Source organism: Lissotriton helveticus, chromosome 12 (genome assembly GCF_964261635.1).
Source record: "Lissotriton helveticus chromosome 12, aLisHel1.1, whole genome shotgun sequence".
In the NCBI taxonomy this organism is placed as follows: domain Eukaryota; kingdom Metazoa; phylum Chordata; class Amphibia; order Caudata; family Salamandridae; genus Lissotriton; species Lissotriton helveticus.
In genome coordinates, this window is record NC_136073.1 from 670,236,267 (window position 1) to 670,308,355 (window position 72,089).

General features: G+C 48.3%; 1 protein-coding gene across 1 annotated transcript; it reads left to right on the forward strand.

Annotated features, from left to right (window-relative positions):
* Positions 1-23,939: 23,939 nt before the first annotated feature.
* Positions 23,940-51,991, forward strand: LOC144798442 (chymotrypsin-like protease CTRL-1). The gene is made up of 7 exons (XM_078669316.1): positions 23,940-24,026; positions 26,699-26,802; positions 29,959-30,038; positions 30,701-30,779; positions 46,177-46,357; positions 47,283-47,416; positions 51,625-51,991. The coding sequence occupies exons 1-7, from the start codon at positions 23,975-23,977 to the stop codon at positions 51,784-51,786; spliced, it is 792 nt and encodes a 263-aa protein (XP_078525442.1). The 5' UTR covers positions 23,940-23,974; the 3' UTR covers positions 51,787-51,991.
* The last annotated feature ends 20,098 nt before the right edge of the window (positions 51,992-72,089 follow it).

A 72,089-nucleotide genomic window follows, 5' to 3' on the forward strand; every position in this document is an offset into this window, starting at 1 on the left:
CCACAACGATAACAGGAAATATTTTTCCTATGGACAAATCTGTTGTCTGGATAATTTTTGACTTCACCCACTTTTTTCTCACTATCTTTTCTTAAAACATTCCTGGAAGAAAAATTCGAATTAGATTGGTTTTTAACTAAAGAAACTTCAGGTTCAGGAACTAAAGGTTTGATATTAGAACTTCTTATTTCAGATACAAATAACTCTGACTGTTCTATACCCTTGGCTATGTTGATAACGGCGTTGAGGGTGGTTTCTGTACCAAGCCAAAGTCTTTCCTGAATTTTCTTGCTTTTGGTTCGCATCATGATCTGATCTCTGAGAACCTGTTCGTAGGAAATTGTTTCAAATGAACAATAACAGGCTAAAGAGCGTAGAGCTGAGACATAATCCTCGATGGATTCGTCTTGTTTTTGAATGCGAGAGTAGAACTTGAACCTCTCCATGACAGTATTTATTTTCCTGCCAAAACGAATTTTCATTTGTCTAGTAGCTTTTTCGAAAACATCGATGTCTCCAGCATCTTCGATTGGAGGGAGATTGTCAAATTCTTTAATGCCTGCTCCTCCTAAACAGTGTCTTAATTGGGCTAATTTGCGTTTTGCAGAACATCCCTCTTTTTCAAGAACATCTACGTATGCTAAAAACATTGGGAACCATAAATCCCATTCAATATTTGGATCTCCGGCTGTTTGCAGGAAGTGAGGAGGAGCAGCTATGTTTGTCATTTTACTCAAACTTGTTTGTAAACAAGATGAAACTAAAATTCAGAGACTTGAAAAGTATCTCTAACAATTTGTAAGTGAATTGTTGACATACGAAGAAATTTTGGTTTTAAAAGTACCTTTATAAAGTTGTAGTATTACTGCTGACTTTGGAAGAAATAGTGGTTTTGAAGCTCCTTCAGACGGTGATTACGAATAATCCACGAAGGTATTCAAGATGGCGGCACGCACGTGACGTCAGAGCGTCACTGGGGTTGAAGGGTAATTCCCAGAGTGCTTTGCGGCTCGTAGTAGGAAACTAGTAAGACGCGAACGTCATGAAATGACGAACAGGGAGAAGCGTCTCGAGCTGCATTGGAATGCTCGAACGATTTGAATTATTCAACAGTCAAAGTTGGTAAGCGTAACAAGTTGTTAATTTCTGAATTAGTTTGGAATTTTTTTTTTCTTTTTTTTTTCGGCAGTACGTTACCCAAACTTCACGAAGCTAGAGTCAATTTCCGACTAACTTGAAAGGTTGGTAGTTGACCATGTGAACGCTGTTCTGTGGAATCTGAGGAATGTAGATTCTGTAAATTGTTGATCCCGGGCGTCGCCAGTAATTGTGTGGTAAATGAACACAATGTAGAAGATGGGTTCTTAGAAGTAGGTTTATTCTGGCACAGAACAGCTTAACATCCACAAAAGGAGACACAGTGGTAACCGTCTTCTTCAGACCTCAGCTCAGTCTCAATGCCAAGATTCTACAGATCCAAGCAATGACATCATAGGTTCTACAATATATTACATCATGGAATACCACAAAACGTTTCAAATTTAGTCAGCATCGTACAACTTCATCTGCGTGTACAGTTTGTTGGAAAAGAATTATAGGAGAATGTTCATGGGAATAGTTTTTTTTAGAAAATTCTTTTGCAAAAAGCAAGGTTGGCAAATGTTTTCTTCCTGCCAAAACTTACTTTTGCAGGATTTGTAACATGCTTTGTCAAGTAGGTGAAGTTTAAAAAAAAAATTGTGAAGTTCATCTTTGCTACTTTTATTCACCCATAGAACAATTTAGGTATAGTCACTGGGTGGATATGATTTCTGAGCAAGGCTCTTTGCTTATTGTACAGGGATCAGAGGCGAAAATATAAAAAGAGCACATAATGCAAGAAATGTAGAGCCATAACAAGAGTATACATTGAGGGCTGGGAGTTCACATACAAAGCACCTCTGATTCATTCCATGAGTTGCTTTATGCCTTTTTCTTTATGAACTTCCCTATGGATTGACCTCGCAAAGCAAACATTTAATTATTCTGCATATAATGTAATATTGATGGCTTACTTATTTTAAGCACTCCTCTTTTCACAACTAAACCATTCGAAGCACATACAAAAATACATTTGTCCAGAATCAGAAAGTTTAGTCCTGCGGGAGATATTTGATTAGAAATATCTCCTGGATCCAGCAATGTAACAATTCAACAATAATTCCAACCACAAACCTCGAGGACATAATACAGATAAGCTTAATTAATGAAAATACAGAATTATTAAGTAATCAAGTCACACCGGAACCAAAAAAAAAGGGGTTACTCCTAAAGTTGATTAGTGTGGCAGAAAAATGGGCTGGTTAGTGTCCTTAATGGCAGGCAGGAGCAGAAGATGTCACACCAACACACAAGGCCTAGACTGCTTTCCAAAGTTTTGGCCCCTCCCACACTGGGTTTAGGGGTGGCAGTAGTGGTCTGGGTCTGTTAAGTGCCATCTTAGCTTTAGAATCTTCTCTTATCCCACGCAGAAGCCCCAACGTCAACCTCGACCCACGCCTCAGATCAGCAGATTGAAAACTGCCTCTCAACTCCAAAGGCTGTGATCAATGTGCCCCGCAAGGCTCTATCCTTGCTCTGATCCTATTTCATATTTTCCTCGAGCCATCAGGATCCCTTTTAAAAGAGGTGGAGATCCTATATCACCTCTTTGCTGACAAAACCCAACTCTCAAGGTGTCCTCTGCACACAACATACCACTTCTCGTCGCCGCTCTCATCTCAATCCAAGAATGAATGCCGTCTCACCACCTAAAACTGAATCCACCTAAAACCGAATTCCTTCTTCGCTCTACCTTAAACTCCCCACCTCCTCTTCAATCGTGGGTGGATATTCTGAAAATTCTTAAATGTAAACCTACCATTGTTGAAGTCGCCAAATCCCTAGATGTCATCCAGGCCAAAAGGCTTAACTCCAATCCCAAATCAACACAATGGCCAAGAATGCATTCTACCAACGGCTCCTTCTACCAACGGCTCCTTCTCCGGGAGATCAGGCGTTACATTCCTGAGCAAGACCTGAAAACTCCTGCCCAATGTTTAGTACTCTCCAGCCTAGACTACTGTAATTCTCTCCTTGCAGGCCCCCCTAAGACACACCTATCTCCTTTAAAATCCATCCTCCACTCGGCTGCACGTTTTGTCTATGGGGCCCAAAAAAATTACCATACCTCCGCCATGCTGATAACTCTCTGCTGGCTTCCTATTGAAGCTAGAACCATGTACAAGACTACTTGCATCACCCATAAAGCTATCCATTCACACCTCCACACCTGGCTACCTAGCAAACAAACTCAAGATCTCTGTTGGTTCTCGACTGTCATGAAATGCTGAAAATCTGCTGCTGGAACCTCCAACCTTCAAAAGGGAAAGGCTTATGGTGCAATCTTTCTCAGATAATGCGACTAGAATCTGGATCTCGCTCCCTTCAAACCTCCGAAACCACCAACAATTCTAGATCTTCAAAACAGACCTTAAACCTCTTCTCTTTCATAGAAATTTTTCTCAATAATCACTCCACGCCAAGCTCCCCACCAGGCATATGTCCTCACATTTAATGGGGTGACCCTTACAGTTACATGACACTCTCGAGAGTTATAACAACCTTATCAGTTTAACTCTGTCAATATGTATTTATGTAACCTTAATCACTTTAACTTTTCTAAATATGTAATCTGTAATGAATATGTTATTTGTAAATACATAACTCTCACCATGAGTAACTTCAGTAGCAATAAGCATTGTCACCTACTACCCTGTTACTCAGAATTTCTCGAAACGTTCTTCACTGTATTGTAAAGCGCTTTGACACCTCTGGGTGATGTCTGCGCAATATAAAGCGGCATATATAAATAAATACACTACATGGAGGCTAAAGGTAAGGAGCGGGTAGGAAACAGGAAAAGAGGCTGTGGAGCTTCTGTAGTACCTGGCCCTGCCTTATCAACATAACCTTCTGATCTGTCATAACTTCATTTAGCCTTCGTGCGGCGCTGCACAGCGCTGGCAGACAAGGGAAGGGCATTTCCAAGGTCCCAGCAGTCTTTATTCTATGCCTAGTTTTACTGCTAGCATCACAACAATATTTAAGCTCATGATTTTTCAAAATGTTCAGCAACTGCCTTTTCTTCCTCAAACCATCTCGCTTGGAAAGTTCGATCACAAGCTTGTGGGTACTTTCCCACCACAAATGCTGACATCCTCCGAACTTCACTTAGGGTGCAATAACGGATAAACCATTTAGATTTTCTCTTCCTCGTCCCCCTCCTATTTGAGGTTCTCTGTTACAGCTCTAAAAAAGCTCGAAGACTCAAAAACGCTCCACGACTCGCGCAGGAGCCGAATATGATTCGCACTCACTTTTGGTTCATTAGTAGAAAATACATCTTTGATTTGGCCCCCTATAAGCAGGGTTCGGAGGCTTCCATTGTGAATAACCTGTGGGAAGCAGGGCTCACAGTACTACCACCGTGGTAGGAAGGCTCACAGTTCTGCTGCTGTGGGAGGCCGGGCTCACAGTACTACCACCGTGGTAGGAGGGCTCACAGTACTGCCGCCGTGGGAGGCAGGGATCACAGTACTGCCGCCGTGGGAGGCCGGGCTCACAGTACTGCCCCCGAGGCAGGCAGGGCTCACAGTACTGCTGCCGTGGGAGGCCGTACTGCTGCCGTGGGAGGCCGGGCTCACAGTACTGCTGTCGTGGGAAGAGGGCTCACAGTACTGCCACCGTGGTAGGAAGGCTCACAGTACTGCTGCTGTGGGAGGCCGGGCTCACAGTACTGCCACCGTGGTAGGAAGGCTCACAGTACAGCCACCGTGGGAGGAGGGCCCGCAGTACTGCCACGGTGGGAGGAGGGCTCACAGTACTGCCGCCGTGGCAGGAGGGCTCACAGTACTGCTGCTGTGGGAGGCCGGGATCACATTACTGCTGTCGTGGGAAGAGGGCTCACAGTACTGCCACCGTGGTAGGAAGGCTCACAGTACAGCTGCTGTGGGAGGCCGGGCTCACAGTACTGCCACCGTGGTAGGAGGGCTCACAGTACTTCCGCCGTGGGAGGCAGGGCTCACAGTACTACCGCCTTGGGAGGAAGGCTCACAGTACTTCCGCCGTGGGAGGCAGGGCTCACACTACTGCTGCTGTGGTAGGAGGGCTCACAGTACTGCCGCCGTGGGAGGCCGGACTCACAGTACTGCCCCCGAGGCAGGCAGGGCTCACAGTACTGCTGCCGTGGGAGGCCGGGCTCACAGTACTGTCGCCGTGGGAGACAGTTCTCTCAGTACTGTAGCCGTGGGAAGCAGGGCTCACATTACTGCTGCCGTGGGAGGCCAGGCTCACAGTACTGCCGCCGTGGGAGGCATGGCTCACAGTACTGACGCTATGGAAGGAGGGCTCACAGTACTGCCGCCGTGGAAGGCCGGACTCACAGTATACTGCCGCCGTGGGAGCCCGGGCTCACAGTACTGCTGCAGTGGGAGGAGGGCTCACAGTACTGTCGCCGTGGGAGGAGGGCTCACAGTACTGCCTCTGTGGGAGGAGGGCTCACAGTACTGCCTCTGTGGGAGGATGGCTCACAGTACTGCCACCGAGGGAGGCAGGGCTCACAGTACTGCCTCTGTGAGAGGAGGGCTCACAGTACTGCCACAGTGGGAGAAGGGCTCACTGTACTGCCACCGTGGGAGGAGGGCTCACAGTACTTCCGCCGTGGGAGGCAGGGCTCACACTACTGCTGCTGTGGGAGGCCGGGCTCACAGTACTGACGCCGTGGGAGGCAGGGCTCACACTACTGTTGCCGTGGGAGGCAGTTCTCTCAGTACTGCTGCTGTGGGATTAGGGCTCACAGTACTGCCGCCGTGGGAGGCCGGGCTAACAGTACTGCTGCCGTGGGAGCCAGGGCTCTCAGTACTGCTACAGTGGGAGGAGGGCTCACACTACTGCCGCCGTGGTATGAGGGCTCACAGTACTGCTGCTGTGGGAGGCCAGGCTCACAGTACTGCCGCCGCGGGAGGAGGGCTCACAGTACTGCTGCCATGGGAGGCAGGGCTCACAGTACTGCAGCCGTGGGAGGAGGGCTCACAGTACTGCCGCCGTGGGAGGCAGGGCACACAGTACTGCCGCCATGGGAGGAGGGCTCACAGTACTGCCGCTGTGGGAGGCCAGGCTCACAGTACTGCCGCCGTGGTAGGTGGGTTCACAGTACTACCGCCGAGGGAGCCAGGGCTCACGGTACTGCTACAGTGGGAGGAGGGCTCACACTACTGCCGCCGTGGTATGAGGGCTCACAGTACTGCTGCTGTGGGAGGCCAGGCTCACAGTACTGCCGCCGTGGGAGGAGGGCTCACAGTACTGCCGCCGTGGGAGGAGGTCTCACAGTACTGCCGTCGTGGGAGGCCGGGCTCACAGTACTGCTGCGTGGGGGGAGGGCTCACAGTACTACCGCCGAGGGAGCCAGGGCTCACGGTACTGCTGCCGCGGGAGGAGGGCTCACAGTACTGCCTCTGTGGGAGGAGGGCTCACAGTACTGCCACCGTGGGAGGAGGGCTCACAGTACTGCCGCCGTGGGAGGAGGGCTCACAGTACTGCCGCCGTGGGAGGAGGTCTCACAGTACTGCCGTCGTGGGAGGCCGGGCTCACAGTACTGCTGCGTGGGAGGAGGGCTGACAGCACTGCTGCCATGGGAGGCAGGGCTCACAGTACTGCAGCCGTGGGAGGAGGGCTCACAGTACTGCCGCCGTGGGAAGCCGTGCTAACAGTACTGCTGCTGTGGGAGGAGTATAAGAACAACAATGTCCCGACTGGTATTAGTTAAAGACAATTAGTAAAGATATGTAAATACATTATCTGAAAGGAAACAAGGAGACTCTATATAATTCTGACATGTTCTAAAAGCATCATTTTATGTATAAAAGATTTTTGAGAAAAGGAACAGAAATATAGTTAACAGTTATAGCAGCACTGCAGTATATAAATCACAACAACTGAAAAAACAACCCAAATTGTACGTGGTGCTCTAGGTGTGACAGTGAAAACCAATATAGCGACGCAGGTGACAATGTGAAACAGCGTGAGTGGCGCAAGGTGACTGGTGAGTAAATATACAGTGTATTCCTTAATATACGGCGGTTCAAGATGGATTAGAAGTTCATTTAAAAAAATATTCAAATGTTCAACCGCTTCGTATTTCGCGCCAATAATTGCGCTGAAGGGTCGACGGCGTTTCGATCCAGGTTACTACAGGATCTTCATCAGGACTGGGTTGTGGGCAGTGCTGGGGGCCGATTTATTGGCAATCAATCGCCGAAGGTCCACGGCTGCCGGGTTGTGTGTTGAGCTTCTGATTATGTGGATGGCAAGCGCTAAGTTCGGAGCTGTGTTTGGCTTACTTCGCCCGGGTATGAATAGTTGGGTCCCGTGGCAATCCTGGGTGAGGAAGTGGCTGCAGTGTGACCAACCACATGCGATCTCAATTGGTTGTGAAGACTGGGGTCAAAAATGTCAGAGTCACTCCCAATCGTGGAACAAGTCACTTTCCAGGTCGCCGATCTCTAACGTGGTAGGATGCCTCTGTGGGAGGAGGGCTCAAAGTACTGCCTCTGTGGGAGGAGGGCTCACAGTACTGCCACCGTGGTAGGAGGGCTCACAGTACTGCTGCTGTGGGAGGCCGGGCTCACAGTACTGCCTCTGTGGGAGGAGGGCTAACAGTACTGCCGCCGTGGGAGGAGGGCTCACAGTACTGCCGCCGTGGGAGGCAGGGCTAAAACTACTGCTGCCGTGGTAGAAGGGCTCACAGAACTGCTGCCGTGGGAGGCCGGGCTCACAGTACTGGCACCGTGGGAGCCAGGGCTCACAGTACTGCTGCAGTGGGAGGAGGGCTCATAGTACTGTCACCGTGGGAGGAGGGCCCACAGTACTGCTGCTGTGGGAGGAGGGCTCACAGTACTGCCACCGTGGGAGGTAAGGCTCATACTACTGCCGCCGTGGTAGGAGGGCTCACAGTACTGCAGCCATGGTAGGCCGGGCTCACAGTACCGCCGCTGTGGGAGGAGGGCTCACAGTACTGCAGCCGTGGGAAGCAGGGCTCACAGTACTGCCGCAGTGGGAGGCCGGATCACAGTACTGCTGCTGTGGGAGGCTGGGATCACAGTACTGCTGTCGTGGGAGGAGGGCTCACAGTACTGCTGCCGTGGGAGGCCGGGCTCACAGTACTGGCGCCGTGGGAGCCAGGGCTCACAGTACTGCTGCAGTGGGAGGAGGGCTCACAGTACTGTCACCGTGGGAGGAGGGCTCACAGTACTGCTGCTGTGGGAGGCCGGGCTCACAGTACTGACGTGGGAGGCAGGGCTCACACTACTGTCGCCGTGGGAGGCAGTTCTCTCAGTACTGCTGCCGTGGGAGGAGGGCTCACAGTACTGCAGCAGTGGGAGGCAGTGCTAACAGTACTGCTGCTGTGGGAGCCAGGGCTCACAGTACTGCTGCAGTGGGAGGAGGGCTCACAGTACTGCCACCGTGGGAGGAAGGGCTCACAGTACCGCCGCTGTGGGAGGAGGGCTCACAGTACTGCTGCCATGGGAGGCAGGGCTCACAGTACTGCAGCTGTGGGAGGAGGGCTCACAGTACTGCTGCCGTGGGAGGCAGGGCTCACAGTACTGCTGCCATGGTAGAAGGGCTCACAGTACTACCGCCGTGGGAGGCCGGGCTCACAGTACTGCTGCCAAGGGAGGCAGGGCACACAGTACTGCCGCCGTGGGAGGAGGGCTCACAGTACTGCCATGGTGGGAGGTAGGGCTCACACTACTGCTGCTGTGGGAGGCCGGGCTCACAGTACTGTCGCCCTGGGAGGCAGGGCTCACACTACTGTCGCCGTGGGAGGCAGTTCTCTCAGTACTGCTGCCGTGGGAGGAGGGCTCACAGTACTGCAGCAGTGGGAGGCCGTGCTAACAGTACTGCTGCTGTGGGAGCCAGAGCTCACAGTACTGCTGCATTGGGAGGAGGGCTCACAGTACTGCCACCGTGGGAGGTAGGGCTCATACTACTGCCGCCGTGGTAGGAGGGCTCACAGTACTGCCGCCGTGGGAGGCCGGGCTCACAGTACCGCTGCTGTGGGAGGAGGGCTCACAGTACTGCTGCCATGGGAGGCAGGGATCACAGTACTGCAGCTGTGGGAGGAGGGCTCACAGTACTGCTGCCGGGGGAGGCAGGGCTCACAGTACTGCTGCCATGGTAGAAGGGCTCACAGTACTACCGCCGTGGGAGGCCGGGCTCACAGTACTGCCGCCAAGGGAGGCAGGGCACACAGTACTGCCGCCGTGGGAGGAGGGCTCACAGTACTGCCGCGGTGGGAGGTAGGGCTCACACTACTTCTGCCGTGGGAGGCCGGGCTCACAGTACTGCCGCCGTGGGATGCGGGCTGACAGTACTGACGCTATGGGAGGAGGGCTCACAGTACTGCTGCCGTGGGAGGCCGGGCTCACAGTACTGGCACCGTGGGAGCCAGGGCTCACAGTACTGCTGCAGTGGGAGGAGGGCTCATAGTACTGTCACCGTGGGAGGAGGGCCCACAGTACTGCTGCTGTGGTAGGCCGGGCTCACAGTACTGACGCCGTGGGAGGCAGGGCTCACACTACTGTCGCCGTGGGAGGCAGTTCTCTCAGTACTGCTGCCGTGGGAGGAGGGCTCTCAGTACTGCAGCCGTGGGAGGCCGTGCTAACAGTACTGCTGCTGTGGGAGCCAGGGCTCACAGTACTGCTGCAGTGGGAGGAGGGCTCACAGTACTGCCACCGTGGGAGGTAGGGCTCATACTGCTGCCGCCGTGGTAGGAGGGCTCACAGTACTGCAGCCGTGGTAGGCCGGGCTCACAGTACCGCCGCTGTGGGAGGAGGGCTCACAGTACTGCAGCCGTGGGAGGAGGGCTCACAGTACTGCCGCCGTGGGAGGAGGGCTCACAGTACTGCCGCCGTGGGAGGAGGTCTCACAGTACTGCCGTCGTGGGAGGCCGGGCTCACAGTACTGCTGCGTGGGAGGAGGGCTCACAGCACTGCTGCCATGGGAGGCAGGGCTCACAGTACTGCAGCCGTGGGAGGAGGGCTCACAGTACTGCCGCCGTGGGAAGCCGTGCTAACAGTACTGCTGCTGTGGGAGGAGTATAAGAACAACAATGTCCCAACTGGTATTAGTTAAAGACAATTAGTAAAGATATGTAAATACATTATCTGAAAGGAAACAAGGAGACTCTATATAATACTGACATGTTCTAAAAGCATCATTTTATGTATAAAAGATTTTTGAGAAAAGGAACAGAAATATAGTTAACAGTTATAGCAGCACTGCAGTATATAAATCACAACAACTGAAAAAACAACCCAAATTGTACGTGGTGCTCTAGGTGTGACAGTGAAAACCAATATAGCGACGCAGGTGACAATGTGAAACAGCGTGAGTGGCGCAAGGTGACTGGTGAGTAAATATACAGTGTATTCCTTAATATACGGCGGTTCAAGATGGATTAGAAGTTCATTTAAAAAACATATTCAAATGTTCAACCGCTTCGTATTTCGCGCCAATAATTGCGCTGAAGGGTCGACGGCGTTTCGATCCAGGTTACTACAGGATCTTCATCAGGACTGGGTTGTGGGCAGTGCTGGGGGCCGATTTATTGGCAATCAATCGCCGAAGGTCCACGGCTGCCGGGTTGTGTGTTGAGCTTCTGATTATGTGGATGGCAAGCGCTAAGTTCGGAGCTGTGTTTGGCTTACTTCGCCCGGGTATGAATAGTTGGGTCCCGTGGCAATCCCGGGTGCGGAAGTGGCTGCAGTGTGACCAACCACATGCGATCTCAATTGGTTGTGAAGACTGGGGTCAAAAATGTCGGAGTCACTCCCGATCGCGGAACAAGTCACTTTCCAGGTCGCCGATCTCTAACGTGGTCGGATGCCTCTGTGGGAGGAGGGCTCAAAGTACTAGGTAGGGCTCATACTACGGCTCATACTACTGCCGCCGTGGTAGGAGGGCTCACAGTACTGCCGCCGTGGGAGGCCGGGCTCACAGTACCGCTGCTGTGGGAGGAGGGCTCACAGTACTGCTGCCATGGGAGGCAGGGATCACAGTACTGCAGCTGTGGGAGGAGGGCTCACAGTACTGCTGCCGTGGGAGGCAGGGCTCACAGTACTGCTGCCATGGTAGAAGGGCTCACAGTACTACCGCCGTGTGAGGCCGGGCTCACAGTACTGCCGCCAAGGGAGGCAGGGCACACAGTACTGCCGCCGTGGGAGGAGGGCTCACAGTACTGCCGCGGTGGGAGGTAGGGCTCACACTACTGCTGCTGTGGGAGGCCGGGCTCACAGTACTGTCGCCCTGGGAGGCAGTTCTCTCAGTACTGCAGCCGTGGGAAGCAGGGCTCACACTACTTCTGCCGTGGGAGGCCGGGCTCACAGTACTGCCGCCGTGGGAAGCGGGCTGACAGTACTGACGCTATGGGAGGAGGGCTCACAGTACTGCTGCCGTGGGAGGCCGGGCTCACAGTACTGGCACCGTGGGAGCCAGGGCTCACAGTACTGCTGCAGTGGGAGGAGGGCTCATAGTACTGTCACCGTGGGAGGAGGGCCCACAGTACTGCTGCTGTGGGAGGCCGGGCTCACAGTACTGACGCCGTGGGAGGCAGGGCTCACACTACTGTCGCCGTGGGAGGCAGTTCTCTCAGTACTGCTGCCGTGGGAGGAGGGCTCTCAGTACTGCAGCCGTGGGAGGCCGTGCTAACAGTACTGCTGCTGTGGGAGCCAGGGCTCACAGTACTGCTGCAGTGGGAGGAGGGCTCACAGTACTGCCACCGTGGGAGGTAGGGCTCATACTGCTGCCGCTGTGGTAGGAGGGCTCACAGTACTGCAGCCGTGGTAGGCCGGGCTCACAGTACCGCCGCTGTGGGAGGAGGGCTCACAGTACTGCAGCCGTGGGAGGAGGGCTCACAGTACTGCCGCCGTGGGAGGAGGGCTCACAGTACTGCCGCCGTGGGAGGAGGTCTCACAGTACTGCCGTCGTGGGAGGCCGGGCTCACAGTACTGCTGCGTGGGAGGAGGGCTCACAGCACTGCTGCCATGGGAGGCAGGGCTCACAGTACTGCAGCCGTGGGAGGAGGGCTCACAGTACTGCCGCCGTGGGAAGCCGTGCTAACAGTACTGCTGCTGTGGGAGGAGTATAAGAACAACAATGTCCCAACTGGTATTAGTTAAAGACAATTAGTAAAGATATGTAAATACATTATCTGAAAGGAAACAAGGAGACTCTATATAATACTGACATGTTCTAAAAGCATCATTTTATCTATAAAAGATTTTTGAGAAAAGGAACAGAAATATAGTTAACAGTTATAGCAGCACTGCAGTATATAAATCACAACAACTGAAAAAACAACCCAAATTGTACGTGGTGCTCTAGGTGTGACAGTGAAAACCAATATAGCGACGCAGGTGACAATGTGAAACAGCGTGAGTGGCGCAAGGTGACTGGTGAGTAAATATACAGTGTATTCCTTAATATACGGCGGTTCAAGATGGATTAGAAGTTCATTTAAAAAACATATTCAAATGTTCAACCGCTTCGTATTTCGCGCCAATAATTGCGCTGAAGGGTCGACGGCGTTTCGATCCAGGTTACTACAGGATCTTCATCAGGACTGGGTTGTGGGCAGTGCTGGGGGCCGATTTATTGGCAATCAATCGCCGAAGGTCCACGGCTGCCGGGTTGTGTGTTGAGCTTCTGATTATGTGGATGGCAAGCGCTAAGTTCGGAGCTGTGTTTGGCTTACTTCGCCCGGGTATGAATAGTTGGGTCCCGTGGCAATCCCGGGTGCGGAAGTGGCTGCAGTGTGACCAACCACATGCGATCTCAATTGGTTGTGAAGACTGGGGTCAAAAATGTCGGAGTCACTCCCGATCGCGGAACAAGTCACTTTCCAGGTCGCCGATCTCTAACGTGGTCGGATGCCTCAGTGGGAGGAGGGCTCAAAGTACTGCCTCTGTGGGAGGAGGGCTCACAGTACTGCCACCGTGGGAGGAGGGCTCACAGTACTGCCGCTGTGGGAGGCCGGGCTCACAGTACTGCCTCTGTGGGAGGAGGGCTAACAGTACTGCCGCCGTGGGAGGAGGGCTCACAGTACTGCCGCCGTGGGAGGCAGGGCTAAAACTACTGCTGCCGTGGTAGAAGGGCTCACAGTACTGCCGCCGTGGGAGGCCGGGCTCACAGTACTGCCGCCAAGGGAGGCAGGGCTCACAGTACTGCCGCCGTGGGAGGAGGGCTCACAGTACTGTCGCCCTGGGAGGCAGTTCTCTCAGTACTGCAGCCGTGGGAAGCAGGGCTCACACTACTTCTGCCGTGGGAGGCGGGGCTCACAGTACTGACGCTATGGGATGAGGGTTCACAGTACTGCTGCCATGGGAGGCCGGGCTCACAGTACTGGCGCCGTGAGAGCCAGGGCTCACAGTACTGCTGCAGTGGGAGGAGGGCTCACAGTACTGTCACCGTGGGAGGAGGGCTCACAGTACTGCTGCTGTGGGAGGCCGGGCTAACAGTAGTGACGCCGTGGGAGGCAGGGCTCACACTACTGTCGCCGTGGGAGGCAGTTCTCTCAGTTCTGCTGCCGTGGGAGGAGGGCTCACAGTACTGCAGCAGTGGGAGGCCGTGCTAACAGTACTGCTGCTGTGGGAGCCAGGGCTCACAGTACTGCTGCAGTGGGAGGAAGGCTCACAGTACTGCCACCGTGGGAGGTAGGGCTCATACTACTGCCGCCGTGGTAGGAGGGCTCACAGTACTGCCGCCGTGGGAGGCCGGGCTCACATTACCGCCGCTGTGGGAGGAGGGCTCACAGTACTGCTGCCATGGGAGGCAGGGCTCACAGTACTGCAGCCGTGGGAGGAGGGCTCACAGTACTGCTGCCGTGGGAGGCAGGGCTCACAGTACTGCTGCCATGGTAGAAGGGCTCACAGTACTGCCGCCGTGGGAGGCCGGGCTCACAGTACTGCCGCCAAGGGAGGCAGGGCTCACAGTACTGCCGCGGTGGGAGGAGGGCTCACAGTACTGCCGCGGTGGGAGGTAGGGCTCACATTACTGCTGCTGTGGGAGGCCGGGCTCACAGTACTGTCGCCCTGGGAGGCAGTTCTCTCAGTACTGCAGCCGTGGGAAGCAGGGCTCACACTACTTCTGCTGTGGGAGGCCGGGCTCACAGTACTGCCGCCGTGGGAAGCGGATATTTACAACAAGGGGTGGTGATGGACAGAGTCTCTGAATTAAGCAGAATACTCTCACCCAGTCAAGAGATCAGGGCTAAATCCAACACCGTTTTTTAGCTCATTGCACCATCCCAGTTTCAGAACCTGGCTGTATGCAAATTAGTCTGTCCCTGGCCCAGTGCATCATGGGAACAGGGCAGACCAGACTACAAAAGCCAATTCTTAAACTGGGAAGGAAACAAGCTTCCGGGGACCGGTTTCTGGCATTACAGCCGTCTTCGGCCCGGCTTGCTTGAATCCTGATGGTGCAATGAGCAAGGGACTCACATCTGAGTATACCCTTCCACGCTTAGGGTGGACAAAAATATTTACAACAAGGGGTGGTGATGGACAGAGTCTCTGAATTAAGCAGAATACTCTCACCCAGTCAAGAGATCAGGGCTAAATCCAACACCGTTTTTTAGCTCATTGCACCATCCCAGTTTCAGAACCTGGCTGTATGCAAATTAGTCTGTCCCTGGCCCAGTGCATCATGTGAACAGGGCAGACCAGACTACAAAAGCCAATTCTTACACTGGGAAGGAAACAAGCTTCCGGGGACCGGTTTCTGGCATTACAGCCGTCTTCGGCCCGGCTTGCTTGAATCCTGATGGTGCAATGAGCAAGGGACTCACATCTGAGTATACCCTTCCACGCTTAGGGTGGACAAAAATATTTACAACAAGGGGTGGTGATGGACAGAGTCTCTGAATTAAGCAGAATACTCTCACCCAGTCAAGAGATCAGGGCTAAATCCAACACCGTTTTTTAGCTCATTGCACCATCCCAGTTTCAGAACCTGGCTGTATGCAAATTAGTCTGTCCCTGGCCCAGTGCATCATGGGAAGAGGGCAGACCAGACTACAAAAGCCAATTCTTACACTGGGAAGGAAACAAGCTTCCGGGGACCGGTTTCTGGGTTACAGCCGTCTTCGGCCCGGCTTGCTTGAATCCTGATGGTGCAATGAGCAAGGGACTCACATCTGAGTATACCCTTCCACGCTTAGGGTGGACAAAAATATTTACAACAAGGGGTGGTGATGGACAGAGTCTCTGAATTAAGCAGAATACTCTCACCCAGTCAAGAGATCAGGGCTAAATCCAACACCGTTTTTTAGCTCATTGCACCATCCCAGTTTCAGAACCTGGCTGTATGCAAATTAGTCTGTCCCTGGCCCAGTGCATCATGGGAACAGGGCAGACCAGACTACAAAAGCCAATTCTTACACTGGGAAGGAAACAAGCTTCCGAGGACCGGTTTCTGGCATTACAGCCGTCTTCGGCCCGGCTTGCTTGAATCCTGATGGTGCAATGAGCAAGGGACTCACATCTGAGTATACCCTTCCACGCTTAGGGTGGACAAAAATATTTACAACAAGGGGTGGTGATGGACAGAGTCTCTGAATTAAGCAGAATACTCTCACCCAGTCAAGAGATCAGGGCTAAATCCAACACCGTTTTTTAGCTCATTGCACCATCCCAGTTTCAGAACCTGGCTGTATGCAAATTAGTCTGTCCCTGGCCCAGTGCATCATGGGAACAGGGCAGACCAGACTACAAAAGCCAATTCTTACACTGGGAAGGAAACAAGCTTCCGGGTACCGGTTTCTGGCATTACAGCCGTCTTCGGCCCGACTTGCTTGAATCCTGATGGTGCAATGAGCAAGGGACTCACATCTGAGTATACCCTTCCACGCTTAGGGTGGACAAAAATATTTACAACAAGGGGTGGTGATGGACAGAGTCTCTGAATTAAGCAGAATACTCTCACCCAGTCAAGAGATCAGGGCTAAATCCAACACTGTTTTTTAGCTCATTGCACCATCCCAGTTTCAGAACCTGGCTGTATGCAAATTAGTCTGTCCCTGGCCCAGTGCGTGGGAAGCGGGGCTCACAGTACTAACGCTATGGGAGGAGGGCTCACAGAACTGCTGCCGTGGGAGGCCGGGCTCACAGTACTGGCACCGTGGGAGCCAGGGCTCACAGTACTGCTGCAGTGGGAGGAGGGCTCATAGTACTGTCACCGTGGGAGGAGGGCCCACAGTACTGCTGCTGTGGGAGGAGGGCTCACAGTACTGCCACCGTGGGAGGTAGGGCTCATACTACTGCCGCCGTGGTAGGAGGGCTCACAGTACTGCAGCCGTGGTAGGCCGGGCTCACAGTACCGCCGTTGTGGGAGGAGGGCTCACAGTACTGCAGCCGTGGGAGTAGGGCTCACAGTACTGCCGCAGTGGGAGGCCGGATCACAGTACTGCTGCTGTGGGAGGCTGGGATCACAGTACTGCTGTCGTGGGAGGAGGGCTCACAGTACTGCTGCCGTGGGGGGCCTGGCTCACAGTACTGGCGCCGTGGGAGCCAGTGCTCACAGTACTGCTGCAGTGGGAGGAGGGCTCACAGTACTGTCACCGTGGGAGGAGGGCTCACAGTACTGCTGCTGTGGGAGGCCGGGCTCACAGTACTGACGCCGTGGGAGGCAGGGCTCACACTACTGTCGCCGTGGGAGGCAGTTCTCTCAGTACTGCTGCCGTGGGAGGAGGGCTCACAGTACTGCAGCAGTGGGAGGCCGTGCTAACAGTACTGCTGCTGTGGGAGCCAGGGCTCACAGTACTGCTGCAGTGGGAGGAGGGCTCACAGTACTGCCACCGTGGGAGGTAGGGCTCATACTACTGCCGCCGTGGTAGGAGGGCTCACAGTACTGCCGCCGTGGGAGGCCGGGCTCACAGTACCGCCGCTGTGGGAGGAGGGCTCACAGTACTGCTGCCATGGGAGGCAGGGCTCACAGTACTGCAGCTGTGGGAGGAGGGCTCACAGTACTGCTGCCGTGGGAGGCAGGGCTCACAGTACTGCTGCCATGGTAGAAGGGCTCACAGTACTACCGCCGTGGGAGGCCGGGCTCACAGTACTGCCGCCAAGGGAGGCAGGGCACACAGTACTGCCGCCGTGGGAGGAGGGCTCACGGTACTGCTGTGGTGGGAGGTAGGGCTCACACTACTGCTGCTGTGGGAGGCCGGGCTTACAGTACTGTCGCCCTGGGAGGCAGGGCTCACACTACTGTCGCCGTGGGAGGCAGTTCTCTCAGTACTGCTGCCGTGGGGGGAGGGCTCACAGTACTGCAGCAGTGGGAGGCCGTGCTAACAGTACTGCTGCTGTGGGAGCCAGGGCTCACAGTACTGCTGCAGTGGGAGGAGGGCTCACAGTACTGCCACCGTGGGAGGTAGGGCTCATACTACTGCCGCCGTGGTAGGAGGGCTCACAGTACTGCCGCCGTGGGAGGTCGGGCTCACAGTACCGCTGCTGTGGGAGGAGGGCTCACAGTACTGCTGCCATGGGAGGCAGGGCTCACAGTACTGCAGCTGTGGGAGGAGGGCTCACAGTACTGCTGCCGTGGGAGGCAGGGCTCACAGTACTGCTGCCATGGTAGAAGGGCTCACAGTACTACCGCCGTGGGAGGCCGGGCTCACAGTACTGCCGCCAAGGGAGGCAGGGCACACAGTACTGCCGCCGTGGGAGGAGGGCTCACAGTACTGTCGCCCTGGGAGGCAGTTCTCTCAGTACTGCAGCCGTGGGAAGCAGGGCTCACACTACTTCTGCCGTGGGAGGCCGGGCTCACAGTACTGCCGCCGTGGGAAGCGGGGCTGATAGTACTGACGCTATGGGAGGAGGGCTCATAGTACTGCTGCCGTGGGAGGCCGGGCTCACAGTACTGGCACCATTGGAGCCAGGGCTCACAGTACTGCTGCAGTGGGAGGAGGGCTCATAGTACTGTCACCGTGGGAGGAGGGCCGACAGTACTGCTGCTGTGGGAGGCCGGGCTCACAGTACTGACGCCGTGGGAGGCAGGACTCACACTACCGTCGCCGTGGGAGGCAGTTCTCTCAGTACTGCTGCCGTGGGAGGAGGGCTCTCAGTACTGCAGCCGTGGGAGGCCGTGCTAACAGTACTGCTGCTGTGGGAGCCAGGGCTCACAGTACTGCTGCAGTGGGAGGAGGGCTCACAGTACTGCCACAGTGGGAGGTAGGGCTCATACTACTGCTGCCGTGGTAGGAGGGCTCACAGTACTGCAGCCGTGGTAGGCCGGGCTCACAGTACCGCCGCTGTGGGAGGAGGGCTCACAGTACTGCAGCTGTGGGAGGAGGGCTCACAGTACTGCCGTAGTGGGAGGCCGGATCACAGTACTGCTGCTGTGGGAGGCTTGGATCACAGTACTGCTGTCGTGGGAGGAGGGCTCACAGTACTGCCGCCGTGGGAGGCCAGGCTCACAGTACTGCCGCCGTGGGAGGCCTGGCTCACAGTACTGCCGCTGTGGGAGGAGGGCTCACAGTACTGCCGCCGTGGGAGGCAGGGCTCACAGTACTGCCACAGTGGTAGGCAGGGCTCACAGTACTGCCGCCGTGGGAGGCCTGGCTCACAGTACTGCCGCTGTGGGAGGAGGGCTCACAGTACTGCCGCCGTGGGAGGCAGGGCTCACAGTACTGGCACCGTGGGAGCCAGGGCTCACAGTACTGCTGCAGTGGGAGGAGGGCTCATAGTACTGTCACCGTGGGAGGAGGGCAGACAGTACTGCTGCTGTGGGAGGCCGGGCTCACAGTACTGACGCCGTGGGAGGCAGGACTCACACTACCGTCGCCGTGGGAGGCAGTTCTCTCAGTACTGCTGCCGTGGGAGGAGGGCTCTCAGTACTGCAGCCGTGGGAGGCCGTGCTAACAGTACTGCTGCTGTGGGAGCCAGGGCTCACAGTACTGCTGCAGTGGGAGGAGGGCTCACAGTACTGCCACCGTGGGAGGTAGGGCTCATACTACTGCCGCCGTGGTAGGAGGGCTCACAGTACTGCAGCCGTGGTAGGCCGGGCTCACAGTACCGCCGCTGTGGGAGGAGGGCTCACAGTACTGCAGCTGTGGGAGGAGGACTCACAGTACTGCCGTAGTGGGAGGCCGGATCACAGTACTGCTGCTGTGGGAGGCTTGGATCACAGTACTGCTGTCGTGGGAGGAGGGCTCACAGTACTGCCGCCATGGGAGGCCAGGCTCACAGTACTGCCGCCGTGGGAGGCCTGGCTCACAGTACTGCCGCTGTGGGAGGAGGGCTCACAGTACTGCCGCCGTGGTAGGCAGGGCTCACAGTACTGCCACAGTGGTAGGCAGGGCTCACAGTACTGCTGCCGTGGGAGGCCTGGCTCACAGTACTGCCGCTGTGGGAGGAGGGCTCACAGTACTGCTGCCGTGGGAGGCAGGGCTCACAGTACTGCCACCGAGGGAGGCAAGGCTCACAGTACTGCCGCCGTGGGGGGCAGGGCTCACAGTACTGACGCCGTGGGAGGCCGGACTCACAGTAGTGCCGCCGTTGTAGGAGGGCTCACAGTACTGCTGCTGTGGGAGGCCGGGCTCACAGTACTGCTGTCGTGGGAGGAGGGCTCACAGTACTGCCGCCATGGGAGGCAGGGCTCACAGTACTGATGCCGTGGGAGGCCGGACTCACAGTACTGCCTCCGTGGAAGGCAGGGCTCACAGTACTGCCTCTGTGGGAGGAGGGCTCACAGTACTGCCTCTGTGGGAGGAGGGCTCATAGTATTGCCACCGTGGGAGGAGGGCTCACAGTACTGCCGCCGTGGGAGGCCGGGCTCACAGTACTGCAACGGGCTGTGTTCATGCTGCACAGGTGCATGGCATGTGTTATGTGGCAGACCATCAGCAGTAAACCACGTTTGTCAATGGGCCACGGACTCTCGCGTGAGACGGTGGCCATCTTGCATCTTCAGGTATAATAAAGTCCTCTATAGACAGTTGTGCTACAATTTTGCTGCAGCCGGATCTTGCTATTTGGATGTTGTTTTTTGGGTGAAGACTTCTAATTACTAAAGGATTAGATTACAAGCAGTTTGGTTTACTTAGAAGTGCCTTGAAGTGATTTGAAAACATAATTTGCACTATTCCTCGTTTAGTTGTTTGAACTCTAAAGCCTTGGTTCTTGATAAGAATGCCTGTGATGGAACTGGGCAGATTCTAGGAGGATATTTCCTCTATCCTGTGTACCAATATTAATGCACTTAGGACCTGATTAAAAGTGGCTTGTAATAGTGTAACCCATGCGTAAACTCTTGTTTACGCATGGGTAAGGAATTACGAGTTGTGGAGGTATTTAATGCCTCCGATAATTTTTGGAAGTGTTAAATCCCTTCATTACATTTCATCAGGTCAAACCTAGCTAAATTTAACAGTTGAAAACATATGGTATTCACCGTAACATGCAAATTTTGGTGCGGTAAACACCAAAATCCCAATGGTATTCCCCATGAACTCGTAATAGGTGTTATTTATCTCACCTGATAAGTAACATATCCTGTGGTATCGTTATTTATCAATGGCAACAAATAAGGCCTTCACTCGTAATCAGGCCCATAGTGTAAGGCATTAAACTTCCAATATGTGTCTCTGTTTCTAAGAGTTGGGAATCACAGGATTTCTGATTTTCCAGTTTGGCAGAAGCCAAGCAGAAAAGTTACTAGTCTTCCACAAAAGAGCATATAATGACAGGACTAGAGGTAGTAATTTCAAACCTAGAGAAATGTGTAAGTGTGTAAGTATTTATCAAGATAGTTATGTTTCTTTATACCTAGCTTTAAGGAAGTTCCGGTTACTTGGAAAAGCATAGAGAGATGGCAATATCTCTGTATATTAAAGTTATATAACTTCACAATTCCAGCTATGTTCAGTGTTCAATGACAAGTTAGTTAAGGCATCTCTTTGGCTTGTAGAGATCCATTACAACCCTCAGCCCGCCTTGACCCTGAAATGATGAGACAGAGTATGATGTCTTGTGTCTCTGTTTTCTTCCGGGTCCCACTCCTCTTTCCCCACTTCTACCACTGGCCCTAATGGTCCAATACATGTGGTAATTGGCAGAATAGTTAAAGATGGGAAAAAACTGTTCCATTGGATCTTGCGCACAAGGTTAGTGCAAACCAGTCAGCAGACCTGAAAGTATGTACAATGGCTTGTTGTATGAGGCTCTTGCGGGGATGCCCAGACTATGCATTATGAATGCTTTATATATGCACAGTGTCATGGTATTTTCCATAGCCACTCACATGTTCCCTCTAGAGTTTATGCTGTTGTCATTTGAAGCATGCACCATCATGTTTTTTCTTGTACTCTAAAGGGTTTAAATCATATGATACAAATCACTCTCAAATGGTAGATATATGCATTCTTGTATGGCCATGTCAATTCTCACCCATTTAATAAATACTTCCGCTTGTGCGTCTTTATTCTTTTAGTGACACAGGTGAAGCTTTCTCTGCCAAACACGCATGACACAAAAATAGTTTCCACATAGGCCTCAACTCACTCATACTCTACCCACCCATACATGTGTTCTAGTGCTATATCATCTGCTCCTTTTTTCCTTCTCACCTAAGATTCATGCCTAGATTCAGCAACAAAAACTTGTCAAGAGCACAACTCTAGTGCCGTGCCTTCCAATACAATACTACCCAGGCAGATCACATCACAGACACACACTCTTCCAATCATGGCACTCCCACAAACTGGGGTACTACCAACCTGCAAATGTGCTTTGGTGCCTTTTCATGGATATGAGTGGTATCTAAATGCAAGCATAATACAATACAATAACCAATCCTCTTCCTGAAGGATGTTTCCGAAACAATGGATTCCCTCCATCTTGAAGTGTCTATACATCTCACATTTATTACATTGCTGCATTATTTAAAAAGGAATACTGATATATCCTTTGCCTTGTTCCTAAGCCTCCATACTTGAGACCCTCTGAAAAACATGCTCTGTGTCTGATCTCAAGGCAAAATCGAGATCCTCCCAAACATTTAATCGGAAGCTCCTTGAGGTGATCTGCTGTCACAAATCTGCACAATTGATCACGTAGCATCTCGAGTTGACTCAGAAAGTGCCAAGCCTACAGTGAGAAAAACACAAGGCAGGCTAGCAATATCTCAATCAGGGGCATGGCTGCACAACTTTCTCTTGTCACTTTTCCAAATTTGTTGTTATACATTACAGGTTACTGAAGTGTTGCCAGCCAATCAGATTACCTGTTGCATCAGAAAGGACAACCATTGGTGCCAAGAAGTGCTTTATACCAAATAAATGATTTAAACCAGAGCAAGCACAGGCACAGGGAGATAGCCAGTGATGTGTTTGGGTCTAAATTGTAGGCTGTTATGACTGAACCATGTGAAATCTTGCTAAGCAAGGCATCCAACCTCAGCTTGTTTTACTCAATTTTTTATGGGGGCGCACTAGATACTTTGTACAAATGATCAGCCAACGCGTTTCACTCCCTTCCAAGGAGCTTCTTCAGGACAAATATATAAAGGTTCAGACCACTGGATATCGTAAATGTTTAAGCCGACTGAACCTTTATATATTGGCAGGAGGAGGAAGCGACACGACTTCCTTGGCAAAAAAACTTTACAAACATCGGAATCGCCAGACACAAGTGGGTGAGATTACACTGCCCCCCACACCAGATTAATTGGGGATTTACTTTACCTAAAAAAAGAGAAACGCTAGCTCTGAACCCACATTTGAAGGATCCATACTACGTTTCCGGTGCACTTAATTTATTTGCCCTGAAGAAACTCCTTGGAAGGGAGTGAAACGCGTTGGCTGATCATTTGTACAAAGTATCTAGTTATTTGTATTTTAAAGGAATGGATAAAAACAAATAAAGAACGTTTCTATATATACAAGAAACTATTTAATTGGACTTCTTTTTGGTGCGCCCCCATAAAAAATTGAGTAAAACATCATTTTGATCTGCAAAGCACAGCAACGTCAAATAGCAGCTGATGTTGGGGTTGGCAGGGCAAAACTATAAAGACTATCTTGGAATTGGATCTTAAGTGCGGCATTGTAGTGTCCGCTGCTACTTCTTTTGTGATCATACAACCTCAGCTTCTTTAGGATGTGAAACACCAAAAAGAATCCGTAAACAAGAGTTTGGGAAATTTGTGAGGATAAAGACAATGATCAAAGGAGTATGAAGTAAAAATACTTATGTAGAAAAGTGTTCATTTGTAGAAGTAGTAGGTAGGACACATTAAGAGTTCCCGAGGAAGAGGACCTCTGGCAACGAAGATGTGTGAAATGTTTGTTTTAGTAGGATTTTTTTAGCCGAGACAATGCGTGGCATGAGGCATGGCAGCCGCGTGGACCCTCACTGTCATGGCACAGTGGATCCTGGAAGGGGATTGAGGTTTATCATGGATGTGAGAATGTTAGAGGGTAGAGCAGCCCAGGCTCTCCACTCTCACTGACAGAGCTTGGTAAAGTCACATGTGCTCCCAGTTCCACTTGTGAAAGAAAGTGTTATCGACTGTTGTTTATCTGTATCTGCCCTGGTGGAGGTGAGCTGCACGTGTGACCAGGGCGACTGACGACTTGAGCTACGCAAAGCATATCTGCTCACGGCCTTTGAATGTCTCCACAGATGTGAACCAGTGAGAAAAAAACAGAGCTGAAACACATTTCTTCAAATCAATGTCTAAATTTGGGGCATTTCTGTTGAAGGTCAGTGGAAAATAATGTTTGTAAACCTATGGCCTTGTTAGTGCAGTGGAGATAATGGAGAAAGGTGGCAGGATTGAGCTCTATAAAAAGTGGCGGCTTGAGGAGAACAGTTACCAGTTTGCCTTTTGAGGAGTAAGCATGGCTGCTTCTTTGGTTTTCCTCGGCTTGGCCCTGCTTGGCAGCACATATGGTAGGTTTCGCTTGTGGTGGGTGGGTGGAGAAGGGTGGGTTCAGTGTGTCCTTGCACTTGTGTTCAAGGGGGGGGGATTGGGTTTGTCATCTTCTCCATTCCAATATCCATACTGCCTCTGACCTTCAAGCAGAATATGTCTACCTTTTCTGATCCAGTGTCCACTTGATACAAGGTTGAAGCACCCAAACTAGCTACAATGTAGAGACAACCTGGGAACTCTATGGGAGAATGGCTGTGGAACAGGGAAAGCTCCTAAAAATAATCCGCACAGCGGAAGAGTACCGGGGTCAAGGCAGAGACTTAGGGCATCATTACGAATGGCAAATCTATTTTCCATTTCCTGTGCAAAATACTGATTGCACAGGGTTGGAAGTTTGGGGCCATTACCACATCCCCTTCCGTTTCCCCGGGTACATTTCTGCAGGTGAAGCCTGTCGTGTCTCACTGGAGGGGAATTCCTGGTGCACACTGCTGCATGTGGGTTTCGGTGAGCAAAGGGCTAACATCCGCATGATATGCTGCTCTTTGAAGGGCAGAACTTGTAGTAGGAGCTCATTGTCGCACCTGAATGTTCCCACAGTGTGTCGGATTTTAAAAGGTGTGATGATTAGTACACCCTCCATAGGCCACTCATAATCAGGGCCTTAGAAGGTTGAATTAATCTCTTTATATAATAAAGTACTGAGCTTGCATGGGTGGTACAGAGGAAAGGGGACAAAGAGGATCTGGAGTATTGATTGCTGAAGACAATTACAGAAGTAATGAGCTGCACTGATCATACTGACTCCCGGATAGTCACTCCCTGGTGCTCTTGAAGTGGGCGGCATTCAGAATGCTAAGCGTGTGGCACAAACAGGAGACAGGATACTAAACATAAGCTTATGGGTAAAAAACTAGAAAGCTCAAAAGGCAAAACAAGTGTCAATGGAGTAGTCGATACTCACGAGGACAGGGTATTGGTGACAGTTTGCAGAGCTAATGGAAATAACAGGGGGCGGACGGTATTCAGGGCACATGATGGAGATAAAAGTGCAGGTCAGCTCCCAGGCTTGAATTTAAGAAGGGAAGCAGATTCCTTTGCAGAATCTCTATGCCCGTTATTACAATGTACCCTTTGCAGCCATGTGTGCAGAGGACAGAGCAAGCATTGCATGAAGGATCCGGGCAGTGACTAGGGCAGGTACAATATATGTGCACTGATCAGAAGGAATCGATTTCAAAGCTTCCATAGTGAAATCGATCACAGGCACCAAAGCATTCATGTCAACATTTTTCAGCTGTAAAGTGGGAGATTTTGAAATAAAACTCGGGAGAATGTATTTTCCCCATTGACATATTGAAGCGGGAGACAGATAAAATGAAGCCATTTTTAGCTTTAAAATGAGGAGTCTCACAGCTGGAACGGATGAGGGCACTAAAAACCTAGGTGGCACTCATTACATAGGGTGTATTTGTAAAGTGCACGTTCACCAAGAAGGGTATGTTAGCCCTTAGTAACAGATGTTTTATGATCCCCAACTCAATGGTACTCATTGTATCGACCTCAGGAGGATGAAAGGCTGAGTGGACCCACAGGGATTTGAACCTGTGATGAAACACAGGAGCCCTACACTGGATGCCTTAGTCCACTTTGCCACCAGACCCAACTTATTTATAACAGCTAGTCATGAGTACAACGTGATTAATTGCATGTAAATGGCAGCTTGAAGGGATAAACAAGTCTGAATTATTATTTATACTTTACCTTCGGCTAAAAATGTAAAAAATACCTTTGCACTGAATAACCGGTGCAAAATGTGCATTCTGTAACAGTCGCTGTTCCAAATTGTACTGGCACCGGTGCGATAAATGTAGTCGTCCAGTATAACTGATGCTAAATTGCACCCTAATTGATGAAATCTATGTAATCGACCAACTACTAATATTTGTTCAAAGTTATTAATGAGTGGTGGAAGAATGTGGATTAGGAATAAAACACGTGAAAGCGATATTTCACATAAAACGAGTTTTACAAGTTTGGAATTATTAATACATTTCCTTGAAAAGATCCAGGTGTTTAAAAAACAGCTGGGCGTTTGGGGTTTGAAATGATCGAGATTTTTTAATTAAACGTTTTTAAACTTTTAGACGTTTAGAAAAAAATGTATTATTAGTTTAAAAGCTGCAAAATAATTTGAAGGTTGTGACTTGGGCAGATTGTTAATTCAAAAATGTATCCAAAATGTGTTCTCAGTTTAATAAAAGTCCGTTACAAAATAACATACCGTAGAACGCTATTCTACATAAATCCGGCAAAAGGGTAAAAAGGCCTGTCGAACTGTGACATATCTCTCAGTGGAATTCCAGGTGAGAAATTGATCTGCAGGAGGACGGCCTTGCATGGATGCCGATTTTCGAATTTTTGAAATTGAAAAAGGTGTCTCCAGGGAGCACACCCGAAACTCTCTGTAGACGCAGATTCGAAGGCAGAATAATGGAGGACATTTTTATTTTCAACCATGTGGCGGCATTTCTGCATAAATAATTGTACGTAGAGTGGGGGGAATATCTTCATATGTGTGCAAATGTTTTTCCCTTTGAGCCTCTTATTACATTTTTCAGTATCTGTAAAAAAAAAAGCATTTCACCCCTGTTCAGAGCTACATTAAAAATATTCTTCCTGTTGGCAGGCTGTGGAGTTCCCGCCATCCCGCCAAAAGTGAGCAACTACAACAGAATAGTGAATGGTGAGACCGCAGTGCCCGGCTCCTGGCCCTGGCAGGTGTCCCTCCAGGTAATGCACACTTATGCCCTCTGTGGGTCTCTTCCTATCACATGCATTGATACATCCTGGGAGGTACCAATAAGGCTCTGGTGTGTCCTAGCTCATGAGGCATTGGCTTTCTGAAGGCCATGGGTCTTGCTTGGGTCCTGGAAGCTAGAGTTGGCGGTTTCCGGGGTTATGTTTTTGGGATCACCAATGGTCGGTTTCCCGAGGCCACCAATCTCGATAATGAATTAGCCACTGAGCAGTGTCTGGATGAGCTGTTTGATGTATGTGTGTTGTTATGATATTCGAACTTGGAGTGGAAGAGGAGGGTACGCCAGATGAAAAACTATACCTTAAATGTAATCCTTTCCTTAATTTGGGGCCCGTGCAAGCAGTCGAGGTCCATGTCTGGCATTCTGAAACGTATTCCAATGGTACCTTTGATATTCGATGGAGATGATCGAATAGAATCATGCACATGAGTTCCAGTGAAACCGGATGCTAACACAAAGCATTCCAGGACACTGACACAACATTGGCGGCAGGATGGTTACTGATAGATCCTACCTGCTGAGGCCTAGATTCCAACCTAGATGGTGACGAAAGGTTTCTTAATCGCACGTCCATGTCTTAAACTGACTCACAAAAGAGTTGCTGGTGTCCGGATTCTTTGAAGTGTCAATGCCCGGAGAGGACTGACTTTGGGTGCCCTGGAAAGCCTACAACAGAATGATATTTGCCCTCTGTGCTTATTTTAATGTGATTTGGATTTTACCAGGAAAGGAGTAAGAACTGAATCCTAGAAGGTTTTTAGGACACACCTAAATGTGACTTAGGAACTCCTAAGTGCAGCCACTAGTGTGACTAGTAGGTCAGTTCTGTCTTTGGTTGGCAGTAAACAGATCTGATTCTCAGCGCTGGTAGAGTGAAAAGTCTGCGAGAACATTCTTGGAAATGTCCTTAAGAAGATGGAGGGTGGCGAAGCCATCTAACGAGAGGGTGTAGTTTAAGGTCTCTTGACTCAGTCAAAGTTTGATGCTTTTAAGATTTCAATTTTTTCATCACCACCCCCTTTTGTACCGCTTTTTTCGCCATAAGTTTGGCAGGGTATGCTCAGACGATAGTGCCTTGCTCACTTTGCCACTGGATTCAAGCAAGCCGGGCTGAAGACGGCTATAATGCCAGAAACCAGTCCTAGGAAGCTTAAATCCGGTCCAGGGAAGGCATGGCTTGGCAGTTCGGGCTGGACTGTTCCCATGAGGCACAGGGTCAGACTGATTTGCATATGGCCATGTCTGAACTGGGGTGGCAGAGTGGGCTAAAGAACGGCAATGGATTAAACCCAGATCTGTTGATTGGGTGTGAGTGTTTGATTGGTTCAGATGCTCCGTCCATCACCACCCCCTTTTGTACCGTTCAATTTTTTGATGTCATTTAAAAATTGGTTTATGGTTATATCACAATTATTTTGAGGGCAGGAAAGTAGAGGTGCAATAAGTGCATTCAAATCCTTTGGTATGGTCTGAAGTTTTGCAGGGGTTGGAGGTTTGTGGTGGTGATTATCCCTAAAAGACAATAACACCATTCACTACTATCTTACCACCTGATCCCAGGTCTACCTCGATTTCCATTGACTAGGTAAGCGCACCTTGAAGGCTCATATCACCACAGGCAAGTCTTTTCCACCTGCACCTATGCAACCAAACAGTACCTAATCTCCTCTAACTCATCTATTAATCACACCAACCATACACCCACTAATGATCACAACTAACATATTTTATTTTAGCCCGCCATAAAAAACTGAAATGGCGACATGGAATGGTTTACTTAAGCACACAAGACTAATACCAATAAATAACATTAGCCAATAGCACTGAAGTAACCACTAACCATGGGTTCTGGAGCAGCGTGCTGCCCGGAATAAAGCATTTCAACGCCTCCTCTGAGGTTGTAAGCGCTATATAAATAAACTTACAATGACCTGCTATCTTCTCGCAAAAACTTGCCATTCCTAGCTTTGAAACTTAAAACTATTCTTTTCCTGAAACATGGCTGTGTTTACAATATGTAACTCATTCTACTCTGGGTAAGAGGCCCAACAAGTATATCTACAACTAGCAAAAGTTGGCATTGCCTGCAATTATCATTATGCAGGTAGTGATCTGCTGTCCAAATACCAGAGCTATCCCATACTTCTCAGAGGAAGAAAGCTACTCCTGCGTTGTCCGAACTGTAGCAACAATGCAAGATGGTTGGGTCCATTCCATGTAGGTTACTGGTGTGGTGTTCCTGAAAACCTGGTTGTTTATTTGCACCATAATGAGCCTCATATCTCGAGCTACTGGTGCCGCACCTGGGCACGCCCTTCTCTGCTGTTTCTCTGTTATTCCTTCTGCGTAAGAATACATCTGAACATCTGCACTGGTTTGGAGCTACTCAGTCCTTTATACCTGGATGTAATCATTCACAACGATCATTTTACGCTGAACCTTGCTTATCTGAGACACATCTGATAAACACTTGCAGCTCTATCAACCCTCTCCCAGAAGTCCTGCGTGTGGTAAGAACTGTGCAGCTGTCAGTCTTGACTGTGGGTGAATGTTTGATTCATTCGGCATTCCGTCCATCATTTGTTGTCGCAGTACGAGTTTCTCCTTGTGATCATGGAATATGCAAACTGTACCATGTGTAGGCTATAGGATGTCTGGGTAGGCTTTCTTGGAGAGCAGTGGGATTTCATATGGGTCTCTGGATGTGGATTGGGGGGCTGATAAGGTGGTAGACATGATGGGATGAATAAATATGCCTGCTCTCTAAGAGGTGTATGTGAGTGGCATCAAGCCTGGGACTGACGTCGAAGTATGATCTGGTTGGCTGGGAGAGAATAGCTATCAATTGAGTGAGAAAAGCATTAAAAAAAGTTTGGGACTGAGGTTGCAAGAGAACGCTTGTGGATGAGGAAGTTGAGGGAAGGATGTTGATTGTTCCACTGGGTGTTCCTAGTTGCATCACTGACATCAAAAATTAATCTTGTGGTATCTTTAATGTCACTCAAAGCCCCTTGAGGGATAACACCCTCACTGCTGATCTGGCTGAGGCACCCTTCCATGTTGTATGTCTTCAGTGATAGACCTCTGAGCCTAGTTATGCTCTTCCTTTCTCTTGAATGCTCCTCAGGATGGCAGTGGTTTCCATTTCTGTGGTGCCTCCCTCATCAGCCAGACTTGGGTCGTCACAGCTGCTCACTGCAATGTGAAGTAAGTGCCTACTGAAGAGATAGTAGATTTATGGGGCGGGGCATTTATGTGAAACAATGTAAATATGATGGCTATGGCACACTGTTCTCTCTGATTCCATAATCCAAGTATTTGTATTAAGGGATTATGCTATTTTTATGCACCTAAAGCTATCATGCCAAACCTTGAAATTGGGACACTAAATAATATACTCAAAGTCACACAATATATCAAATAGTTAAAATAATCTGACTCCATCCTCAACTGTTTATCTTCTTGAACAGACATCCTGATGTGATTAACAGCCACCGGTTATTGGGGCACCCGTTACGTTAAACAAATACAATTCATAAGAATGGAAACAGTAATGTATTGAGGGATAGTTATTTGAGCCTCAAAATTAGAACTTCCACACAAAAGATGGAGATGTAAAGTTCTAGTAACCTTTGGTCTTTAGCCGGTGCTCAAGAAGACTTGTGCACAAATATGATGTGGTGGCCACCAAAAGTAGATCATTTCTGAAAGGGAGCACTCATCAGTGGGACAGTAACTCCGCTTGCCCTTTAAAGTGTCACTATGCCCCTAGTTTGACCTTAAGCTAACTGTAGAGGAGAGTGGAACTGGGAGAGATTTGGGAGGCTGATGATGTACATTGATACTACATTCTGCTTTCTTGTTGACAGTCGCAACCATCGGGTCGTCCTTGGTGAACATGACCGTTCCTCAAATGCCGAGCAGGTTCAAGTCAAGTCCATCGCTTTGGTGAGTCAAAGTACCTTTGGGTTCAGAGTACATGAGGCCGCGCGTCAACGAGTCTGGTGCAAGCGGCTTTGAAGCCCCATGAGGTGGTATAAACCTGGTAGCACATTGCAGGTCCTGAACATACACCCTAAAAGTTGTTCTGGTCCATTTACATTTTCCTGTGCAAGCCCTTCAGGAGCATGTAGGGTCTACAAACTTTCAGATGTGATGGTTGTGTCTTCAGAAAGCGAGCCCAATCTCACTGAAAGCAACAGGGAAAAAAGTGGATGGTGACTTCTCATCCCTCACATGTAGGGTTCACAAGTAGAAACACAATGACATGAAGAGGACCAAGAGTGGCAATAAAGATGCAATATAAGGATATAGAAGGCAAGCACTGAGAATGGCAATCATTTCAGCATTTAAGATGGTGAAAGGGGTTTACCATGATTCATTTTGACTCAGCCTTATCTCCATATGGGTAGCTGCAGTGAAAACTTTCCTTGTGATTGTGCATCTTTGAGTTCCCCTACTGGATGACGTCAAAGTAAGCGACCCATGTGGCATGGCCACAGGGACAACCAAAGATAGGTTGGGGTGCCAATGGAGAGACAGTATCAGCAGAAAGGGAGGTTGTTCACAACCCACTGGTAAGGCCTTACCTGGGTAATGTAGCTCTCTTCTTACGTAAGCCTCACTGGATCTGCTTGAGACTGATTGGACACTTACCTGTCTCACTGCACATACCGAGGTTTCTTAGAAGGATTCTATGTGGGCACCGCCTCCTGTGCCCCTTTGAGTTCCTCGTCACTCCCTCCTGGGCAATGTGCTCCTTTCTCTTTATACTATACCCTAATCCTGTATTAACCCCTAATTTAGATTCTTATTTATACGTTTTTTAGAAGTCCCCCTTCTATGCAGATAACTCCAAAATTTTGTTTTACCCATACTTCATTCCCCTCTGTGCTTCAAATGTGGGTCCCTGCCTGTCGCAATGGACGCTATGTATATTATACTTTATGGGGCAAATTTATGTTGGTAATGCCCCACGTTTGTGTCACGCAACTGCGGCGTAAACGTGGCGCATCCCTACGACCCATTTACAACGTGACGCATCTAGGCAGATGCGTCACGTTGTAAAGCCCTGCGCCACTTGTGGGCATTCCGGCGCAGGGGGGGCGTTCCGGGGCAGGTGCGCCTCGCAAAAGTGGCTGAGTGAAATCTATAAGATTTCACTCAGTCACTTTCAGGCCAATGCTGCGTCAAAACCCTGCGCCTGCTTGAAGCAGGCGTAGGTCTTGACGCAGCATTGGTCAGATAGGGCACACCCGAGCATTGCTGGAGCTGCGTCGCCTTTACGGCACAGATGCGTCACGCACCATGGGTGGCGGAGTAGCGGCGCAAAATAACTGGCGCATCCCTGGGGATGCGCCAGTTATCATAAATCTGCCCCTTAATTTATAGCTCAAAAACCATTTACAATACAACCTAGTAAATAGAACAAAATCGGCTGGCCAAGTCAATGTAGAAGCTTAAAAAAAAGTTAGTCACAGCTTTAAAATAACAATATAACCGAACAACAAAATAAATAGCTAAACGTATGCAGAAGTTAAATGATTTGCACAGTAGTCAAATATACTGTATCAAAAAAATGATATTGTTACTATTGTTAAAACAATAGGCAGACCCGTCACCAATTATTCTAAAAGCTGAATCTCTTAAGATAGATCTTAAAAATGTTCTCTTTACATCAATTAAGCTGGGTCATAAGTAAATATTAGGTTTAATTGATTCGGTCCTTTTACCAATAACATTTAAACTAAAGGACTGGCGTCTAAAGTAATCTAAAGCAAAACAATTCTCTTTTTTTAAGCAGCAAAAGAAATTAGAATCTAAACCTCAGTCCTAACAAAGGCAAAACCTTTTTTGTTCTCATTCACCACATATTTCCACAGCACACTAACTGAAGAGAGAATGGCCTTCTGTTTTGCTAGGAGGTAAGTCAAGGACATCACTTGTGTCAAAGTGCACAAGACTGGTCTCTCAGGGATGAGCTGCATTTTAGTTGGAGATGCAATCAGAAGTGTCCTGCCGTGGTGCTTAGATGTGGAGTCACAAAGCGACCATAGGTGTACTTTGCCTCCTGTTGCTTGCATCTTGGGTGTGTATCCTCAGTAGTGGTACTGTACACATTAGTTGCTTTGGGTAGTAACAGAGTGCCCACATCCTGTGGGAGAGCTGTCTTCTAAATGTAAACAGGCTTATTTACAAGCCCCTTGCACCACTTTTGCGTCATTTTTAACATGGGAAAAGTGACGTACGGGTGGCGCAAGGGGCTTGCAAATCTGCCCCAAAGTCTTTAGGAGAGGCATCCGCTGTGAGGATTTACTCCAGATTGGGTCTGAGCAAATAACACCCTCTTTCGCCCAACTATTACGTGGTCGAGGCAGGAGGTTTCTTGGTCGCTATGCGGTTTTTTGTAGAAATATGAGGCCAGGTGAAATAAACATGCGCAGTACTGCGCTAAAGTTCACCAGTGATGCTGTCAAAGTTTTGAAATGCACTTTCCGTGAGGTTGCGGCGCGTTTCCTGGTGAGGAGGGTTCTTCTGCGGGTTGTGTTCTGACCTTTGTCATTCGAAAGAAGGGGGTCTAGGAATGGGAAAACTGTGAAACCAAAAGAAGGCGGCAAAATCACAGGTAGAGTTGCAGTCAGTGGCATAGCCACGGGGGCTGTGGGGGATCCCGCCCGGGGTGGCACGGGATTTTGAGGGCGGTGACCTGTTGGGCCGGTGGACCACATGTGATGATTTTAATAACCTGATTAGACCTGACATGAAACACCCATTTTGCAAGGAGCAAAACTCCTCTTTAGTTCAGTCCTCTTTCTCATTGACAAATCAAAAAGAGTGTTTTCACTCAAAGGACCCTGTCTTCCATAAATCGAGCAGGTAGGGTGATGTCTTGAAATAAACCTTCTTTCGATGTTTTCTCACAGCACATGTCATGTTTCAGGGATGTTCAGTCTTGAAATCAATGGGGGATCCTGATCCAATCTGATGAGCGTGCGCAGTCGGTTGTCACTCGCCGCTCAGATGCTCATCTTCGGACCCACACTGGGGATCTTCTCCACCTACCACGCACGGGTCACGGGTAGTTGTGGTCCTGGCTTTTCCAACTGATCTCATTACTGATCAGTGGTACCCACCTTGTGGTATATAAATAAATAATACCGGATCTATTTTTGAATGAATGAATGAATAACAGATAGCTCAATAAATAAGAGTCAAGATTCGAGGTAGTAGGAGTTTTGCAGGTTTATTACAGCATAAGGACAGGAACAGGACAACCTGCATAGGAATAGGATGACAGGGCCCAGCAGCTGCTGGGGCTGGGTCTGGGATGAGCGCGCTCTCTCTTTTAATAACAATACATGAGCATATATACATAACGCAAACACATAGCATTACATTGTAGTAGGCGTAGCAGTGGGTGGAGCAGAAGGCGTGACGCGTAGCAGTCGCGAAAGATAAGAGTAAAAAGAAGGTGTAACTCAGACATGTGATGCAAACGTAACAGAATATGTCATGAATGGGCGGAAACATAGGAGGGGGCTACCTAAGGAGCCGGGACCTCTAACCTGGTGGTGCGCGCAAACTGGTAATGACGTGTTACGAGGAGAAGCTGGGGGCTATGAACTCTGTGCTAGGAGCAGAGACTAAAGTCTGGAGGGTCGGAGCGACATGTACCTAAACCCTATCTGGTATCTAATGTTTAGGGAACATGTTGATATAAACTAGAAGTCATGAGGGGAAAAGCTAACTGACTCTAAGACTGGAGCATGCATTTATTCTACATATAGTGCGTGATGAAGAATATTAAATGACCATTAAATACAGTATTTCTCTTAATATGGAGCCGCATAGGCTAGACAATGACGGAAACTATTGATGCAGTTCAGTAGCTTAGGAATGCAGAGAAGGAGGACTAAACTGATAGCTGGAATCATAACATAGTCTTGGCAGACTCAGAGGCAGAGCCAAGCTGCACCGGGCACTGCGAGGCAGGAAGTAAGTGAAAGGTCGAGGATACAGGTGGGGGCTGGATCACTCCTCAGCGAGGCTTCAGGAGACAGGAGCTGAATCTGGTGTCCAGGCCCTTTTGAGGCCTGGAAACGGGGACTTTATAATGAAATAACGTGCACACTGAGAAACGTGGCAACATAACTTTACATAGGCCTGATACTCATATTACTCATGAGGACTGGGAAATGACATACCAGAGGTGGACACAACTATAATTGCGTCTTGAATCGGACATGGGGAATAACATATGCATATTGATCATGCACACATAACATATGATGGATGACACGTAGTGACACAGAACATAGCAAAATTTACTTTTCCACATTCCCTCCTTGACACTACGTTTCCATCAGGAAACATTAATATTCATGATACCATCTATCATTTCATACAGTACCATTTGTTCATCTCGAATTGTCTTGGAACGAGATTTAGAACGGGGCTTGGGACTAGGAATACAAGAGGTAGCACAAATGCCGCAAATCGCAGGGCCACATTGTATACAGAGGCAGCAGCTTAATATGATCGCTACTGCGATACCTAGAAAGGACAGGACTTTCCATCCCCAGGCGGAAATTATATTCCAGAACCAACCGGACCATGTCCAGGTGCCTGGATCTTGGTGTAACAGATGGGCAATTTTATGAAGTCTGGTTATAGCTGAATAAACAGACGGCGCGTTATTTGGAATGAAAATGCAACAACTGGATCCGATGACTCTACAGGCCCCGCCCCTATCGGCCAGTATGACGTCAAGGACGAGACGATTCTGGAGCACAACAATTCTCATAAAGGATTGCTCTTCGGTTAAGTTACCTAGAGCGGAGGCAGTCTCATCTACTACAGCTTCAAGGGTTCTTGTTAACCTACGGATTAGCTTACTGTTTACAACTGTACCTAAATAAGGGAACACACCTTTATCAATATCAATGAATTGCTCTGCAGCAGTTTCAGTATAATCGACAATCGGGAGGTTTCTCTTGTGTCTAGTATGTACTAGGAAGGTATTCCTATGGTAGTCAGGTGGGGCTAGGAAAACAGGTGGCAGTAGGAAGGCAATGTAACAGGTTCCCTCCCAATCGAGGGGTAGACGAACATATGCAGTTTGACCACAAACAAAATAAGAATGACGTGAAGCTTTAAAAATAGATTTCCCACTGTCACTATACTTGACAATAGTAGTACAATCACTATGTCCTACATGTACAGAACCATAATTACGAACACATAATTCGCCTTTGACTGGTAATACTGAAATAGCAGGTGAGTCTGGAGTAGTATCAGACTGAACATTCAGGACCATGAAATTCGAAGAATAGTTACCTAAATTGTACACTTCATTTTCTAGATCTAAACCTGTTCTGTGGGGGAGACCTTGCTTGTCTGGGAAACATGTGCTGTTAAGAAAAGACATATCTGTTGAGGATGACGTTAACGTGGACCATGCTCCACACGAACCATTATGTGAAAAAGGATAAGGAAAAAGTGGCAGAACTCCCTTTGACATCTGGAAAGGGGGGAGTCGACCACACACCCAACAATTAGTGGCATTGCTGGTCTGGTGTGAATAATGTAACATGCGGATAAATGAGTTATTGCGCATAGCGAGGCGGTAGGACAGTTCATGAGGGGGCAGATCACTAAACGTGTGTTCTACTGTAGCATTAGAAGGCTTATTTACATGAGGAACTGGAAAACACAGGAAAAATGCGTAACTAGTGCAGGAAATCATTATGCTGAGAAATAATATGAAACTTAGAAAAACGATACATCGGTTTGAGTTTTGACTAACTCTCTCACTATGGGGGTCTATTTTATACATGTCAGAAACAGTCTAACCGTTTCACCTAGGGGAGGACTTAGACAATCAAACTGACTGACTCAATTTACTAGACCTTAGCTTTTGCTTATACTCCTGCTGCGGAGTTTTCTCTAACAGGGGAGGGGTTGTGTCAATGTCATTTGCGGGACAGTCCTTAGGAACAATGTTTTGACAAGTCTTGATATCCTGGGAAATGTTTTTAGAGACCGGCTTCAATCCATAGAATTTCTTGACGTGCGAAAGGTGCACCCAGCCGCGGCGTCCTTCCAATTTCACAGCTGTACGGGTGGTGAGGAGGACCTGACGGGGCTCCTTCCAACGTGGCTCCAGCGGACTTGATCTGTCGAAGTTACGTACGAGCACCATCGAACCTGGAACGATTTCATGCGGTGCCACCTCGGTATTGTCTGGAAATGCGGCGGCAACCTGTGAACGACATGAGTTGAGGGCAGACATCAAGGAAGCTAGGTAATCTGTCAGCATATTACATGAAACATCAGTAATACTTCGGGGTCTAGGAGTACCCCACATGTTAGGGGGGCGGCCGAATACGACCTCATACGGGGACAGACCTGATCTGGAATGTGCGACCATGCGCATATAAAACAAAGCAACTGGCAGAGCTACTAGCCAGTCCACACCCTTATCTTTACATATTTTGGCAATTCGGATTTTCAGAGTCTGATTATGTCTCTCGACTAGACCGGCTGCTTCAGGATGGCGTACACAATGAAACTTCCACTGGTACCCTAACAAAAGGGAAACGTGCTTCATTAACTCAGATGAGAATGGCTGACCGTTATCAGAATATACGACTCTAGGGAGTCCATATCGAGGGAAAAACTCACGAACCAACTGCTTGGCAGTGGTCGCGGCTGTGTAATCTGGGACTGGATATGCTTCTGTCCATCTGGACAAAGCGCATACAACTACAAGGACATACTTGAAACCTCGACATCGCTCCATCTGAATATAATCCATCTGGAGGACCTCAAAAGGGTGGTCAGGAGGCTGGAAACCACCTTGTTCCACCGGGACACTTTTACCTGGATTAAACTGACAACATATCATACAGGTACGGACTTTCTGCTTAGCTGCAGCTCGTAAATGCTTGTTGAACCAAATGTTCTGGATACTGTCTAACATTGCTTTTTCTCCTAAATGTGCTGGGCTATGTGCGGTATTAATGATGACTTGAACCATAGAGTCGGGGAGAAACCATGCGGTTCTACCCTTTGTTAACCATCCTTGATCTGTCTGGACCCCTCCTTGTTCAGACCATTTCTTGATTTCATCGGGAGTAGCATGTAACTGGATATCTATGACATCTTGAGTAGGGTCCTTAACTGTCATACATGTAGTCAGATCTGGAGTATGTGTCTGTGTCGGATTAACTTGAATGTCTGGAGTCTGTGCTGTAAGCTTGGCTGTGCGATCTGCTAGATCATTACCTTGGGAAATAATGTCAGTAACTTTCGTATGTGCTTTGCATTTCATGATAGCAATAGATGTCGGTAAGTGTATGGCATCTAACAGAGCTTGAATAAGGAGACCATGCTGAATTTTGGTTCCATGAGAAGTCATGAAACCTCTCTCCTGCCAGAGCACTCCAAAGTCGTGTACAACTCCAAATGCGTAACGTGAATCTGTGTAAACATTAACTTTCAGGTTCTTGGCGTGTATACAGGCTTGTGTCAGAGCAACTAGCTCTGCTGCTTGAGCGGACAGGGTATCAATACGGTGTGTTTCAATAACTTCGGTGTCAGTAGTCACTGCATACGCGGCGACTAGTTCTCCTGTACTAGTTCTCATACATGAACCATCCACATAAAGTGTCAGGTCAGGATCTGGTAACGGAATGTCTGTCAGGTCTTGTCTTGGCTTTGTCGTAATGTTAACTACTTCCACGCAATCATGTGTGGCTGGATTTGAATTAACTGATGGTAACAGTGTAGCAGGATTCAGGATGTTGCAGCGTCTAATATCTATGTGTGGCTGAAACAGTGTCAATTCATAACCTGTTAAACGTGCAATTGTCAAGTGCTGAGTTTGTGTTCGGTTTAAAAGAACTTCCACGGAGTGTGGGACTTGTACTGTCAAGGTATGTCCTAAGACTATGGAATCACTTTGTCTAATAGCTAGTGCTGTGGCTGCAACTGACTTGAGGCACGCAGGCAGAGCCTGGGCGACTGGATCTAGTGTGCTAGAAAAATAAGCACAAGGCTTGTATTGTCCTGCTTGGTCTTGTGTGAGAACAGATAATGCTGTACCTTCACGTTCAGTAACGAAAAGTGTAAAAGGCTTACTGTAGTTCGGTGTAGCTAGAACTGGAGCTTGACATAAAGCTTTCTTTAACTCGTTGAAACTAAGTGTATGTTCAGATGTCCAAGGGAGGACAGTCGATCCGGCTGCCTCCTGTGTCGTTAACTGTATCAGTGGCTTGGCTAGAAATGCATACTGAGGAATCCATTGTCTGCAATAAGAAGTAAGGCCAACAAAGGCACGTACCTCCTTCTGGGTCTTGGGCTGAGGAAGACTCGCTATCAACTGGATACGGTCTGGTGTCAACTGCCTACCCCTCTTGGACAGTAAGTGTCCTAAGTAGACCACTTGCTGGACACAGAATTGAAGCTTCGAAGGGGATACCTTGTGCCCCATCTCGGCTAGGAAATACAGAACCGTGAGTGACGCACGCTCGCAGTCACGTTCAGAACGGGCTGTGATCAATAGGTCATCGACATACTGGAGCAGGGCAGTGTCAGTTGGCATGTGAATATTGTCTAGTTGTCTCTTAAGTGCTTGACTGTAAATACTAGGGCTTTCTGTGAAACCTTGAGGAGCGCGTGTGAACATATAGCTCCTTCCATTTAAACAAAATCCGAAAAGAAACTGGCTGTCTGGATGGATGGGAACACTAAAAAATGCATTCTTGAGGTCGATTACAGTGAAGAACGTGGCTTCGGAATCAATGGCAGTTAATAGGGAAGAGATATCTGGGACAACTGGGTACTGAGGAATAATACATTTGTTAAGTTCTCGTAAATCAATCACTAATCGATATACTGGGGGTGCATTTGGATCAGTACGTTTCATGACTGGAATGATCGGAGAGTTACATACATTGGAGTCAGTTTCTACAACTACTCCTTGAGCCATGAGCTCGTCTATAATTTTGGATAAGGCTGCTACAGCCTCAGGTGGCAATCTATACTGCCTGATTCGTGGTAACACTACACCTGGTTTGAGAGTCACACGATGGGGTGTGATTTGCATGTAACCTACATCAGTTGGACCTTGCGCCCATAAATGCTGCGGAACATTAGACAGTCTTGAATCAAAATCTCGTAATACATAGTGACCCTTAAAGTCACGTAGGAACAGACGTATTCCCTCTGGGGAACAACATATAACGGCACCTAACTCTTTCAGTGTTTTAATGCCTAATAGATTTTCTGGACATGACTTAGTAAGTAACAGATCAGTAGTGCGGGACAATGGACCTACTTCTAGAGTGACTGGCTTTGAAATCTCATTAACGATAGGCTTTCCTGAAAATCCAAGGGAAACATTTCTTGAGCCTGAGAGCGGAGCCCCTGGAACTTCGGCATGACTAATTGTGGTCCTACTTGCCCCTGTATCAATCAAAAACTTTCTGTCTTTCCCTAATACTTGACTGTGAACATAGGGACCTTCTTGATCTACAGGTATCTCGATGAGAGGCAAGCCTACCTCCCTCTCTAGGCTGTTTCATGAATATGGCTGGTACTCTGGATACTCAGACTGTGCATACTGGTACATCTGCGATGTAACATGCTGTGTTGCAGCAATAGGCTGCGGTGCTGTAACTGTCTGTGGTGCATTCTGTGGCTGAAGAGTCTGTGAAACTTGCTCTTGTCTAGGCGGACGTGGTCTTTCTTTAGTCTTACCAGTAGCTATGTTATGTTTCAGGACTGCACACTCATTTATAAAATGACCTGGCTGTTTACAATAATTGCAGTTCCCTTTAATGGGTGCTGCAGGATGACTGGCTTGATTCGGACCCCTCTTCTGACTGTATTGAGGAACAGATTGTGCAACTAGCACTTTCATTTTCGTGTCTTTCATACGTTTTCTTTCGTGTTCTTGTTCTTCCCTGATTTTATTCTGGTGGTACTGGAGCATCTGGAGCATCTGGGACGGAGTATTTGCTTGCCAGGTGCTTTCGACTTTCAAAACTCGGTTTTTAACTTGTGGGCTTGAATTCTCGACTAATTTAGTAACAAAAAGGTGAGGGTATGACTCACTACTTGTCTTGAGACCACTGTTGATACTAAAGCACTTTTCAAACCTAGAATAAAAATCACTAATATCTTCATCTTGTTTCTGTTTACAGGCTGAGATTGCATCCCAGTCTTCTTTTTTAGTTGTTAATAATCTGGGTAAAACTTGAATTAATAATTCTGGTAATTCTTTACATTTCTCTCCAAGACCAGTACCTGGTACACGTATCTTATCTTCTGCTTCTAGGACTGCCCAATCTATCTTTTTCTCTCCCACCTCCCATTCTTTTTCCTTTAGCTTTTCATACACCCCTGCGGGTAGCAGAACCTTTAACATTTTAATGATATCTGGGTAAGTGTATTCTCCCATACGGAGCATGTCTTTTAATTCTCTATGGAACCCTGCTGGATCTTTGTCATGACAGGGAATTAATTTCTTCATTTCAAGGAGTTCCATCTTTGTGATCGGAGTGTATACAAACACTCGTTGCATTTCGCCACCCGTTCCTCTGACTGGGTGGACTTCTCGTAACGGATTCTGTCTGTCTATGTAGAATGATTTACTTTCTGGGGGTGAGACATGAACAAAATGCGGGTTCAAGAATGTTCTATATTTGTGGCGCTGTTCTAAAATGACACTAATTAAATCGGTACCTAGACCTCTCCATCTATACTGGAGTAACTCGTTCAGGATATCATGTAACGGGCCTGGATCAGAATGTTGACCCTCATACAGAGTAATGAGGTGCTGAATCATATACATACCCACCAGTCGCTGCTCGGCTGGGGGCATTTTCAGAAACATTTGTGCCACTATTTCGTCTGGAAAAGTGGTAGAATCAGTAATCCATCGGACTGCTGATCGAACTATTTCCTGTTCATGCATGGTACTTAACTCACTATAACCAATTCATGATTTCAGAATATGATCGGTAGCTTGGAATACTTGTTCTAGGGAACCTTGTTCTGGTGCTGAATGATGGAAAGTAGACTTGGGTTCTAGACGTAAATGGCGATCCGGAAATCTAGGTTTTCCTACATACGCTATTCTGGCGGTATTCTCATCGTCTTCCTCTTCAGGATCAGAGGTACTTTCTTTCTCGCTTACTTGTGCTGCTTTACGCTGTTCGTGTATCTTTATTATTTCTCTACGGATTTTCTTGTACATACTTTCCATGGCACCAATGGTATTGTGCTTTCCTTCGGCTATATTATCACTCCACTTTGTTAGAGTTTTCATTTCTTCCGGGTCTTTAGATGGATAATCTTGTTCTCTTATTAGACAGTTAATTAAGAACTTTAATATCATGCGCTGAATCTCGGCTTTCCTTTGAGACATGGCATCACTAATACTTTGTGGGTCATCCCCTGTACGGATGAAACGATATATCCTGTCTAGGTCTTCTTTCATATTCGGCAGGGTGACTAGATACTCGGTCACTCTCCTTACGCGTACGGAATATAAAACCATATTAAACTCGCCTGGAACTGGGTCATAGACACATTCGCCAAGGGTTTGCCTGATTTCTGCAACAGACTTATTACTCTTGGGAGTACGCTGTGATGCTTGAGCATGTAATTCGAGTGCTGATAAACGCTTGTATGGCGGCGGAGTTTGAGGAAGACCTCCTCCTGCGGCCCCTAAACTGGAATCATCAACTGATGCTTTTCGTCCTGGCAGGGTGGGTAATTGTAACGTGGGCTGGACTTGTATGGCGGGCTGACCCGGGGGGGCTGTTAAGGGCACCCCGGTGTCTGGAGGAGCAGGAATTACCTGGTTTACAGGGACTGGCGGAGCGCGAACAGGATTTGCATATTCGGGGACTGTGTCGTCCAAATAGGACGAGATGAAAATATCAGCTGCGGTCGGTTTGTGACGTAGCTTGGTCGGAACTAATGGTGGCGGGAAATTACTAGATGCCTCCGGGGTCGCTTTTGGCAAGCCTTCGGCAAGAAGAGGATACATACCCTTAATGAGGGCATGCCTCTGTCTGTCTGACTGTTCGGCTTTGACTTGTTCACCTATCTCGATTAATTCTCTTTCTTGTGCTCGTTCTAAGGATTCTCTACTTAATTCTGACTTTCTGATTTCTTTTTCGGTTCTTTTATGAGCTTCTTTACGCCATAACTCGATGGCATCTTTCTGTGACTGTCTGGCTTTCTTTTTCCATAATGCCTCCTCTACTGGCATGATGCATTCGGCATCCCATGTACCCGATACGGGCCACCTATACTTTTCTTCTAACTGCTTTGTATACTCTACCCATAAATCTAGATACAATATGGCGCTTATGCCATGCTTCTGATACATAAAGTGACCTGGACTGTCCCTAGGCGGGACGGGAACTGCTGCTTCCAGCAGACCCTTTCTTGTCTTTAACTGACGTAACTTGGAAAATATGGGCATGACTGAACTGTAATCTAGACACAATACAATACACAATGAACACGATACTTATTTCCCATTCATACCACGACATTAAAATACATGAAAAACATTTAAAATAACAGCTCGAACAGAATACTACCTGGAAATACTGAGAACAGAACACATGAATTTTCTCGAGAACAGAAACTGACTAGAACAGAAACTAGATGCACTGCTGAAACAGTACGAAACTTACCGGTCTCTTTAAAGAGACACGTCAGGACCCGTATCCACCGAAGTGAACACTTCGTTTGTGGGACTGTGTACCACCAACCCACAGACCAGAGTCAATTAAATTGACCCTGTCTAGATACCACCCCAGTAACGGTACTCACCGGGCAGCAGGAACGGAAGGCCTCGGACTGGACTGGACTGCTACGACGATGACGACGAACTTCGAACTTCGGACTTCAGTTACGGGTGGACCTCCGGATACCTCGGACCTTGGACTCTTGGCTTGGGCTCTGGTCGGGACTCGCCGCGTTCCTCCACCGTCTCGTCTGGATGCTGGACCGCCTCCTCCGTCTCCTCCGTGGGCCTGAGGGATACTTGAGCAGAAATATCTGCCACTGCGCAGAAGAGTTCCGTCACGACTGCAGAGGGTCAGGGGGTCGGCGTGGCTTCACCGACGCGTGGGGAAAGGGCAAGTCCCTATTCGGGCGCCATTATGTGGTATATAAATAAATAATACCGGATCTATTTTTGAATGAATGAATGAATAACAGATAGCTCAATAAATAAGAGTCAAGATTCAAGGTAGTAGGAGTTTTGCAGGTTTATTACAGCATAAGGACAGGAACAGGACAACCTGCATAGGAATAGGATGACAGGGCCCAGCAGCTGCTGGGGCTGGGTCTGGGATGAGCGCGCTCTCTCTTTTAATAACAATACATGAGCATATATACATAACGCAAACACATAGCATTACATTGTAGTAGGCGTAGCAGTGGGTGGAGCAGAAGGCGTGACACGTAGCAGTCGCGAAAGATAAGAGTAAAAAGAAGGTGTAACTCAGACATGTGATGCAAACGTAACAGAATATGTCATGAATGGGCGGAAACATAGGAGGGGGCTACCTAAGGAGCCGGGACCTCTAACCTGGTGGTGCGCGCAAACTGGTAATGACGTGTTACGAGGAGAAGCTGGGGGCTATGAACTCTGTGCTAGGAGCAGAGACTAAAGTCTGGAGGGTCGGAGCGACATGTACCTAAACCCTATCTGGTATCTAATGTTTAGGGAACATGTTGATATAAACTAGAAGTCATGAGGGGAAAAGCTAACTGACTCTAAGACTGGAGCATGCATTTATTCTACATATAGTGCGTGATGAAGAATATTAAATGACCATTAAATACAGTATTTCTCTTAATATGGAGCCGCATAGGCTAGACAATGACGGAAACTATTGATGCAGTTCAGTAGCTTAGGAATGCAGAGAAGGAGGACTAAACTGATAGCTGGAATCATAACATAGTCTTGGCAGACTCAGAGGCAGAGCCAAGCTGCACCGGGCACTGCGAGGCAGGAAGTAAGTGAAAGGTCGAGGATACAGGTGGGGGCTGGATCACTCCTCAGCGAGGCTTCAGGAGACAGGAGCTGAATCTGGTGTCCAGGCCCTTTTGAGGCCTGGAAACGGGGACTTTATAATGAAATAACGTGCACACTGAGAAACGTGGCAACATAACTTTACATAGGCCTGATACTCATATTACTCATGAGGACTGGGAAATGACATACCAGAGGTGGACACAACTATAATTGCGTCTTGAATCGGACATGGGGAATAACATATGCATATTGATCATGCACACATAACATATGATGGATGACACGTAGTGACACAGAACATAGCAAAATTTACTTTTCCACAACCTTTGAACAAAACACTGACAGCTTCAAAGGGGCTTTCTAACACCTCCTGCCCCCTTGATTCCTGCTCCCAATGATCTCCCACCTCAGAACCCGTCCAATTACTCAGTAAGAATCCAGGACTTACAATACAGTTTTTTACTCACCGGGTGTCTCCCAGTGATATCCACACCCATTAATATCGGTCCTTATTTTGTGCTCAACTAATATTCCCCCCTCGCCGCCCAACGCCCTCCGCTTCCCCTCTACCCCGCCTTATCTGGATGATGGCCTCTTATTACATCATAAATCGAAACACCACTAACTACATATTATACTGACTGTTGACCCAGCCCGTCAAATTTCTACTGTAGTCATGAGTAATTTGTCTCTTTTTTTCAGTAATCACTTGTCACTCTGTACCACTTCTGTAGTGTGTGATCACTCTCTGAGCACTTTACTTCTGATTCATTTATTTGGATCTTTCTGTATGAAAATAGATTGTATTAGGCACATGTTTGTTTTGGGTTTGTTTGCAATTTCATTATTCAGCATTTTCCGGCCCACAACTGATTTCATTTGCTTCACATTGGATGGATATGCATCCCTACAATTGAGTAAGATCTTTGTGATAAATACGTCTTCAGTGAACCAATGTTCTGTTCTGTTCTGTTCTGTTTATCTTGCCTCTGGTTAGTAAATTGGACTTTCCCCTTCCTCTTTTTTGGCATTTAAGTCAATTGTAGCATAGTACTTGCTACAATTGTATAAACTCCATGATTTCTGACAAAGTGGCCAAAATGGAGGCCTCAAGAGTATGTGACACAACTATGCCTCACAATGACTTCTGACCAAGTTCCTTAGGGTTATGACAGAGGACATAAGCTTGCATACTCATGTGATTGAGGTCAGAGTGTTGATACTCCATGTTATAACCCGGACTAACTACAACCCCTTGCTTCCCCCCTCTATCAGACTGTGACTCACCCCAACTGGAACCCCAGAACCATGAGCAATGACATCACCCTGCTGAAGCTCTCCTCTCCGGCCACGCTGAATTCCCGTGTCTCACCTGTGTGTCTAGCAGCAGCCAGTGATACTCTCCCATCGGGGATCAAGTGCGTCACCACCGGTTGGGGACGCACAAGTGGCACTAGTAAGTATTTACTAAAATATCACCATAAAGAGACTGTGGTACGTTTTCACAAGATGGTTTTTCTGCATCTGCGATTCACAGAAGCTCGTCGCTCTTCACTACCTTGGTGACATTAGAGACAGAGAATAGTACAAGAGGACCTCTGTCAAGATCTTCTGCATAGGTTGGACATCAGCCTTTGGCAGTAGCATTCATTACAAAGGAGGGAATGTTTAACACTAGGTTCCAGAGAGTCTGTCTTCTGAGATGGCTCGTGACCTAGGATCAATATGCTTCATCTGAGAGATAAACATTTTTAGTATATGGTCTTCCCCTGTGATATTCTGTCAGAGCTTTTAGATCTTCTTTAGATCTTCAGTGAGACACTGAGCCAAATACAGCTGTCCTACAGGTTACTGATGATTGTTTTTGCTTTCTCAATTTACCCATAAAGCACATCTTTGACTTGTGTACAGGCCCTTCAAACATGTTTACATCTGGCAAGATATAAACTACTTCTCCATCCCAAGCCCTCCACTAATGAGATAGAGCATGCTTTGCAGATAGCCGCCATCTTTCTTCTCTAGTGCCTCAAAAGTGAGCTATCCACTGCCTCGCCTTGGCCCTCAACACAGGCACAGATCTAGTGTTCGAAAGCCGGCGTCTTTCGAGTGTACAACCAGCCACTTCACAGCATACTACCACAGTAGCCTGTGGACAGCGTTGGGTAGGATTTCTGTCGCAATGACGAATCAATAGCTTCAAACACTTTTAAAAACCCTCCTCCAGTAGACAGGTGTACTGAAACAGAGAACACCTCTTCTGAGTTTGTCTTGCTGTCTCTCTGGGCCCATTCCCCTTGCAACCTTATGTTCAATCTACTGATTTGTTTTACAAACTACAAAAGTACTCAACGTTTATAGATAATTTCTTGTTTTCTTTGCAGCCAACGCAAGTCCTCCCCGTCTGCAGCAAGTGGCACTTCCGCTGGTCACCGTAGCTCAGTGCAAGCAATACTGGGGCACCCAGATCACTGACGCCATGATCTGCGCTGGGGCCTCGGGGGTCTCCTCCTGTCAGGTACGGCAGATTTCCCATGTGATTGGTGCATGGTATCCTATCTCATGCAGATTGATGAATGCACTCTTGGTGGGAGCAATGGATGCCCAGGGGTTCCGATGTAGGCCCATCTAAGGCTATGCACATCATTACATCCTCAGCTATACGCAGGAACATACATTATTGCCTTGCATGACATTTGCTAAAATGTACTCTCAACCACACTCTCATTTCACCCCAGTGAAGGACTTCAAGCATTCCCATGGTCATGCTGGTCTCAGAAGAAGCGCCCTCATGCATTCTGCACGCTGCCAATAAGGAAGAGACTGGTTTATTGAGCTATCATCCTAGTAGCGCGTCACTACTCCCAATTTAAATAAAGGAGAAATCCAATGGCCATCAGGACAGGTCAAGGCCACAAGACTGCGTGGTATGAATATTAGGGAGAACATTCAGAGACATCCACTGCTTCATCGAGAGAGCTGCTCAACCTTCTGATGCTCCTAAAAGACGTTTGAGAGTTGTAATTTCACTAGCAAATTCATCCTCTGTACTTATTATGACTGATGCTCCACAGTTTAGTACAGGGTGATTTCTCACAATTAACAAATATCAAAGTAATTAAAAATAAGTGACACTCCCATAAAATGAAGGCACTCGCACCAACCTCTCCTGTACAGTCTTGCACTAACAGAAATCCAGTTTCAAAACGTCTTTCAACTCTATAGTGTCTACTAGGATGGTGGGCGGATCGCCACCGCCCTACAGGCAGTGGCGATTCGCCCACCAAACCACCCCGCCGGATGGCCTTTTACCCCCACCACATTAGCATGAAGGGGGGTACTGCGGCAGATGGAAAGACCATCCGCCACTTTTCCGCTGATAGGCAATCGTTCCCGAATGCCTACCGGGCAGAAAAGGTCCATAACATGGTGGCAGTCCCTTGCAGGCATCGCCATCCATATTATGATGAGGCATTTTCAATGCCTTTCCATTGCGGAGACTCCGCCATGGAAAGGCACGCAGAGTTTTCCTCGGGGGCCCATTGCGGGCCTCCAGGGGGGTGAGGGGCAGCACTTGGGGATACCCATGGTATCCCCCAACATTAGCATGCACAGGGTGGCAGGCACTGTTGGGCATGCCAATGCACAACATGCATATATTGCATTGTGGCGGGTGCTACTTACAGCACCACCCCCCACAATGTAATATATACAGGATGCCACCGTGGCGGAGGCATCCTAATTGGCGGTGCAGGACCGCTGCACCACTGGCGGCCGGTCCCAGCACCGCTAGGGTGGCGGGCAGACTGGAGTCCGCCCGCCATCCTAATAGACCCCCTAGTCTCTAAAGGCCCTCAAACATATTCCATAGTTTTGCATTGCCAGAAAAGCTTCTCTGCGATCACAACACATCACCAGAGCGAACCTGAATGATTACTGAGATGAAGCTGTGGGGTCGAAAGGTTTTACCAAAAGAGAGCCAAATATTTTTTTTTAAAAAGCCCCCTGTCTTCTTGTAGAAAAAATTCGGTGCATTGGGTTTTCGGAGATAATTTGCAAGGGGAGGGCGGAATTTCGACTGCCTATAGATCTCTACAGGGTTTAATCCAGCATTGCTCATGGGATCTTAAAGTATTATCGCACAATTTACAACAGACGTGAGGTGAAATAGGGCAGAGTAAATGAAATCATTCTAATCGATGGCTGAGTAGAGGTGAAGCTGCACTCCAGGCCTGGCAGGAAGCACAGGAGGCGCAAGTGTTGCTGGGTCCTAGCCACGCCCACAGGAAGTCTCAGCAGTAAGAGCAGCCAGGTGACGTCATGAAGGAAGTGAACCAGAGTTACAGAGTTAGCAAAGCTATAGGCAGCATCTCAGATGGGCCTGAATGTGCAATTAGGATCCTCCCCACCACCTAAACAAAGGAGACATGGGGTAGAGTTTTCTATTTCTAAACCTGTTTTCAGCTATACAATGAAATTATGAACTCATTCATGCCTTTTTAGAGAGCAACACTTAGGGCCTTATTAAGAGTTTGGTAAATGGAGTATACCATCAAATGTGACAAATATCCCGCGTGCCATATTGCAAGTGCCATAAGAAGTAATGCACTTTTAAAATGGCCGCCAGGACATCCACCATGTTTGTGACGGAGCATCCTATCCGCCAAACTAAAATTAAGGCCCTTAACGTTTTATACTGCATAGCACCAGAGTCTTCCGGGCATTTGTTTTCAGTGACATTCTAAGGTGTAGTGCCAGCTCTGCATTAAAGTGAGTTGGACTTTTTCTACTGTTAAGAATCAGACATTATATGCTGTGAGTGCCAGTGATATGCAGAACTATGTACGATTTCTGTTAACACTTTGTTTTAAAGTAGGTACTTTTAATTGCACTTCTGTGCAGTCTCAAAGTCCTTAAAAGTAACTGTTTCATTTTGAAAAGCTAAGAGGTTGATTGAGAGATGGGAATCAATTAATCTGCGAAAACAGAGGAAATCCTGCATGCCAACCTCGGGGTTCCCCCACCTCATTTAGAGTGCTGGAAAAGATGGTATCACTGATGGCAGACCCATTGCTGCGTCACATTGGGGAAGACTGTTTGGTGCCAATGACATCAGACCTGCAGTCCATTGATGTCTGTCGCACTCCGGCAGCCATCACTTTCTTGCAGAACCGCCATGTAAAAAATAAAAATCCAGTATTTGTAAAGCGCGAACAGCTACCTGAAGGCATCCCAGCGCTGGGGGCCATCGGGAAGATTAAGTAAGCTATTGCCCAGAGTCACATGGTACTGGGCTGACCTGCCGCTGGGGATCAAACCGTGAGCCCAGATTCCAGCGTCAGTCGCCCTGGCCACAGCGCAACACCTCTTCCATGGGAGACCGACTGAAAGCCCTTATGAAGCAGATGACCACTGAGAAACCTCCAAGCACATTAGTGGAATTTGTAACACGTGATGGTCATTTACTATACTCAATGTTTCCCTCTAAGTCCCTGTAGAAAGAACTAGTAAACAAACATAAGTAGTAGTCATGATTCCATTCTTTACTGGAGAGACTTTCGGCCACATGCATCAAACGATTTTGGAGTCGCAAACGGTGCGAATCAGAAAATTCGTCCGTTTGCGATTCCAAAATCATTTTTTGATATGCATGAAACAATTTTTCAAATACCGCAATTTTTTGCAATTCCTAAAAATGCGATTGCATTTAAGGAATCGCATTTGTGCGATTCCTTAAATGCAATGCATGAATGTTTAAAAAAATGCGAATTTGCAAATAGGAGGAGCAAATTAACAGGAGGTTGACCCTCGTGTTAATTTGCGAAATCTTTCAAAAAACCTCAAAAAAGCATTTTTGAAAGTGTCATGTTACACACACACATGTCCTTTGGACATGTGTGTGTGAAACATGCACTTAAAAAAACATTTCAAGGGTGCAGGAGGGGGTCCTTTGGACCCCCCTCAGCACCCTTGAAATGCATCAACAAATTGTGATTTGCAAAATAAAATTCGCCAAAAGCTAATGCCTTTCCATTGATTCCTATGGGCCTCTAGGCCCATAGGAATCAATGTAATGCCATTCCTTAATTGCGATTCGCAATTAAGGAATCGCAAATACAGAAAATTAAGAAATCGTAAAAACTTGAGATTTCTTGATGCATAGGATTTTGCAATTCCTAAATTGCTATTCCTTAATTTTCGTCATTTAGGAATCGCAAAATCCTACAATGATGCATGTGGCCGTTTGGGTTTTCTGTTTGTGTGAAACTCACACGGATAACAATTCCTGCGACGAATTCATACAACATACCACGTGATCACAAATTGTCTCTATGAGGGCTGTATGATAGAATATTGAGGACAAAAATATAGAGGGGTCAAGATATGGAAGCCGAAATATCGAGGAGCAAAATATTGAGAAAATAAATGTGCTTAGGTATGTCTAGATTTACTATCCTTAGCTCTTCTTCTAAATGCCTTGATGACATATATATCGCCACGGTACATATATGTGAAGTTAAGTATAATAAATGTATGCTTATCTGTATAAAGCTACCTTGATGATAGTGATGATGGTCAACAATATTTTTGCAATGATATTTTGTCCCCACAGTATGCTGTGGTTGGTATTTTCGTGGATTACAGCCCAGGAGAATCTGCTCTTCTCTCGTCATAGTTCGAAAGAGGTCAATTTCAAAATGGCTGACATGTTGTTTCCTATTGCAGGGTGACTCCGGTGGCCCATTGGTGTGCCAGAAGGGATCAGCTTGGAACCTCATTGGCATTGTCTCCTGGGGAACGCAAAACTGCAATGTGAGGGCACCTGCCATGTATGCCCGCGTGACCTACCTGCGTAGCTGGATCGACAGAGTTGTTGCCTCCAACTAGAGAAACAAGTGTGAGACATTAAAGAAATAGAGGATCACGAGTCACGCCATGGCGTGGAAACTCCAGCAACACAGAGTTTCAACAATCAGTGTCAGTTGAAGCGGTTCTTCAGTCTTTCTTCCACAAGCAAGATTCACCAAATACTTGTATTTACTGTACAATATGGAAAAAACGCCAAATAAATTCTAATTGTTGGAAAAACGTTGCATGTTGCAAGCATCTATCATTTGTGATAAAAAAAAACATAGTGCAGGTTCCTCAAAGCCATTTAAGCACCTAAATTAAATGTATGTATGCAAGTAGTCGCTTGTAGAAGCTTAGCGCCATACTAGCGAGTAAAACTAATATCTTAAAGTGAGCGGGTCTCCAAGTGAGTGGGCGAATGAGATGATATGAGAAGGATTGGCACTTTAGTCTTCATTGCACTGATTGGAGCAAATGATGTGAAATTGAGTGAGTTGTATTTTGGAATGCCTGAGGCCAGTGAAGCAGGATTCCACGAGACCCTTCCATTCAGTGAGGTCAGTGACATCAGAATTAATGCTACCAACACATCAATGAATGAGTGAGAGAGGCCTCATTTTATTCTTACACCAGTGATAGGAATTGTTTGACACATCTCAGAACTGTAGGTGGCGTCTCTTACCAGAAAGTAGTATACATTTTGGGAATACAGTAGGAGTGTGTAGAATTTGAAATCTGCCAATAAAGTTTAGCAAAAAATTGAAATGTAGTCAGCCTCGTACAACTTAATCTGCGTGTACAGTTTGTTGGAAAAGAATTATAGGAGAATGTTCATGGGGATAGTTTTTTTTAGAAAATTCTTTCGCAAAAAGCAGGGTTGGCAAATGTTTTCTTCCTGCCAAAACTTACTTTTGCAGGATTTGTAACATGCTTTGTGAAGTTGGTGAAGTTTCAATAAAAAATGGTGAAGCTCATCTTTGCTACTTTTATTCACCCATTGAACAATTTAGGTATAGTCACTGGGTGGATATGATTTCTGAGCAAGGCTCTTTGACTAAAAATGCTTATTGTACAGGGATCAGAGGCGAAAATATAAAAAGAGCACAGAATGCAAGAAATGTAGAGCCCTAACAAGAGTATACATTGAGGGCTGGGAGTTCACATACGAAGCACCTCTGATTCATTCCATGAGTTGCATTATGCCTTTTTCTTTATGTACTTCCCCATGGATTGACCTCGCAATGCCAAGATTTAATTATTCTGCATATAATGTAATATTGATGGCTTACTTATTTTAAGCACTCCTCTTTTCACAACTAAACCATTCGAAGCACATACAAAAAAATACATTTGTCCAGAATCAGAAAGTTTAGTCCTGCGGGAGGTATTTGATTAGAAATATCTCCTGGATCCAGAAATGTAACCATTCAACACTAATTCCAACCACAAACCTCGAGGACATAATACAGAAAAGCTAAATTAATGAAAATACAGAATTATGAAGTAATCAAGTCACACCGCAACCAAAAAAAAGGTGTTACTCCTAAAGTTGATTAGTGTGGCAGAAAAATGGGCTGGTGAGGGTCCTTAATGGCAGGCAGGAGCAGAAGATGTCACTCCAACACACAAGGCCTAGACTGTTTCCAAAGTTTGGGCCCCTCCCACACTGGGTTTAGAGGGTGTGTAACAAATAATGTTCTTGAATCCAGTGAGTATAAGTAGGTATGATTTATTGTTGATTAATCCAAGTTAAATGATCAATAGGTATAATGATAAAATTCCCACCAGGAGCAGTTCTTCTCTCGCTCAGCCTGTCTGCCATCAACTGCCTCTACTCAGAGCAGTCAGGTACCAAACATTCTAGTGTGTCATCCAACATTCTATTACATGCAGTGGCTAAGCAATGGGGAAATCTAAGTAAGGGAAATGCAAAGCATGAGCAAGATGTAACACATCCCCTTTCCTTATAAAACAACAAATAAAGATAATAGAATAAATTGCATTGCATTTATAAAATTATAACAATTGAAATATAAGATGGATTGCATTTTCATTTTAAATTATATTTTCATTTTAAAATATAATGACCAAAGGAACACATTACATTGCATTCTTAATTAACAGTTGAAATGTAAGAAGGATTCCATTTTCATATTAAATGACCTTTCAAATCTAAAGGCCTCATCTCCTTCCCTAATAAAAAGTATCCACTAGAATGAAATTATGGATAAAAAGCATAACTTGATAAAATCCACTAGAATGGAAAATATGGATTAAAAACACAATAACATCCATAAGAATGAAAATGGATGAGTCAGATAAATACATAAATATAAGCCAGATATAGTAACCTGCGGCTTTTCACAACAAAGTAAATACAGTATGAACACCTCTTATAATCAGAGCACTTGCGTGGTTCATAACAGCCAATAGAGTAACTTGCGGCTTTTAACAACATTGCAAAATGGAACTCCTCAGAGTCCATAACAAGAAAATTGAGCAACTACGGCTCTTCTAAACATCAGCAATTGAACCCCTGAGAGTCCATACAAGCAAATTTATTTATTTTATTATTATTTATTTTAAGGTTTTATAGAGCGCGTAGTAACCCTAGAGCATCCCAGCGCTAGAACCAGAACTCAGGAGAGGTCAGAATCGAAGGGGGGGGATTTAAGGAAAGAGAAAGGTTTTCAAGGCCTTCCTGAATTGGAGAAGATTAGGTTCAGTTCTCAGTCTCCGAGGAAGGTTGTTCCAGTGTTTGGCCGTGTGGACCGAGAAGCGGCGTCCTCCGGACCGGGCCTTTTTGACTCTGGGAACAGTGATGAAGTTCTCTCCGCCTGAGCGGAGGACCCTACTCGCATTGTAAGGGATGATGAAATCCTTGAGGATGGGTGGGCCTTTGTCATGGAGGGTCTTATGGGCCAGACAGAGGGCCTTGAAAGCCACCCTTTCTCTGACTGGGAGCCAATGCAGGAGCTTCAAGGCTGGCTTTGCCGAGGATCTGGCGGGGGTGTCGGTAAGTAGGCGGGCCGCGGCGTTTTGGACTTTCTGCAGGGTATTGAGGGTGGCTTCGGGGGCACCCAGGTAGATTGCGTTGCAGTAGTCCAGCCTCGCCATAATGAGGCCCTGAATCAGGAGTTTCTTGGAGGTAGCGGGGAGCAGGGGGAAGACCTTTCTGCAGGCCCTAAGGAGTCCAAAGCAGATTCCTGCCGTTTTTTTGGCCTGTGATCTGAAGCTCAGGTCCTTTTCGAGCCATACGCCCAGGCTCTTGACCTCCTCCTTCGGTGTAGGGGGGTCACCTAGACAGACGGGCCAGATGTCAGGCGGCAGGGAGGGCTCTTTATGTCCGAGCAGCAGGATCTCGGTCTTGGACCCGTTCAGTTTCAGTGCCGAGGAGTTCATCCAGTTATGAATTTCCGAGAGACAGCTGTAAAGGTCGGGTGGGGATTGGTGCGGGTGTGAGAGGGTTACCACCAGCTGGGTGTCGTCGGCGTAGTTGATAATCGAGACGCTGAACGGGTTGACCAGTTTCTCCAGCGGGGACATATACACGTTAAATAACGTAGGGCTAAGGGATGAGCCCTGCGGTACTCCACAACGGAGGGGGATTGCGGGGGAGTGGCTGTCATTCTCCCAGACTTGGAAGGAGCGTCCGTCTAGGAAAGATTTTAGCCACTTCAAGGCCGTGCCCCTTACTCCGATGTCTCCCAGTCGTTGGATTAGGGTGTGGTGGCTCACAGTGTCGAAGGCCGCACTGAGGTCCAGGAGGATCACTGCCACTGATCCTCCCGTGTCCAGAATGCTTCTGGCCTTCTCCACTGCTGCCAGGAGGGCTGTGTCAGTGCCCTGTCCTGGACGAAACCCTGTCTGGGAGGTCCCGAGTAGGTTGTTGCTCTCAAGGAATAGTGATAGTTTTTTATTCACTAGCTTCTCCGTGATCTTGCTATTTCCTGGGAGGAGGGAGATAGGTCTGTAGTTGGCTAGGTCCAGGGGGTCTAGAGAGGGTTTCTTTAAAAGGCCTTTGACCACTGCCGCCTTCCAGCTAGGAGGGACTAGACCCTGCGAGAGGGAGGAATTAATGAGGGACGTGAGGGGGGGGGAGGATGGTGCTGGACACTTTTTTCAGAAAACGGAGGGGGGCGGGATCGCGAGGAGAGTCACTTTTAATTGTAGCCAATGTCGCGGCTACCGCTTCCGTAGACACTGGGCCAAAGGTGTCCAGAAAGGGTAGGTTGCCATCAGGGGAGTGAGGGCAGTAAATGGGAGATTTAGAAGGATCCCCGCCCAGGTTGTCAGCCGTGATTGGGGGTAGGTCCGCGAGAATTTTTTGGATTTTCTCATCGAAGAAGGTGGCGAGTTTAATGCATTTGCTTTCCGCTGCTTTGGGGTCCAGAGGTTTTACTGGGGGGTCTGGGGCCTGGAGGAGTTCCTTAAGGACGGCAAAGGTTTCATGTGCCGAGCAGGAGGCGTTTTTAATTCTATCTTCGTAGAAGGCGCTTTTAGTATTGAGGAGTTCCGTTTTATAGGATTTTAAAGAGGCCCGAAATATATCTTTTTTGTCTGCCTTTTTATCTTTCCTCCATAAGCGTTTGTTCCTCTTACATTCCTTCCGTAGTAAGTTTAATTCGGGGGTGTACCAGGGGGAAGGGGTGACTCTCTTGGTACGTTTGAGGGTGCTGGATTTCGGGAGGATGTCGTCCAGAGATTGGGAGATCCATGTGTTAAATTTGGTGTCAGCAGTGATAGTGTCTTGAGAGGGGGGAGGGGTATCTTCACTTAGTTTAGCTGCCCATTCCTCTGGGACCAGTTTATGCCAGCGTCTAATAAGGGTTCTGAATTTAGGAGGTTGAAGTGGAGGGATGTTAATGTGCCATTCGAAGGGGACCAGGAAGTGGTCGGTCCAAGGGAGGGGGACGTGGGGGCGAGTGCTCAGATCTTGGATGTTAGTGAATATGGGATCGAGTAGCTGTCCTTTGTCGTGAGTCGCCTGTGCGTTTTTTAGGCCGAGGCCCATAGAGGAAAGATCTTGTAGGAGTTCTACAGCCTGTTTGTCGACCGGGTCCAGGAAGTGGATATTGAGGTCCCCCAGAAGAAGATAGTTGGAGGAAGTCGTGCAATCCATGGGGATTGGGTCAGTGAGTTTGCTAGGAAAATCGGTGAGTTGGCCAGGGGGGCGATATACAAGCATTCCCGACAGGGATGTTACTGGGGAGATTTGGATGGAGAAGTGGCAGCTTTCACAACCTTTGATGTTACCATCCGAGATTCTACAGGAGAACACGTCCTTAGATATTATGGCTAGGCCGCCTCCTCTACCAACTGGTCTATTCAATGAGCAGATTTGATAGCCCGGAGGGAGTGCTAGGACTATATCAGGGCCATTGTTGTGAGTAAGCCATGTTTCAGTGAGAAACAGAATGTCCATAGCGTGGTTTAGAATCAAGAGGTTAATTTAATGCGCATGTTTAGCGAGCGATCTGCAGTTGAGGAGGCCTAGTTGTAGTCCGCCTGGTGCCGAGTCTGTGCCAGGAGGGTTGCAGAAACTGCAGCCGGTAAAAGGATTGTCGCCCGAATAGGTGTAATTGCAGAGGGGGTGTTTTTGTGTGTTCAGGGCCAGGAGCCTGTCCCGGGTGTAGTTCGGGCATTTCGTGACAGAAATGGGCAGAGTAACTGGGCCCGGGTCCGGCTGGGCCCGGACGGGCCCAGACGGGCTTGCCTTTGGCGCGCCTTCGGCGCGCTGGCGGCGCGCCCGCTGCGCCCGTCCGCTGCGCGTCCGAATGCGGCACATGATTTTATACCGACAGGGGGGGCGTAGCCAAAAGTAGTGGGCGTGGCCTGTAATCAGGCTCACTCGCTAATGGCGGTGAAGGAGACTTTTCTTCCCCGTGGCAGCGTTTAGGTCGGCTGCACGGGTGTTTTCAGAGTCTAGGTGAGTGCCCCTAACAGGTTAGTGGGAGGTGTACAAATTCTAAAATCAATTTACACACACTTTAAAAAAACATAAAATTTTTCATACAATTTTTCAGCAGAGCTCCCGGCTGTGCCTCAGGAGTATAGGTTCTGAGAGAGACTGGGCGTCGGCGCTTTAAGTAGTCAAGGGGGCGTGGCCAAAAGTAGTGGGCGTGGCCTGTAATCAGGCTCACTCGCTAATGGCGGTGAAGGAGACTTTTCTTCCCCGTGGCAGCGTTTAGGTCGGCTGCACGGGTGTTTTCAGAGTCTAGGTGAGTGCCCCTAACAGGTTAGTGGGAGGTGTACAAATTCTAAAATCAATTTACACACACTTTAAAAAAACATAAAGTTTTTCATACAATTTTTCAGCAGAGCTCCCGGCTGTGCCTCAGGAGTGTAGGCAAGCAGAAAGGCAATGGAGGAAAGCCTATGACCCCGCGCTCAAAACCTGCTACCTTACTCTATCCAAGGCTTATCATAGAGCGGTCTGTCGAACACGTGCCGCATATTATGCGCAGGAGTTTCGGAACAGCCCTAACCCCTCTAAACTAATCTTCAAGGTCCTAAAGGACCTTACAACTAAGAGGGCTTCTGCAGCAGAAATTTGCACAGACTCTCATTGCGAGAGTCTAGCCTCGTTCTTTGTTCAAAAGGTGCAAACAATTTATCGCACCTTTCCAACTACCTTGCACCGCTCAGACTCAATTGATTGTCCAAAGGTTAATGATATGACCTTGGATATGCTGGCCCCCCTATCTGAGGAGGGGTTGGATTTATTGAGCCTAAACATTAAATCTGGCTCCCCTGCAGACCCCCTCAAACCGGCCCTGTTCAAAAACATGCAGGCCACTTGTCGCTCACCCTTGTTGGCCCTTATTAACATGTCACTGGCCTCAGGGATTGTGCCCACCAAGTGGAAGCAAGCGGTAGTTACACCCATCCTAAAGAAGCCTACCCTAGATCCTATAAAACCTGAGAACTATCGCCCCATCTCACTGCTTCCGTGGGCTGCTAAAGTCACCGAAGCCCACGTGAATGGGATCCTGGCCGACCATCTTGCCAAAGCTAACATCTTGGATCCCACGCAAAATGGATTTCGTGCAGGCCACAGCACGGAGACTGCCTTGTTATACATGGTGGAACATCTGCGCTCCGTGATGGACACCGGACGAACAGCGGCACTCCTGCTGTTAGATCTGAGTGCCGCCTTCGATACAGTGTCCCACGAAATCCTGTTGCGGCGGTTAGAGGAAGCTGGGGTCAGGGGTCTGGCTCTAGGGTGGTTCCGCTCCTTCCTTTCTAATAGATCTTTTCAGGTTGCGATACCACCCGGTAAATCCACCTCTCACCCGCTCACCTTGGGGGTCCCACAGGGATCATCTTTGAGCCCCACTCTTTTCAATCTATATGTGAGACCGCTGGCTGCGGTAGTCAAACGCTGGGGCCTGACAATGGTGTCCTATGCGGATGACACGCAGCTGGCGGTCACATTAAGTGGGGACTCAGCCATGGACGCCCTCAACTTCTGTGAGGGGTTACGTGCGGTGGCCAATTGGATGAGTCAGAACTGTCTCCAATTGAACACAAAGAAGACAGAGGTGATGGTGGTTGGGAAGCAACCTGGATGGTGGAATGACAACTGGTGGCCCCCCGAGCTAGGATTGATCCCTTCTCCTGCTATGGAGTTAAAAAACCTCGGGGTCTGGCTGGACCCTACACTTAGTTTTACCTGCCAGACTAAGAGGGTGGCGGCCTCCTGTTTTGGCATCATCAGGGGTATCAGGCCGGTGCTCAAATTCTTCGATGCCCCCACTAGACAGCTTGTGGTCCAGGCCTCTGTACTATCCAGGATAGATTATGCCAGCGCTCTGCTAGCAGGCACGAATAAGGCAGAACTTCTGCGACTGCAACGAGTGCAGAATGCCGCCGCAAGAGCGATATTTGGGTTGCCCAAACGTTGCTCAGCGTCCAGAGCATTGCAAACGCTCCATTGGTTGCCTGTTGCTCGGCGGATTGAGTTTAAGGTGCTCTGCCTGGCTTTTAAAATTTTGAAGGGCACGGCCCAAACCTATTCTCATGAACCTATTGACCCCATATGTCCCCTCTCGCTCTTTGAGATCGATGGGCCAGAATTTGGCTGTTGTTCCACGTTTTTTGCTGAGCAGGATTGGAGGCCGCTCCTTCCGAGTAGTAGCCGCTAAGCTTTGGAACGCTCTTCCCAATGAAATCCGTGCTCTGGAAGATTCAGCCCGGTTCAGACGTGTTATCAAAACTTTTCTTTTTAACAAAACTCCCTGATTCTGTTGCATTTTGTGATGTTGTGTGTATCTTTCTTGGCGCCAGGACGCCCCTTTGCTGGGGCAGCTGTGCGCGGTATAAAAACCGTTAACATAACATAACATAACATAGGTTCTGAGAGAGACTGGGCGTCGGCGCTTTAAGTAGTCAAGGGGGCGTGGCCAAAAGTAGTGGGCGTGGCCTGTAATCAGGCTCACTCGCTAATGGCGGTGAAGGAGACTTTTCTTCCCCGTGGCAGCGTTTAGGTCGGCTGCACGGGTGTTTTCAGAGTCTAGGTGAGTGCCCCTAACAGGTTAGTGGGAGGTGTACAAATTCTAAAATCAATTTACACACACTTTAAAAAAACATAAAATTTTTCATACAATTTTTCAGCAGAGCTCCCGGCTGTGCCTCAGGAGTATAGGTTCTGAGAGAGACTGGGCGTCGGCGCTTTAAGTAGTCAAGGGGGCGTGGCCAAAAGTAGTGGGCGTGGCCTGTAATCAGGCTCACTCGCTAATGGCGGTGAAGGAGACTTTTCTTCCCCGTGGCAGCGTTTAGGTCGGCTGCACGGGTGTTTTCAGAGTCTAGGTGAGCAACTTATTGCTCTTCATAACAATAGAATAATTGAACTCCTCAGAGTTCATATCAAACAAATGGAGCACCTCATAATGAGCACAGATGTGGCTCCGCAAACTACACATACAATAAATCCAAACTCCTCAGAGTTTATATCAAGAAAATAGAGCAACCTACCGCTCTTCACAGCCCAAAGATATGAAAATGGAGCACCTCAAATTGAGCACCGAAGTGGCTTCCCAGAAAGTACATATTTATAGTGGAGCGCCTCAAACTGAGCACCGAAGTGGCTCCAGCAAAATTTCATATTCAATAAATCCAACACTGGGACAACTAATTCTCTGAAACGAAAACTTCACAATAATTAGAGCACGTAGTGGTTCACAACAATAAGAGAAAATGCATGACTGAACTAAGTAATATATGTGAACTTCTCTAAATTTATAGCACTAGAAAACGTGGCACATTAAAAGTAAGTAAGAAAAACTTTGAACACCTCAATAAATTTTGAGCACCTTAATGGTGGTTCAAATTAGTATAATAATATTAAATATTTCTGCAAATATTCACGAAATTAAACATTTTTGAGCATTCTAAAGGTACATCTTGACATCACAGTTTTAAACTTCAAGAATATAAGCAAACTATTTATCAACACCAAAAAGCTCCATAAATTATCTTTTAACAACCAAATTGAAGAGTGACAAATACTGCTCAGGCGTAAGCTATATTACGAAATAAAACATGCCACCCATTGAATATCGTACCTAAGGTACCCAAACCTAAGGACTTTTGAAATTGAACCAAATCCAAAACATAACAAACAAACTACATTATAAATAAAAACACGATGCCTTATAAAAGCATGCAGACAATTATCCCTGCAGAGAAAACAAATTAATATTACGCCGGTGAGCGAACTCTCTCACCCGAGAAGTGCAGAAGTCATCCAATGCAGATTGACAAGACCTCTTTTCCAATGTTCACGAAGATTATCACCAATAGACACTTGCTGAAGTCTAGTCACTCGTGTGAATAAGAGCGGTGTTAACGCTGTATATAGCACTGTAGACAGATGATTGCTTGTGTTCTTAGACGTTATTAATGAAATTGTCAATGTCTCTTCTGAAATGTGAATATTAGGTATCTCCGTCGTTTTCTTATTAACTTTATTGGTATCCGTATTCGTGAACAACAGGCAATTCACTGCAGAAAAAAACCATTCCTTAAAATGGCGCCACGTTGTCATGTATTCACCGGATGGTTCACGGTGAGGGCGTGCTGACAATCGGATAGTGGCAGCATGGGTAATCCTGACGTCACAGCAGGATCAAATCACAAGGCAGAACGTGAGGTAAAGGAATCACCAACTCCCCGATGCCTTCCAAATACGTCATCAAACGTATGGTAGTGGGGATTGAGAGAAGATCGTTGCTAGCAAATTGACGATCAACCGTCATTTTCACCAAGACGGTGAGTGTACAATCTTAGGTAAAAGAGTTACTTTGCACACACACGCTTTTCAAAATTAACATTGTGAGGGTGATGACCAGGCTCAATAATCTTTGTAAGCGCTTGAGCCATTGCTTACATAAGTCGTGTGGTTGTTATCTTTTAAAACGTCCCAAGAATTGTATAGTAAGAATTGTGCCAAAATCAGCAAAGGATATTAGGAAATAATACAGGTTTGAATTGATCGAAAATCTGTTTTTGAAATTTTGGAATACAGCGCACACATTTCTCCGCTCACAGATGCCAAAACGGAAAACACAGCAGACACAGCATTTTGTGTTTAACACGCAAATCCAGCGTTTATCTTGAAGAGGTGAAAGTAAAACATTATGTCCATTTTTACGCTGCTTAACTTCTTTAAATGTTTAATGAAACTGAATGTTGCACCTCTATTCACTATAGTAGATGGCAAAGGCATGTTTTCCTAAACATGGCATATCTTTCTTTTTAAAAGTTCTTGATAAATCATGCAAAACAGTTTAAATCTTAATAGTTTTTTTCATGTTTTTCCAATTAAAAGCTTTATATGAGAATAGATCAAAGTTCTCAGCTCAAATCACGCAGTCAGAATTTAAACACCCTGGGATGGTAGGCTGTCCAGATGGCTGGGGACACTGGTGGGGCTAAGCAGGGCGTTTCTGTAAATTTACCTTTTCTTTTCCAGCTTAAAGTAGTTCCTTTAGTTGCAGTAGTTATCCATTAAATCCGTTTTCTTTCCACGCATAAGTTCAGTTCCGTACCTCGTCGCCATTTTGTAACAAATAATGTTCTTGAATCCAGTGAGTATAAGTAGGTATGATTTATTGTTGATTAATCCAAGTTAAATGATCAATAGGTATAATGATAAAAATCCCACCAGGAGCAGTTCTTCTCTCGCTCAGCCTGTCTGCCATCAACTGCCTCTACTCAGAGCAGTCAGGTACCAAACATTCTAGTGTGTCATCCAACATTCTATTACATGCAGTGGCTAAGCAATGGGGAAATCTAAGTAAGGGAAATGCAAAGCATGAGCAAGATGTAACAGGGTGGCAGTAGTGGTCTGGGTCTGTTAAGTGCCATCTTAGCTTTAGAATCTTCTCTTATCCCACGCAGAAGCCTCAACCCACGCCTCAGATCAGCAGATTGAAAACTGCCTCTCAACTCCAAAGGCTGTGATCAATGTGCCCCTCAAGGCTCTATCCTTGCTCTGACCCTATTTAATATGTTCATCGAGCCATCAAGATCCCTTTTAAAAGAGGTAAGGATCCTCTATCACCTCTTTGCTGACAAAACCCAACTCTCTCACAAGGTGTCCTCTGCACATAACATCCCACTTCTCGCTGCCACTCTTATCTCAATCCAAGAATGAATGCCGTCTCACCACCTAAAGAACAAGTTACTTACCTTCGGTAACGCTTTTTCTGGTAGATACAATATCTGCCTGTGGATTCCTCACCTTGTGAATATCCCCTTGCGTCAGCAACGTTGGGAAATTTTCTTTGTAGCACGCCGACGTGGACGACGTCACAGGAGTACGACCTCGCGCGTGACTCCGCCTGACGTCACCGACCCCTTATCAGGCCCACGCCGGCGTGATGACGTCAGTTCCGCCCTTTTTTCCATGCCTTCGAGGCACACGGACGAACCAACGATAGCAAATATGCAAATATACAATGTACCCAGTACATATAAATCAAAATCAATACAATAGCATAAACCATATATACAGAAAGACCAGGTATAGCAGAGTGGACAACGGGGAGGCGGGTGGGCATGTGAGGAATCCACAGGCAGATATTGTATCTACCAGAAAAAGCGTTACCGAAGGTAAGTAACTTGTTCTTCTGATAGATACATCTGCCGTGTGGATTCCTCACCTTGTGAATAGAGTCCCACAGCAGTCCCCACTCCCGGAGGAGGGTGTCCACTCCGCTACACCAGGAAATCTTGGAGAACAGAGCGCGCGAAGTGGCCGTCCCTCCTCACCTCGGTATCCAAGCAGTAGTGCTTCGCGAAAGTGTGGAGGGAGGCCCAAGTCGCGGCTCTGCAAATGTCCTCAACAGGTACACCTCTAGACAAAGCAGATGTTGCAGACTTTGCTCTAGTTGAATGTGCTCTAATACCCTCAGAAGGGTCCTTACCCGAAAGGGAGTAGCAGATCTTGATGCACAGGATTATCCACCTGGAAAGTGTGCGCTTGTGCACCGCTCTGCCCTTCCGACAGCCAGCAAAACCAACAAACAGCTGGTCGTCCACCCGGAAGTCTTTAGTCCTGTCCAGATAGAAAGACACCGCCCTCTTAGGGTCCAGACGGTGCAGTCTCTCTTCCTCCTTAGAAGGGTGAGGGGGAGGATAGAAGGTAGGAAGGGTAATGGACTGTCCAAGATGGAAGGGAGTAACCACCTTAGGCAGAAAATCAGCCCTGGTCCTGAGAACCATCCTTTCAGCATGAATGGTCAGGAATGGGGGCTTGGAACTAAGAGCCTGAAGCTCACTTACCCTCCTTGCCGAGGTGATTGCAACGAGGAAGATCGTTTTAAAAGAAAGAAGCCTCAATGGACACTTGTGCAAGGGTTCGAAGGGAGAACCCATTAAGAAGGTCAGCACAAGATTCAAATCCCAATGAGGAACAACAAAAGGAGTAGGAGGGAACATATTCGTTAGACCCCTCAAGAACCTTAAAACCACTAGAGATTTAAAAAGAGAGGGCTGATCCGGCAAACAGAGAAATGCCGATAAGGCCGAAAGATACCCCTTGACCGTGGCCACAGCAAAACCTTGCTGCGCCAGAGAAAGAGCAAATTGTAAAATGTCAGATAAATGAGCCTTCAAAGGGTCAACATCCTTCTCCCTGCACCAAGAAACAAATTTAGACCACCTATAGGAATAAATGGACTTAGTGGAGTCACGCCTGGCAGAAAGAATGACATCCACCACATCGTGAGGGAGAGAAAAAGAACTCAAGTTACCCCGTTCAATCTCCAGGCATGAAGGTGCAATGTCTGGAGGTGGGGGTGTAGAACCTGCCCCTCCATCTGAGAGAGGAGGTCTGCCCTGTGAGGGAGACGGAGCGGCGGGTGAGAGGAGAGGTGGAGAAGGTCTGTGTACCACACCCTTCTTGGCCAATCCGGGGCGATCAATATGACTTGGGCCCGGTCTTGGCGAATCTTCCTCAGAACCCGAGGAATCAAGGATATGGGAGGAAACGCGTAAAGGAGTTGATTTCCCCAACTCAACTGAAACGCGTCCCCCAAGGCTCCTTGCAACGGATACTGGAGACTGCAGAATGACGGGCAGTGAGCATTCTCGCGAGCGGCAAACAGATCCACCCGAGGAGTCCCCCACATCTGAAAGATGTCGTGAACCACCTCCGGGTGAAGCCTCCACTCGTGGTCGGCAGAGAACTGCCGACTGAGACTGTCGGCACGAACGTTCAGAACCCCGGCCAGATGATTTGCCATCAGACAAATCTGATGGTCCTGAACCCAGGACCAGAGACGCAGAGCCTCTCTGCAGAGACACTGTGACCCCACTCCTCCCTGCTTGTTGATGTACCACATCGCGGTCGTGTTGTCCGTCAGGACTTGAACCGACCGACCGCAAAGGGAAGGGAGGAAGGCCTTGAGCGCCAAACGTATCGCCCGCAATTCCAGAAGGTTGATGTGAAGCAACCTTTCTTCTGGAGACCAAAGGCCCTTGACCTCCAGGTCCCCCAGATGAGCACCCCACCCGAGAGTGGATGCATCCGTTATCACTGTGGCCACTGATGGAGGCAGTTGAAAAGGCTTTCCTTGAGACAGATTGCCTTCCACGCCCCACCAAGACAGATCCGCTGCAGCTTCTCTGGAGATCCTCACTGACTCCCTGAGATCTCCGTTGTGTTGATACCACTGCCTGCGGAGGCACCACTGGAGTGCCCTCATGTACCAGCGTGCATGACTGACCAACAGAATGCAAGAAGCCATCAGACCGAGCAGACGAAGGACCTTCAGGACTGGAACAACCGCTCCATTGTAGAATAAAGGAATCATCTCCTGTATGTCGTGAATCCTTTGAGGTGGAGGGAATGCACGACATACAGTAGTGTCCAGTACCGCACCTATGAACAGGTTGCGCTGGGAGGGCACCAGGTGAGACTTGGGTACGTTTATCGAAAAACCCAACCTGTGCAACAACTGAGTTGTCTCCTGCAGATGATGGAGCACCTTCTCCGGCGACTCCGCTTTGATCAGCCAGTCGTCCAGATAGGGGAACACAGGTATCCCCGATCTCCTGAGATGCGCAGCCACCACTGCCATCACCTTGGTGAAAACTCGAGGGGCAGTAGTAAGTCCAAACGGAAGGACCGCAAACTGGTAGTGCTGCGATCCCACCGTAAAACGGAGATACTTTCTGTGCGACTTCAGAATGGGGATGTGAAAATACGCATCCTGCAAGTCGATCGACACCATCCAGTCTTCTTCCATCAGCGCTTGAAGAACCTGAGCAAGGGTGAGCATTTTGAACTTCTCCTGTTTGAGATAGAGGTTCAAAATCCTGAGATCCAGGATTGGCCGAAGCCTGCCATCCTTCTTGGGTATCAAGAAATACCGGGAGTAGCACCCTTGACCCATCTCCTGCTCTGGAACCACCTCTATTGCACCCTTTCGGAACAGAGCCAGGACTTCTTCCTGCAGGAGCAGCAGGTGGTCCTCTGAACAATAACCTTGGCAGGAGGGTAATTGGGAGGGAACTCCTGAAAAGGAAGTGCATACCCATTTTCCACGAGATTGAGAACCCAAAGATCTGATCTAACCGATTCCCAATCTCGTAGAAAATGAGTAAGCCGACCCCCTACTGGCCCCACATGATCCAGAATGGTGGATCTAGGGCTGCTTTGCTGATGCGGGTGGGGGTTGGGTATTATTGGAGGAAGTGGAGGAAGAGGAGACTTGACGCCCACGTCCACGACCCTTCTGTCTACCTCTATACGACTTATACAGAGGGTTCTGCTGTTGCTGCTGTTGTTGTTGGCCTTGTCTGAAGGGACGAAAAGAGGATCTACCAAAGCCTCTAAACTTTCTAGTTGTCGACCCTCTCATCTGGAGACCCAAAGATCTTGCAGTAGCACGGCTATCTTTAAACCTTTCCAAGGCGACATCCGCCTTTTTACCAAAAAGGCCAGTCCCTTCAAAAGGCAAGTCCAGCAACGTAGATTGCACATCCGCAGAGAAATCAGAGGATTTTAACCACGCGGCCCTCCTGGTCGCAATAGAAGAGCCCATAATCCTGGCAACAGAATCAACTGTGTCCATGCCACTCTGAATAACCATGCGTGCAGCAGCCTGAGTGTCTGAGACCACCTCATTAAAGTTCTTTCTATCTTCCTCAGGAAGCTTAGGTGATAACTGCTTCACAGAATCCATCAATGCATGGACATACCTTCCTAAAAGGCAAGTAGCATTAGCGGATTTAAGAACCATGCTCCCTGAAGAGAAAGTCTTCTTTGCAGACTGATCCAACTTTTTTGAGTCTTTGTCCGCTGGTACTTGAGGGAAAGAGCCTGCAGCCCTGTTAGAACATGCCGCCTGCACTACAAGACTTTCAGGAGAGGGGTGCGAAGAGAGAAACTCAGGGTCACCAGGAGCCACCCTGTAGCGCCTTGCAATAGATCTTGAAACCGCAGGAGCAGACAACGGTCTCTTCCAGATCTCTTTTATTGGATCTGATAAGGCATCAGTGAACGGCAATGTAGGTTCAACAATAGAAGAGGGAGAATGCAAAACTTCTGTAAGGATGTTGGGCTTGTACTCAACCGTGGTCAGTTTCAAGTTGAGAAGATCTGCAGCCTTCCTAATACCAACGTGATAGGGTGCCACGTCCCTAGAAGGAGCATCAGAAGCTGAAGGTAAACCCCACTCAGGAGAGAGCTCCAGACCACTAGCATCACGTAGGTCTTCAAAGTCATCATCATGATCAAGAAGCTCACCCTCTTCCACATCTGAATCTTCACCTCCCCTTTGTTGGACCTGGGCCTCTTGGCAGGGTCATCCCTAAACTTTTTGCCTTCCTCCAATACTCTCTCTGACTTGTTTTTGTTGGTTTAATGACTCTGGGCACTTTACCACTGCTGACCAGTGCTAAAGTGCATATGCTCTCCCTACTGTAAAGTGTACATGTGATTGATGTCCATGATTGGTTCATTGGATTTACTGTTAGTCCCCAGTAAAGTGCACCAGGAGTGCCAGGGCTTGTAAATGCCAATACTGCTAGTGGGCCTGCAGCGCTGGTTGCGCCACCCACAGAAGCAGCCTTTTAAAATGTGTCTAGGGTCTGCCATTGCAGAACCTGCGTGCAGTCTGTTACTGTCATGCTGGCTGGGCAAGTGCACACACTTGCCAGCCCCTAAACCTTCCCTTAACTTCATATTAGTCACCCCTATGGTAGGCCTGAGGGCAGGGTGCATTGTAAGTGTAAGGTAGGACATGCTCTGATGTGTGTGGCATGTCCTAATAGTGAATTACTGCCAAATTCGTTTTCACTATTGAAAGGCTACCAGTTCCCTTTAGGCCAGATGGGCTGCTGGAATTATTACACTCTATAATCCCAGCAGGCTCAGGGAACATGGTAGAAATTAATGTTTAGTATGCCTGAACTCAGAATAATAAAATACTTCTTTTAGTAAAGTTTATTTTAATATCCTGTGTTTGCAAATGCTACTTTTAGAAAGATAGCATTTGCTTGCCTAACCATTTCAGCCCGCCTCTGCTTTTGTGTGTATCTGACTGTCTGAGTTGTATGAGTGACAGGGCTGGGAGGTGGCAGGTGGTGAATGGCAGGATGACACCTTAGTGGGGGGTGGGAGTTTTCCCTGAACTATGCATCAGGCTGTGCTCTGCCTCCACAATGCTGGCTCCGCCCCCCTGGGGAGCGACTGATGACTCAGCCTGCACCTGGCCCAGGAAGGACCGAAGCTTGTCAACAAAGTGCTCCTGGCTGCCCCTGTCCACACAATGCTGGCTCCGCCCCCCTGGGGAGCGGCTGATGTGCCTGTCCTCACACTGAATACAGAAGCAGAAGTACCCACCACAAGTGCTCAGGGGCTGGGAGCAGTAATGCAAAGGCCCCCCTGGCCTGTAAGAACAAAAGAAACTGTGTATAAAAGTAGGAGCCCTGCTCCTTGTAAATTAGAATCCTGTTTTACCACGAAGGACCTCTGCCCGACTAGAAGGAGAAGAGACGCTGGGAGGACTGGCCTGCTGCTTGCCTTGCTGAGAAAGGAGAGGAGAAGACTTGCTGAGAAAAGACTTTGCTTCTTTGTGCTTTAAACATTCTCCAAGGGCTTGATTGAGCTTGCCCCCTGAACTGGACCCCAGGACTAGTGGGTCCTTGGTGCTTGTGCTCGTCCTGCCGTTTGAGCCATGTGTACATCCCGCTGGAGCCAGACTGCGCCCCTCTTCGCCCCCTCCTAGGGCTGTGGCACTCGGGAGCTTGCCAGCCTTTGCCCTGTGAGAGCCTCGCTCCGACCGGAGTCGCTCTCTGCCCCCAGGCTTGGCTTCCTGCTCCTCTGCCCCTTGCCTGCTACTGGAGCGCGCTGAGACGCTCTCACCCCTCCCGCCGGAATTCCCTTTGTGGATTGTGCTCCACGCCGGGTCCACAGCTGCACAGTCCGTGCCCTGTGACCCCGCTTCGCAATTTCAGAGCTCGTCGAGCCGCGCCGCCCCCGCTGAGGAGACCCCCGCACCGTCGTGCCAAGGGTCGCGGGCCGCGCCTGCTCGACTGTACACGCCCGCTGGCGTCAAGATCCACGAGTGCCCCCAAGTCGGAGTCGCACCCGCCGGTGCCGACTCTCATCCAAGTGACTGAGGTGTTCAACGAAGTCTCCCTCGGGCTCGGGCCCGCAACGCTTTCTTTCCCGTCATCCAGCCTGTTTCCCCGATGGAGAGCCGAGCCGAGAGGTCGCCGTGTGCCCGGAGCCCCCACGGGTGAGTGAGAGCTGAGTGCTCCGTCTGCACTCCCCGTCAGGGACTCCGAGCTTCCCCCTGCCGCCCGCCCTGCTCCCAGAGCCTCCCGCACCGCTGGGCCGGCCCGCCTTGAACTCTGTCCTCGAGCCGAGAGGAAGAGCCGGGGCCGGCTCAGGCGCGCTCACGCCCGATGCGTGAGTCGCGGTAGGGGCAGTGCCAGTTTCCCCGCGAAAGGCAGGAGAGGCGCTGCAAGGCACGCCGAAGGCCCGGGGAGGGTCCCAAAGCCACGGGACGGAGAGAGGCTTTCTTTTTGAAAGGAAAGAACACTGAGAGAACTGTGAAATTAGGAAATTTATAACAAAAGCGCCTTAACAGAGAAATCTCCATTTTTGTGAACTGCAACTAAGGAGAAAAGGACCTATTTTCTTGAAGTAAAGCCATTGAAGTATTTTTGAACAAACAACCATTGAAAGCTACAACTAAGAAAAGTACCTATTTACAACCTGTGGTGCAACAAAACGTTATGTGGTCTTGTGAATAAGTCTGACCTAAGTGATATATATTTTTTACATAAAGAATCGTATTTTGATATATTCACAGCCTGGTGTCCATTTGTGGGGGGATTGGTACATTTTACTGTGTGTGTGATTACAAATGCTTAACTGAATAACGCCTGAAGAATAGCCTTGGCTGCTCACGCCACGCACCTAGAGGGTGAGCAAGGGTAATTCTAAGGGGTCATCCTTTGCCCTGACTTGGAAGAGAGGGTCCCTGCTTGTCACAAGTGCATACTTGCGCCAACCAGAGACCCCCAATTCCAACACCCTTTCTTCCAGAAGATGCTGAGCCCTTCGTCTCAACCACTCTATTCGAATCGAAGTCGACGGATCAGGTAACGACTCCGACGGAGCCGGATTCGACGTCGAGCGAGGAGCCGGGGCAGCCGGAGGACGAGACTCACGGACAGGTGTGGAACCTCGATCCAAACTACGAGGTCGATCCGGAGTCGGCGAAGCCGCATGCGGAGTCGAAGACCTCGGTGGTGCCGTACCGAGCCAAGGTGTAAGAGGCGCCGGCATAAAAGGCATAAATGGAGCTGGGGCGTACGACTGAGGAATGCCCAAATTGTATGATAATGGACCCATGGGACCAACAGGTGCTCCAGCGGGGTACATCGCCCTGGAATATACTCCAAACATCGCATTGAGAAAATGCGAGGGGTCCTGACCAGGACCAGGAAAGGGAGGGTACGAACCTACCGGATGCTCTAAAGGAGGTCGTTCCGACACAGGTTCATTCTGACCTTCTTGGTCCACAGGAGTCTCCATCGGAGCCGGAGTTTGAGGAACTACCTCTTCTTCCTCCTCATGTTCCGAAGAATGTAAAGATACCGGATCCGGTTCCGGTTCCGGAGACGGGGAACCTCCGATGGACTGAGCAGGAGAAGGAGAAACGAAGTCCTTATGGTGTTTGCGAGACTTCTTCTTCGAATCTGAAGATTCCTTCCCCGAATGATGCTTTGAGCTGTGCTTTCTCCTCTTGTGCTTCTTCTTCGAGGAGCTCGAAGCGTGACCCGAAGCCGACTTGGATCCAGATCTTGATCTCTCTCTGGACCTCGACCTCGCTCTGGATCTCGACCCCGCTCTGGACCTCAACGCTGATCTCGACTTCGATCGAGACCATTGCTTCGACTTCGAGCGTCTTGACGTCGACCGGGAAGATCTCCCAGCATCTCTTCCCTTTACCTTCGCGAGAAGTAGTTTTGCTTCACGCTCTCGAAGCGCCTTTGGGTTCATCTTAAAACAAGATCGACAGTTCTTAACGTCATGGTCTGAACCCAGACACCACAAACAATCGCTATGTGGGTCGGTGATTGACATCATGCGGGCACAAGACCCACATTGTTTAAATCCTGTCTTCCTCGACGACATCCTCGATGAAGAAATAAGTCGCAAAGGAGAAACAGTAACGTTTAAATAATAGCCAGATACTAAGTATCGCAGAAGATCCCGAAAACCGTTAGCGTCAAAGACGCGGAAAAAAGGGAACTGACGTCATCACGCCGGCGTGGGCCTGATAAGGGGTCGGTGACGTCAGGCGGAG

Bases quoted from the DNA above. Each gene is read 5' to 3' on its own strand.
- LOC144798442 (XM_078669316.1), top strand. From the start codon at position 23,975: ATGGCTGCTTCTTTGGTTTTCCTCGGCTTGGCCCTGCTTGGCAGCACA. The intron at 26,803-29,958 runs GTAATGCACACT...AATGCTCCTCAG, and splicing joins CCTGGCAGGTGTCCCTCCAG to GATGGCAGTGGTTTCCATTT. The intron at 30,039-30,700 runs GTAAGTGCCTAC...TCTTGTTGACAG, and splicing joins GCTGCTCACTGCAATGTGAA to TCGCAACCATCGGGTCGTCC.